This window comes from Sorex fumeus, unplaced genomic scaffold, assembly GCF_029834395.1.
Source record: "Sorex fumeus unplaced genomic scaffold, SorFum_2.1 ptg000115l, whole genome shotgun sequence".
In the NCBI taxonomy this organism is placed as follows: Eukaryota; Metazoa; Chordata; class Mammalia; order Eulipotyphla; family Soricidae; genus Sorex; species Sorex fumeus.
In genome coordinates, this window is record NW_026606172.1 from 5,729,977 (window position 1) to 5,802,065 (window position 72,089).

At 36.8% G+C, this 72,089-nt stretch overlaps 1 protein-coding gene across 1 annotated transcript; it reads left to right on the top strand.

The window, feature by feature from the left end:
* Positions 1 to 2,883: 2,883 nt before the first annotated feature.
* Positions 2,884 to 51,027, top strand: VGLL3 (vestigial like family member 3). The gene is made up of 4 exons (XM_056135471.1): positions 2,884 to 3,354; positions 16,535 to 16,820; positions 27,481 to 28,014; positions 50,783 to 51,027. Exons 1-4 carry the CDS (start codon positions 3,229 to 3,231, stop codon positions 50,824 to 50,826), a joined length of 990 nt encoding a protein of 329 aa, XP_055991446.1. The 5' UTR covers positions 2,884 to 3,228; the 3' UTR covers positions 50,827 to 51,027.
* The last annotated feature ends 21,062 nt before the right edge of the window (positions 51,028 to 72,089 follow it).

Consider the following 72,089-nt stretch of genomic DNA (forward strand, 5'->3'; position numbering starts at 1 on the left):
TTGTAAATGATGACTCTGGATAAGAACTGAGTACCGATAAATGAGGTAAGGTTATATACATGATGAAGTAATAAAATTTAAACAACAGTGCCTAAAAGGAAGAGATAGATAGATAGAAAGATAGATAGATAGATAGAAAGAGAGACATGGAGAGGAGAGAGGAGAGAGAGAGAGGAGAGAGAAGAGAGAGAAGAAAAGTATCTGCCATAGGGGCAGACTGTGGGGATAAGGGAAGGAAACTAGGATGTTGATGGCCAGAAATGTACATTGGTGAAGGGATGGGTTTTGAAACATTGTATGACTGAAAGTCAATCATGAACAACTTTGTAACTGTTATATCAGGGTGATCTATAATTTTTTTAAATAGCCATCTATCGAACTCAAAATTATACAAGGTAATAAACTACAAATGTATTCAGCTATTTGAAGATAATGTGAAAAGTGTAAGTGCTTAAAGCAGGGGTCTATGGTTGAAAAAAGGCTTCTCCCACAAACCTTGTGGCACAAATGAGTCACCATGCATTCTAAAATCCTAAATATTCTCACCTCATAAGGACCTTCTCAATATAACATATAGTTTAAAACCTGAAAGAGAATTTGAAATCATGGTCTCCAGGTTCTCATAGTTATTGATTTCGATCTTGAATCCCTTTCAGAGTTTAATGCATTACAAGCTTATAGGCTCCCCGAGAGCTTTTCCTGGGCTTATTTAGACTTTGTCCAATCTATAAATGAAATGCAGAGATAAAAGTCACAGACCCGGCTCTCAGCCATCCCATGGTCACTATCACTGTCACTGTCCTCCCGTTGTTCATCGATTTGCTCGAGCGGGCCCACTAACATTGTGAGACTTGTTACCGTGTTTGGCATATCGAATACCTCACGGGTAGCTTGCCAGACTTTGCCATGTGGACGAGATACTCTCCATAGCTTGCCATGCTCTCTGAGAGTAGCAGCGGAATTGAACTTGGGTTGGCCTTGTCGGTGCATGCAAAGCAAACATCATACCCTCTATGCTATCGCTCCAGCCCATAGTCATGTTGGGAAAAAGCAACAAGCAGTTTTCAAATCTGTTAATGGGTTATTAAAATGGTTAGAACAGGGCTCGTGGGTATTGGAAGTATTTGAGATCTGGTACTAAGTGTTTGCTTTTGAAAACTCATTCCTTTAACAGCAAATAGCAAGTGAAAAGAGTGCAAAGCACCGGTATAGAAATTTTGGTGGTATCATTTCCATTTGGGTGGAAATGATAGTACAGTGGGTAAGGCATTTGCCTTTGCCTTACACAAAGCCCATCAGGGTTCAATCCCCTGCACCCCATGTGGTCCCGCAGCACTGCCAGGAGTGATCCCTGAGCACAGACCAGGAGTTAGTCTTGAGCACAGCTGTGTGTGGCTACTCCCCCCCCAAAACCAAAAAAACTCTGTCTCTATCTGTCTGTTTCTCTCTCTCTCTCTCTCTCTCTCTCTCTCTCTCTCTCTCTCTCTCTCTCTTTCTCTCTCTCTCCTCATCTATCTAAAACTGTAGTCATATAGCGTACCTGTGCATCTGTATTATTATGATAGGACTGCTTTAACAAAATACCAATGACTGGGTGGCTTAAAAACCAAAAACAATTGTTCTCGTTCTGAAGCTAAAATCCAAGATCAAGAGGCCCTTGGTGTTAGTTTTTGGTGAGACCTCTCCTGGCTTGCAGATGATGGCATACTCAGAGAAGCCTCCCATGACCTTCTCTTGTGCCAGGACACAGATTCCTGAAGTGTCTTTCTCTTTTTATAAGGATACCTAGGGAGGATACCGCCCTAATGAGGTCATTCAAGTCATTTCATCTTAATTACTTCCTCACTGCCCTGTCTCCAAGTACACTGTCACATAGGAGATTAGAATTTCAACAGAAGGATTGTGCAGAGACACAATTCAATATATGGCATCGGTGTGTTTGACATCCAGATGAACTTTCTCTCGAAGAACAGTGTCTGTGAAAATACAGGGGCCTGTTCTTGTCGGGAAGGAGGGTTCCTAAGTAGAAGGGAAGAACCCTATGTTCAAGGTCTGAGACCTTGCTCATTCATAAAATATTTTTTAAAGTATAATTATTTTTAGCTCTACTGGATTCCATTAACGATCATACTCTTCGTGCAGATTTTACTTCTGTTTTGGAAGAAGGTTATGTAAAGCACCTGCAAGGAGCTAAAACTTTGAAATAATCGCGAACAGATATATCCGACTGGTATTGTCTCTTGCTCGTTGGAAACTGGATTGGAAAAGACAGAAAAGTCTGACACAACCCAAGAATGTCTTAGCACGAAGGTGCAAACTTAACTTGGAGATCGCCGCCTGGAGAAAACAGTTGCATTCTTGGCGTGTGCGCACTTGCACGCAAGTTAACTCTCACTCAGGGTTCTAGCGATTCTTCGCCACGAATTGCAGTTTCCCTTGCTCCGGCTCCAAGGCACCTCTCGGGACACGGGGTGCTTCCTGCTGTTGTACCCCGGAGTCTCGAAGTTCCCAGGCAAATCTTGGAGCTTTGCAACCCTCGCCCCGCCTGCCGGGTTCTGGGGCCGGCTTGGAACCCCGGCAGCTGGCAGGGCGCGGAGGCTCCCGCATACCATTCCCCTCCCACCACCCACCCGCCGCGGGGAGGCGGAGAGGGCTTCCAACTTTGCTCCAATCCGCAGCCGGCCCTGCCCGGGGTCCCCCTACCGGGCGACCCGCCTGCCTAAGGACCCAGTTGGAGCAAACTTTGCCGAGCGCTGCAGCCCGGGCCTGGCGGGGGCGCGACGCTCCCCCTGGTCCCCTGCGGGCCCCCTCCCTGTGCCCCCGCCCCCCGGCCCCGGGCCCGGAGCTGGCGCGATAGGACGAGCCCGGGGCGAGCATTGTGTCTATGCAAAGCAGCTGCCCGACTCGGGCCGCCGGGGCTGCGCTGTCCCGGGAGCCCGGGACTGTCATGCGGTGGCCGCGCGGCGGGAGGCAGCGTCCCGGAGTGGCTCCGTAAGCGCGGCCCAGGGGACACCCCGAGGGGCTGAAGATGAAGGTGCCCGCGCTTGGGCCCCCGCTGATTGCCAATCCCTGTGCAGCCCGCACCCCGCGCCGAGCCCCAGGCAGCCGAGGACCCGCCTTCGCCGCAGCAGCGGCAGCAGCAGCAGCAGCTGGAGCAGCCCCCGAGGCGGCGGCGACGGCGGCGGCGCGGGGGGCGCGAGCTCCGGGGCCGCCGCGGGCCCGGCTGCCATGAGTTGTGCGGAGGTGATGTATCACCCGCAGCCGTATGGAGCGCCCCAGTATCTGCCCAACCCCGTGGCCGCGGCCACCTGCCCCACTGCCTGCTACCACCCGGCGTCCCAACCTGGCCAGCAGGTGAGTCACCGCCCGGGCAGGCGGCCGGGCGCGGGGGCGACGGGCACCCCGAGAGTATCGGCGCGGGGTTCCCTGCCGGCGCGGGGGAGGATGCTCGGGGCCGTGAGGGAGCGCCCCGGACCCGAGCGCGCGGCCGCACCTAGGGGGCAGGGGGGCCTCGGCGCGCGGCTGTCACCTGGGCTCAGAGGCGGTCCCGCCGGGACCCGGCGCAGCCCTGGAGGACTTTGTGAGTAGACGTGAAGAGGGTCCGAGGGTTGCGGGTGATGACCGGCTCCGAATTTGGGTGAAAAGGGGGTGTGGGGGAGGCCAACTGGCCCTGGTCCCCCGCGCGATGGCTTTTCTGGGACCGCGAGAGTGAAACCCCCCAGTGTGGGTCCCGTCCAGGAAGACTGGGAAGGCTCTTTGGAGGGTCTGCCCCGGACCGGGACCTTCAGGACAGGGATGGATCCCCACGGAACACCTTCTTTTTGTTTTTGATTCCACACGAACGGGTTCGAATTTAGTTCGTGGGATCTGCGTGCAGTCCCCGACAGCCCCCAGCAAAGCAGGAGGCTCGTCTTCATCGTGCCGGGGAAGCAAGCCACTGAGGGTGTGTGGGCTCACAGGGACTGAACCCGGGGTCCTGATGGAAGGTTTTAGACCCTAGGTATTAGGGAATTTGGGTTTTAGGCGCTAGAGGCCCCCTTCTCTGGGTACCCACTGAGAGTGTGGGGTTAGACTCAGCCACACATAGAACACGCATGTGAGCACCGAGCACTGGGCTCTTCCCATGTAGGATCTGCAAGCTCTGGAATGAATGGCTTGGTTAGGTGAGGCTGAAAGTCGGATAGTCGGTACACTGGAAGGTAGACAAACATCAGGGAGTTCTGTTTCAGAAAACACCCATGAACAGAATTTATTTATTTGTGTTTGTGTTTTCGGAACCTCTTAGGTTTTACGGTTTTCAGAGCTTGGCTTTTTTAATTCATTGAGATTTTCACTGCCTGTATTTTCTCTGTTTCTGTTTCTTGGCTGGAATGATAGTGCTGCTTTGGGGAAAAAAGGGACTTGTTTAAATTGTAGGGACTCTGAAATTCAGCTGATTCTCGGGAGACAAAATCCCAGATGATTTATCTGTGAAATGGTCTAATATTCACCAGAAGACTTTTATCGTTTTGAAAACAGTAGTAGTTTAAGTATTTCAGAGAAAGTTTCGTTTTCGAAAGCATTTTATAATTTGTGGTCACGAGTAACAAAACATTTTATTTATACTTTTTTTCTGACTTTAAATATAAAAAGATATGAGTCACGAAGAAAGCTATTTAGGTACAAGTCAGGCAAGTAAGGCAAAGGGACTGGATATCAATTTTATCTTTTATGAACACTCCCTTCTTTCCTCTCTCCTTTCGTCCATCTCAGACACTGGAGAGGCCTCCAATTATCAATTGGAATGTGGAAGAGCAACAGACTCAAACTTTACAAAAGACTCAGAAATATATCTCCCCCCCTTAAAAATCAAATGAATTTGTAGAAGTTTCTAATAATTTCCTGGAAGTGTGAAAATAATTTTGTGTAAACAATATGGTAACTAGAATTGGGCTATTCCTCTGAGCTAGAAAATAAAATTCAGTAGCAGAAAAATGATAAATTACTAATCATATAAATAAGTTTTTCATTAAGAAGTAACTCCAATACTTTAATTTTCAGTTGCCCTAGGATTCAGTTCCTGAAATTCTTTCATTTGCTAAGACCATCACCATTTTTTTTTTAAAATTTGAATTGTCTTCCTGGATGAATGGTACAGATAATTAGCAACTTCTGCTATACCTTACACTTCTGTAGATAGCCCTTAAAGTAGATATTAAACTGAAGTGACTTTAAGGATTTAGCTGGGAATATGCTTAGGGATATGTGTGTTGCTTTGATAACAAATGGCTTGTTTGAGATGATTTTATTTCAAAGTAAAGAAGCTGACTATAACTGGCTAACAAATAACAAGAGACTAGATGGTATAACTACTGTTCTTTTTTTGTCAAGACTTTATTTTGATGACCTATATTTTCTTTTGGAAAAAAAAAATAGTAGATCAGGAAATTCTTATCAGGCTGACAGCATTTTTAGACTATGTGGTGCGTGGGTGAAGTGGGACTAATATTGACTTGGCTGGCCCTAGTGCAGTCATACGAGAATACATATTTTGGTTGTTTTTGCATTCCATAAGGTTTTATCATTATTATCCATGAAGATTGTTTTCTCCGTACATGGGAAGTGACCCCTAAGCATCTTGTCTGGGAGACAAAAATAAAGACCAGAACTCCTACATCTTTTCAAAAATTGATTTGTTAAGGCGAGGGGGTAGAGGCATGAAGAAAAGCAGCAGCAAAAGTGTTAGAGTTATAAAGTTTGAAAGTTGAATAGCAATAAAATATTAGAAAAAGAGAAGTTTTAGTCTTATGTTACTTCCATTTTCACTTGGAACTAACATATGTAAAATAACATAAGTATGTTATTTTAAGTAAAGTAACATAACGTAAAGTATGTTATTGAACTGATTTCTACCTCAAAGCTGAATAGGCCCAAAATTATTATAAATGATTATATCAAAATGATTCATTATGAGTTTTGTTGCCTCACCTAGGTGTGCTCAGTGTTTATTCCTGGCTCTCCACTCAGGGATAATTTCTGGTGGATTTTATGTGGTGGGGACCATAGGGGACCATATGTGGTGACAGGAATTAAATCCAAACCTGTAAGTGCCTTGCTCACCGTACTATCATTCTGGCCCCATAAAATAGATTTTTAAGCATAGACATGTTTTTCCTCTGAACCGGGATCTTGCAGATGGAAATTATTTTTGAAATAATGTAACTTCGGACATGTGCAGTTCTTCTTAAAGCACAAATCTGCATTTGAAATGCAAATTTCTTCTCTTGATCCTGCCACTCAGATTAGGCCATAAAACCTTGTGAGATTCAGTTTGCTGGAGAATGTTCATATCTGCATTTGAAATGGAAATCTTAGTTTCTTAGAGGATGTCTCATGCATTCTAATGGGTAATAGGTTAGCCTCTTAAAAACATAATTACTGATATAACCTTTGGTTATCTTGAGATGTGTTACTTAGGGAATGGTTAGTTAACATCTCAAAGTCATCTGTAAATATGTGTGAAGAGTGGCCTGGAGTGATAGTGCAGTGGGTAAGACACTTGCTTTGCACGCAACCTACCTGTGTTCGATCCCCAACACCCCATATGGCCTCCCAGCCTGCCAGGAGTGATCCCCGAGTGCAGAGACAGGAGTAAGCCCTGAGCATCACTAGTTGTGGCCCCCAAAACAAAACAATTCCCCCACCCCAAATATATATGATACATTAAACATATGTATTTATATATAATGTATATAATATGTATTTAGCTTGTGTAGATGTGTAGATGTATAGTTTTAGTTTCCTTTAAAGATTTGATTTACGGAGGGATGCTAAGATTCCTGATTCCAGTACCTGTCATAGCTTGAATATATCAAGTCTTAACCTCTTCTCTGGTGGATACCTGATTTTGTCTCTCGGCAAATGCTCTGCAGACAGATGAGCATGAGAATAAAAGAATGAATTTGTGTTCTTATAGTGAGAGTCTGCAAATAGGTGTCAGGAAAAGTGGAGGAAAACAGTCTTCATAGATTCCCCTCAAGACCAGTGGACTTTTCATCTTAGATTCAGAGTGTCTGTTGTTGTTGAAAAGTGCTCTCCCCCACAAACTCATGAAGTTATCATTTGGAAGGTACTCCAAGTAAAGTTTTCAAATGTTCGTGATTTATAGAGATCATAAACACAGAGACAAGCAATCACCAATTATCTATTTGTACATTAGAACTTCCTAACAGTCCCGCTTTGGGTTTTTGTTAAAATTAGGGAATATGTACTCTATTCTCTTTGAAGGTGGCACTTGAATGGATATGCAGAAATGCTTTTAGTTCAGAAAACTGAGTAACCTTGGGAGATAGAACTCCAGTTATAAGTTTGTAACTTGGGTGTTTTCTTTCCCCCCAAATTTCTTCTCTTGATCCTGCCACTCATATTAGGCCATAAAACCCTGTGAGATTCAGTTTGCTGGAGAAAAAAATCCTAGAATTACACACTTGAATCTCTCATTTTACAAGTGGGGAAGAGAATGTTCATAAGCTGCTCTTCCTCTCCAAATGTTTCCAAGCAAACTGGTATCAACATTAAGACTATGGGCTCCCCTGATTTTTTAGGGCAACATCTTTCCACAATACCCTGAAGTCTCCTAAGAGTATTTTGTGTATTGCACAATAAGCTTATTTTTGTCTTTAGTACTCCAAATCAACTTTTTGATAAAGAAGATTAATATTCAGTAGATTCTTTGGCCTTGGAATTCGAAATTCTTTCCAAGACCTTGGTAGTGTACTTTTTTAGTTTAGGCATTCCAAAGTCCTTTTGCAAGCATATGTATTATGCTAATGACTTTTGCTATCCATGTTGCATCCTTAGTTGATGAGGCTAGATCTCCACTTAGCAAATGAACATTTATTTTATTTTAAAGGAACGTGCAGGAAGTGGTATTAACAGTCAGATTTAAGTGCATCATATTTTATTGCTCTGCCAACATGAGTTTAGATTCATTAAGAAGAAAGAAGAGGATCATATCCTAAAGAGCTTCAATACCCAGTCAACTTACTTACAGCACAGGATATAATTTTCTTGCAACCATAAACAAGAACTTGAATGGATTTACAAGATTCCATACAGGACTTCTTTGAGATAGAACAGCCCTGATCATTTTACAGCATGAGTATTCAAGTAATCCACATTTCAGGCTTCCAATAATGCTTCAGCCAGAAAACGCAAAACTAGAGGAAAAATTAAATCTTAGAAATAATAAAACCAAACTATTGTTTCTGGCAGTCAACCAAAATAGAGATTGTTAACAATAAAGATAATGAAAGGCTTTAAATTTAAAATCCCGAGTAGTGAGGCTATGTTTAGCAGGACATCAAATGTCAACACAAGGTAAACACTCTTTGAACATTTAAGTTAAAGATATTTTTGATCAAAACAAGGAAAGTCTGTTTCACATAATACCTACTGAATCTCACATCTCTTGAAGTTGTGGATGACAGGAATAAGACTCAGAACAAGGGCAGTTAGGATGCTCAGAGCTCAGAGAGTAAAGCCTATCAACTCAGTAATAGTAGTCTATAAGAGGTCGTTGTGCTACTACTGAGGAAATATTGTGCTGCACTTATTCCTGTCTTATATCTTTCTCTGCAAGGATAATTTAAAAATAGTTCCTGATACTTAGGGCAGATCCTAAAGAAATCTTAAGAGTTGGGAGACAATCATTCTACTACCTTGTTATTTAAATTGGATCCCATTCCCATCGACTGTTTCTGGTCAGCATTACTTTTATTTTTTTCACAATGAATATATTCATTAATAGTAAGTTCACCTATCATCTACACAAAAGCACTATCCTAGCAGTGAAGAGTGTCTAATATATGCATTCCAGAACATGGCACAGGAGATAAAGGAAATAATTTTGGACAAAACTCTCTTAATCTTTCATAAAACACTTCTTTAGACAGCTGGCTTTCTGCTTTAACTATTCATTTAGGAAGACCCTAGGAGGGCCTTGAACCATTACACCCAAACATCTGCTGCTAGAAGCAGGTCTTAAATATATTTATAGATGTTTCAGTGGATACCATATTTTTGCCAGCAATTTACAAAAGAGGTCTGAGCTGGGGTAACTGAAGAATTTCTCACTTGTTTCCTTTAGAAGAGGGAGAAGGGAAAGAATGAATAACTGGAAAATAAACAGGTGTCCTTTACTTTTAAAACAATATTGTTTTATTGTGCCAAACACTTGTCCTTGTGGGATTTAGTGGGAGAACTTGAAGGATGCTTGCTTTGTTGTTACTCTGAAGATAGATAAAGGAAGTACCCAAAGTAATTAATTACTAGGAATTGGTCTAGATGACCCATGTCTAGAAATGAATTAGTCTTCAATAGGCTTTAAGGTTGTTGTTGGCAACTGTCCTGCAAATTCAGAGCAGGCAGCCAAAGAAAGAAACAAAATTAAGTGTGAATTTGTCTAGAGCTTCAGTATGTTGCTTATTAGGATATAGAGTTGGACAAAACTTTGAGATAATGAAGTCATAATTCCTAATTTTCAAGAGACAAGCTGAGGACCAGAGCATTAAGTGACTTATCCAGACTCATGATTAGTTTTTATCAAATCTTTTTATTCAAATTGTCTTTTTACAAAATTTCCTTCTCATGGGGCTGGAGCGATAGCACAGCAGGTAGGGCGTTTGCCTTGCATGTGCCAACCTGGGTTCGACTCCCAGCATCCCATATGGTCTCCCAAATACCGCCAAGAGTAATTCCTGAGTGCATGAGCCAAGAGTAACCTCTGTGCATTGCCTGGTGTGTACCAAAAAGCCAAAAAACAAAAACAAAATCAAAAACAAAATTCCCTTCTCATCTGAGCTTCCTTAGAAATAAGAAAACAAGTAATAATTAAAGAAAAATATAAATATATTTAACAATTAATCTTTTAAGAAGGAAATATCTTAATTTTCTTACATGAAAATTTTTGACTATTAGCTCCTTAGGAGAGATAATTATCTTTATAAATAATAAGCCATAGGAACAAGTCATGAAACTCTATTTACTTTATTACTATGGCCCCTATAGCTTTATTTAACTGCTAGCTGTTTTATTTTAGGGAAAGATAAAATTAGGTTCATCTTCATGGCTTCAAGTCGTAGCACAATCAGTGACAAAAACTGGGAATTGATTGACATTTTGATGAATAACAGATACATTGAAAAAATTCACACCCTAAGTTTAGTAACTCGATTATGCAAACATCAGAAATTTATACATTGGAAACTGTTGTTTCATTCAAAGTAGATGGTTTGAAAGAGAACACATACCCTGATGATGTGATCATAGCTTAAAACATTTTGGGAATGCAAATTTTGAAATCCTCTCTAAGCCTGTGGCACTTTTTTTTTATATCCTTAAAACTGGAGAGTTTTATCCTTGAAGGGAATCTGTTTGCTTTTTGACAATGACCAGAATCTTTTAGGGAAAAATATGTGATCAAAAGTACTGTTAAGTACTCAATCATATTAAGTCATTTTATTTTTGTTCTGTATCTCCCTATTTAAAAAATAAATAAATAGAGGTTAGAAAGATAGGACAGAAGTGAAGGCCTTGCAGTTGGCTGACCCTGGTTTATGCCCACACCACATATGGTGCCCTGAACACTACAAGGAGAGATATCTAGCACAGAGCCAGAAGGAAGCCTTGAGCATGGTTGGGTGGAAAACAAAATAAAACTGAACAAACAACAATAACTAAGGTAAACACAGAATCATGAGGTGTGACTGTGTTTTTTACATATTAGCTCTACTTATATTTCCCAAAGAGGATTTCCAGAAAAATAGAAACTCAGTTTTGTTTGGGGCACTTATTTATTTTGCAGCTGAGTGAGGTTCGATACCTCACACCCCATAAAGTCTTCTGAGTTTCCTCCAGGAGTTATCACTGAGCACAGCCAGGAGTAAGTCCTGAGCACAGCTGGGCGTTTCCAAAACAAAACAACAGAAGTTCTGTATCTTGTATACGTGACATTGCAGTATTTAATAGTTAAGGACTTTTATATAATATACATATCTAATTTTTATGTTTTAAATAACCATGATTTATAGTACTCTAAAGTTAAAGTAATAACTTTAGGCTAGCCTTAATTAAATGTGATGTCATGCTAATGTGGACTTCTGTTTGTTTATGGAATTAAATATTGTAAGAGACTTATCTTTTTTGGTCTACTTCCTTGGCATATTCTTTGTAAACGAACAGAATTGTGTTTTAATTCCTTCTCTGCCATGTACTAGTTAGATGATTTCTAGCCAAGTAAATCCACTTTTGTGCATGTACATTGGGAATAATCATTCTAACAACATATTTGAATGTAACAGTTAAAGAAGATAAAATATATTGAAGTTCTCTGACTTCACTTTCTTATCCAACTTACTCTCCAGTTCTCTGATTTCTCTTCCTCCAGATAAACCATTTGAGACATAAGAGATTATTGCATTTAGAGAAGATAGCCAATAGAAATTGAAAAAAATACAAAGTCATTTCCAAATATCTAATGATTCTCAATAAAATACTTCTGTTTCCTTAGGAAAAAAAGGTTTCCACAAATACTCAGTAATCGTTTGGCTGAAGTCTTTGGAGAGTTAGTGGTATTTGGCTCCTGAAGCGGAAATCTCTCTCCTGTCAGACACCCCCTGAACATCCCTGCAGGTTCCTTTCTGTTGTGCCTAATAGTACAACTGTGAGGCTTGGGCATGGCTAGTGTTGCATAGGCTGACTCCTTCACACTGCTTTCTGTGTCCTAGCTCTAACTTTGGCTATTAACTAGCTCACAGTTGAGCATAACGCAAGTGTAATTTTACTAGGTTAAAAATTGTAATTATGCGATAGGCAATAATTAATCAACATGTATGTTAAACTTGCCATCTTATAGTCTTTGAATCGTTTTTTGATGTTGTCCTCCCTCCCTCCCTCCCTCCCTTCCTTCCTTCCTTACTTCCTTCCTTCCTTCCTTCCTCCCTTCCCCCTCCCCCTCCCTTCCTCTCTCCTCCTCCTCCTCCTCCCTTGCTCCTCCCTCTTTCTTTCATTTTTTTTTGTTACACCCACTACTGTTCAGGACTCCTCCCAGATGGGTCCTTGTAAATCACTCCTCGTGATGTTCAAGGGACCATGCAGTGTAGGTCCCATATAGAAAGTATGTAGTCCAACCTGTTTCATTGTCTCCCCAAGCTGTTTGTTTTTAATTTTTAATTTTTATATTTTATTTGAGAAAAAGTTGGGGCCATATCCATCAGTTCTCAGAACTTACTCCTGGCTCTTGGCCTAGGAGTGACTCTGATGATGCTGGAACCATATGTGGTGCCAGAATCTAACCGTGTTTGACCACGTGCAAGGCAAACTCCTTAACTTCTGCACTAGCTTTCCACACCCCTCCACCCAGGTTCTTTATTTTCATTAGCAATTCTTTAGTTTGTCATAAGAAAAACATTTCTGAAAGATTTAAGTAACTTTACAAAGTGTGTGTTTTGAGAAGACATGAATTACCATGTCTTTTAACTTTGTTTTAAAAATTATGTGCAGTGCTTTGAATTTTCTGTACTATTCTTGAGAAAGAAAATTGTACCAAGGTGGTTTCATTCCAACAGGTGACCAAAGAACGTGAGAATAATTTAAAGGAGCTGGGGAGATAGCAAGCACATGGCCCCAAATTCCATCTCTGCCATCCCATGGTCCCCTGAGCCCTACCTGGTATGGCCCCACCTGTCCTGGAAATACCGCTGAATTGTGTAGCTCACACAGGCCAGTTTAATCAAACCTGGAGTGTTCAAGAATCCCCTACACATTGCTCGGAAGGTCCTCTCCTTGCCCTCAAAATAAACTCACTGCATAAATAGTACATTTAGTTTTTAAAAAGCAAAGCATCAGACTGGGGATGTGTCTTAAATGGGAGAGCACAGGCCTAGCGTGCATGCGACCTTGGGCTCCATCTTTGGCTTCACATCCCTCCCCTTCTCCCCAGCACTTCTGGGTGTGGCTCCTAGGAAAAGGCAAAGAATTGCTTTAGTTTCCAAAACATACATAACAGAAAGCATGTGGGGAATAGTTAATAGAGTGTGAATGTCAGCAGATGCATAAATTGCTGTTTAAATTCCATATTTCTGTTTTCTTCATGCTCACACTTAATATTTTAAATGTATGCAAATTCAGTGTTCGCAATTGAGAATTTAGTGGCTACCAGACCTTCCAGAGACTTTAGAATTCTTATTTTAACCAGCAATGTTGATGAAGCTGTATGTAAATACTTAAATCAGTTTGCTATAGTGAAAACTGACCCCAGATTATATGAATAAAAGCGCAAAAAGGAATGCTAGCTATGCCTTGTGACCTGCCTGTTAATAGGCTCATCATACTCTCATGTTAAATTTCATTTGTTAAATACAAACTAAGGAAATATATTAAATTATTAGAAAAAATTCCTGAAAGATCTGGGAGACTGAAAAAAATTATAATTATTTCAAGAATTTATTTAAATAAAGATTTCACTGGATATTTTGGATATTTTTAATCAAATTATTTTATTTAAATATTAAAAGGCTGTTTATATACATACTTACATTAGATATGATTATGTTGAAGCATTACACACATAAAATAAAATACTATAGACTGTGAATGGAATCTTAGTATCTATAGATAGAATGGTCATTTGATGTATTTATTTGGAGCTAGAGCTCAAACTCAGGAATTCAGTGTTGCGAGGCAAGTGTTTTACTATTGAACTATATCCTTGGCTCAGATAAATGGTGTTCAGAAAATATACAACTAAAACGTATTTTGAGTTTATGGAAAATTTTTTGAAAAGCATAACCACTTTATACAAGCTGTTTGTAATGCTTAGATGACTTATATTTAACAATAAATTATAGAAAATAATGGAATTATGTAGCATTCCAAATGTTGTACAATCTAAACTACATTTAAAATATACAGCTTAAATCCAAGTGGTATAAATTAAAACATAAGACATCATAACTTTTGCTAATAATATCTGATACAGTTATATTTGATCTTCAGTTTTTAAATATTTTACACATATATAAGTAATTAATTTCAGTTTGCCTAAGAATTAAATGCTAATTGGAGAAAAATAAAACTTCACCATTCTTTGGATAATTAGCACAGCAGGACTCTTTTATTTAAAGAATACACTCTAATATTAAGCAAATGAAATGATCAGATGCAAAGCCAGACTCTCACAGTATGATTCTGAGCTGCGTATTAACAGCAAAAAGAAGTCAGTTTCATAGATAATAATGAACACTTGTAAACAGTTCAATCACTCTGTAGAACATGTTTTGTATCCTTCTTATATGAAAACAGTGCACCTTTATAAGCACTGTGTGTATATATGCTAAAAGTTATGGCACTGTTGCACTGTTCTCCCCTTGTGCATCGATTTACTCGAGCGTACCCAGTAACGTCTCCGTTGTGAGACTTGTTGTTACTGTGTTTGGCATATCGAATACATCATGGTTAGCTTGCCAGGTTTTGCCGTGCAGGCGAGATACTCTCGGTAGCTTGCTGGGCTCTCAGAGGGGTGGAGGAATTAAACCCGGGTTGGTGGGGTCGGTCATGTGCAAGGCACACGCCCTGTCCTCTGTGCTATTGCTTTGGATAAATACGCCGACACAGAGAAGCAGTACTCTGATTTGACTAATAAATCCTAATATTAATATGATTTTAATGAAAATTTAAAACCAGGCATTATTTTAGAGGTCTATTGGTTTATTTCATTCATTTTGTATAAAAAACTGTTTCTGCTGTGCTTTTTTAAAAACTACTTAAGTTAAACACAAATATGGGCGATTCCTCAAAAATACACTTTAAAAATATAGCTAGTCGGTACAAATATCTCTTTAGCAGTCAGGTATACTCATTTATAATAATTAATGATCTATTTCTCAACAAGTGATAGTTATATTGATACACATTTTAAATAAAAAGCAATATCCGTGTTTTTAAATAACAGCTTTTCAATAATAGCCAGCTGCCATAACATGCCTGAGCATTTCACAATACAACACCCAAAAGCAACATATTGATCCCTAGGGCAAAGAGTTCAATTTCTTGAATTATATTCTTATAATATAGAACTAGAGATTTGAAGCTATCAACTGCATTAGAAACTTAAGAGTCTGAGTTACGTTTTTGATAACATTTGTAAAAATATATGCTTACTGACTATTCTAGACTAATTTGCTTTTTCTCTTCACGTTTTTTCACAATATTTTCTTCTGAAATATGGCAAATAGTTAAGTGGTCAGGTTTTTCTGGTATGCAAATGATACAAAGTTCATTTCATCATTGGAACAATTAATTTATCATCAGCGTTATCTTTTTATGTGCAAGTGGTATTGAAGTTGTTGATAATAATGCTAGTACTTAATGAAAGTGAGTGATTTTTGATGAAAAATGCTTGGAAATATTGAAAAGAATAAAAATTATAACTACCATGATCTCACAATGCACAACTATAAATGTTGTAACACTTAGTATCTTGGGATACTTTTTTATACTACATATTCTTTTCCTGCCCTCTTTCTATATAGGTATATACTTATGTATACCTCATATGCATGTATATAATTAAAGATCCTGACTCCACCATTTAAGTGCTTCGAAATCTTTAATAATTTACATAATATCTCAGAGTTTGAGTTCACCTTTAAATATGAATAGCAATAAGTACCGTGTTATAGAATTATAAAAAATAAGTGAGATATTAAATCCATACTATAAGCATACCTGGCTAGCATACTATAGCGATAATCATGTTTTAAAAATACTTTCAGATTATCAAATTTTCTCTTTTTTATTTGAAAGCTATACTAGCCATTGTTATTATCATATGTTGCTTTCAATAAGCCACAATAATATCTTTTTCCCCACTGTGATAATGGTGGTAAGTGGAACATAGGAAAAATATGTTCCATGCAAAATGGATCTTCACACAGACTTATTTTGTCATTTTAGTTTGATTTTTGAGAAATGAGTTTGGCACATCTGCCAAATCCTTTTGTAAGATGCTACATTCCTTTTTTATTTTAGTTTATTTCATTTATGAAAAGCTCTTTTCTTTTCTATCCCTCCCCGGATGGTTGGGCCTCTTCTCCCCATTCCTCCCTCCTGAAACTATAATGTTGTTGTACATTGAAAACTTTAAAACAGAAAGTGGGAAGAAAAGTTGGAAATATTCGTCTCTTAAAAAAATCTTATTGCCATTTTTTTGTTATATCTTGATTTTTAATGCAGTAAACTTGTCTTGCATATGCTGAAAATATACCATCTGATAATGGCCTTTTTTTTTTTTTGGTCTGGCTAACTTTGAAATAACAAATGTTTTTAGGGTGGAAAAAATAAAGCTTAGTTTGTGGAGGGGAATGATATAGTAAAGCAGATGAAGCAGATCAGTTTGCAAACATATGTTAATATTTATTTTTTTAAATGAAAGTTAACTAGTGAATGCTGTTTTACAAACTGTGTTTGATACTGTGTTTTGTTTATTCCATCCCAGAAAAAGTTAGCGGGATACAGCAAGATGCAGGACTCTCTGGAAGTCAACCTTCCCAGCAAACAAGAGGAGGATGAGGAGGAGGATGAGGAGGAGGAGGAGGAGGAGAAAGACCAGCCTGCCGAGATGGAGTACCTTAACTCTCGCTGTGTCCTTTTCACTTATTTCCAGGGAGACATTGGGTCAGTAGTGGATGAACACTTCTCAAGAGCTTTGGGCCAAGCCGGCACCCTCCATGCAGAATCTGCCATTTCAAAAAGCAAGATGGGGCTAACCCCACTATGGCGAGGTAAGAATTCAAAAGCAGATGCTCTCCAGGGCACTGTCTGTTTCGCAACAGTCTGTGCTTGTACCAGGTTCCAGCTGGAGACGTGCCCCTGGAGGACGGATATCCACTTGCTTTTTAATTTTTAAGGACAGCAAGGAATTTCTTTCAGACAAACAGCTGGATCGGTTTTGTCACATGTGGAATGCAGGGTTGGAAAGGATGCAGTCACACCCTTTAAATTCCTCATGGAAAGGAGTGATACAACTGGCCTGCGTTTTTAGTGCAGGATCGAGCTATGAAGCACCATTCCTGAAGCCCCGATGGCCCAATTTGGATCTCTAAATAATAGGCGTGCCGGGATCAGTTTTGAAAAATTAGCTCTTGCTCATTCCTCTAGGTGCTACGTGGTGACATAGCAGAGATCTGAGTCTAAACCAAAAACGCAGACTTTGAAACCTTCGTGTGTTCTCCTGATGGCTTTTTCTGTTTGGTGGTTTTGTGTTATTAGCTCATTACAGTGTACCATCCAGACATGACTGACTCTATGTGCAGAGCGTATTTATTTTTCTCTTTGTAAAATTAAGCAGTATATTGGGCATCATCTTCTTTATTTCCCTTTCTATAAAGTTTATGGAGGTCTGGTTGAATCTGATTTCTGACTCAGAACATTATTGGGCAACCTCTAATTGGGATTATTATTAGGTTACAGGAAAAGTAAATCATCATTCCAATAATAGTTTTAGAGAAATGTGTTACATACGGTTATTTGCATCTGATCCAATTATAGCACAAAAATGGTCCCCAATTTTTAATTACCAGAAACGTGTGTGTATCACTTGGAAACTGGTCATAAATTCATTCCCAGGCCTAAATCTCAGGCCAAATATTAGACCTACTGAATCACAAACTCTGGGGGAGATTTATCTCTGTTTCATGTAACCCTCTTAGTAATGTAGACACAGGCTCGTATGTGATGCAGATCCAGTCCTGTTTAAAACAGAACTGTTGGCCCCATGACTCCCTAAATCATGGTCATTTTCTATAAGGTTTGATTCTCTCTCCTCTTTTCCCCTTCTTTCCTCCCTCCCTCCCTCCCTCCCTCCCTCCCTCCCTCCCTCCCTCCCTCCCTTCCTTCCTTCCTTCCTTCCTTCCTTCCTTCCTTCCTTCCTTCCTTCCTCTCTCCCTCCCTCCCTCCCTCCCTCCCTCCCTCCCTTCCTCTCCAAAACTGGAATAAGCAGTGACTTTAAATCAATGATAGAAAATCTCATGTGACCAAAACTTTTAGACAGATGAATTGGGAAACTTAGAACTTATTTTATTAGTAAATATAATAAGCTATCTAAAAGAAATTCTAACAGTTTATTGGAAGCAAATGATGCTTATGTAGTCAACTCATGTTCTGTTTGATAGCACATGGGGATTATTTTTAAATAGCTTGTAGAAGATTAAAGTATAAAACTGTCAGTGAATTGGTGATACAGTTTGATAAACCAATAACAAATTTTATTTCACATGTTGTGGGAAAATAATAAACATAATCCTTAACTCCTTAACTCCTTTATCATTTTTATGTAACCTAATAGTCACTAATATGGGAATGAAACTTCAAAATTATATGATATAAAGGATAACTTATATAATAATGAGAAGTTTAAAGTTAAATTTTACAGATATGCAAAAACTCTACATTTTAAGTTTTCCCCTCCATAATCTACAAAACGGAAAAAAGACATTTGAATAGGTCCCTAATTTCAGTGCTGAAAGGGTGGATATGATTAGTATCTATATTTTAGTTTTCCAGACAAAACTTAAGGTTAGCTTTTAAATCTATCTTCCCTGCTTTATTCATTGACCAACAGACTAAAATATTTATTAAAATTCCACTATGTACTCTATCTAGTTCTAAATTTCTGAAGAGTGGGAATATGACAGTGGGAGGATCTGAATCATTACAACCGTGGAGTTTTGTAGAAGATGAGACAGTTAATAAATGTATAATAACATGCAAGGAAACTTATCCTTACAGTTATAATAGGTGCTCTGTTTGAGAACAATACCTTTGAACCCAGAATTAAAGGAAAGAAAACTTCTTATTCTTTTTTTTTAATGTAGGAGTATTGCTATTTATTTAGCCATTGATTAGGCTGATTGAATTGGGCATGAACTCCATCATACTTTTTTTCTTTTTTAATAGCACAGCGGTAGGGCGTTTGCCTTGCACGCAGCCAACATGGCAGACCCGAGTTCGATTCCTCCGCCCCTCTCAGAGAGCCCGAGAGTATCTCCCCTGCAAGGCAGAGCCTGGCAAGCTCCCCATGACGTATTCGATATGCCAAACACAGTAACAACAAAGTCTCCAATGGAGATGTTACTGGGCCCGCTCGAGCAAATCGACGAACAACGGGAGGGCCTTTACCTTTACCTTTACCTTGAATATATTTATTTATTGAATCACCGTTGGGCTGGAGCAATAGCACAGCGGGTAGGGCGTTCCCCTTACAAGCGGCCAACATGGCCGACCCGAGTTCGATTCCTCCGCCCCTCTCGGAGAGCCCGGCAAGCTACCGAGAGTATTCGATATGCCAGACACAGTAACAACAAAGTCTCCAATGGAGACGTTACTGGGCCCGCTCGAGGAAATCGACGATCAACGGGAGGGCATTTACCTTATTTACCTTTATTGAATCACCGTGAGAGCGGTTACAAAGATTTTGAGTTTAAGTCTCAGTCAAACAAAGATGAAATACCTGTCCCTTCACCAGTGCCCATTTTCCACCACCAAAAACACCAGTATACTCACCCATCCCACACCCTCCCCCTCCCCCTCCCTGTGGGGCAGATGATTTCCACATTACTCTCTCTCTACTTTGATTTCATTCAATATTTCACCCCAGAGCCACCATTATTATTTGGAATTCCACCCCAACACTCAGATCTGCCGAAAAGGCAACAGTAAATAATTCGTTTTCTATTGCTGGTTATAAATAACATATGATGTCATGCGGCTAAAGTAGTGGCCATGCAATTTTGAAATTCTGAAATTTTAACAATTAAGTTGGGAGGGATTTCTGTCAAAACCTGCTGGGTTCCAAGATTTGTTCCTGAGTCTCTGGGATCATGACTGTTAAGCAACTTGATCAGGAGCCAGAGAGGCCGTTCATGAGCGGCAACTTGGGGTCTCATTGGTGCGGGGAGGAAAGGGCCTGTTCCACCCCCATCCCATGAGGTCCCACGAGTCTCATCACTGCAGGCCCAAACCTGACTGTCCAATGGCCTCTGGAGGATGGCGGCCACCGAGCAGCCAGTGGGAACAGGCCAAAAGTTTCTGCACTCTCTGGGAAGATTATTTGAGGCAGCCAAACATCAGTGCAAAATTTCTAATGAAGGGCTGAATGTGTGATCCACTGAGAAACAAAAATGATGGTTTTAAAATGCTAGTTAAATGAAATTAAAACTCAGAGAGCAGTATTTTCAAACTTTGTATGTTGACGGAGTTTAATAGAATAGCTCAGGCAACACCAGCATGCTTTTAATTTCCATTATCCTCTTCTACTAGAACTTAATATATCATATCTAGTTATTTCACATTGTTTTCTCTAAAACTTATGGTAATTCATTTCTTTTAGGCAATTCAAAATATTAATAGAATGTTTAAATGATTTGAATGAAACAAGTTCATAGCAGACAACCAGGATTAGAAACATAAAATGTCCTTGATAGAGAATTATTGATTAATTGTTTGAAACCTTTGGTACTTTTTTATTTATGAAATAAGGAGTTAAATTTAATAACAGTTTAAATGTTTTTGGAAAATTTGGCTTTAAGTGTATTATTTACTTTACGATTGTGAATAAAACTTTGCCATAGTTGTTTTTATGTGTGAATCAGTTGATTTTTAGATAAACTTGAATAGCAGTTAAAACTTTTATACTATAAAAGATGTATTAAGTATCCAAAGAGTGGTATGACTGAGATTTCCATGCTTAATGAAAGAAGTTGTTGAGAATTTCACATTAATTTCCCATCTCTTGAAAAAGAGAATCTTTGTAAATTTTGTATCATTTGCCAAAGCTACAAATTTGAAAATTGCAGCCTTTGAATTTGGTTGTTTGATTTTCAGTTTGTACATTATTACAATTTGATTGCTATTTCTTAATTTCATTTGTATTTTGAGTCACACCTAGCTGTGCTCAAGGATTATTCCTGGCTCTTCGCTTAAGGATCAGTCTTAGTCTTATTTGGTTCTAGGTACTGGAATAGAGCCTGGGTTATATGTGCCCAAGGCAAGTACCTTGCTCACTTTATCTCTCCCTGGCACCATATTTGATTTCCATGTAGTTTGGGTCACTTAATATTTCTGCTGAATTTCAGCTACAATGTATTTATTGATACTCATTTACTAAGGTTATTGTAAAAAAATTTCTAGTGTTTAACTTCACTTGGGACAGTAAGCTGCTCACTGAAAGTTAGAATTTTCTTTCTGAAGCATATTTTCACCTATTTTTCACTCCCCCCACTCACACAAAAAAGAAAAAATAACCTTGAGTTTTAGCCAGAAACAACGTGTGTATTTTTAGTAGAAAACTAGATCTGTCTTGAACATAGTAACTGCAGAATGCTATTGATGGCATTGATGATTGTGGCAATAATATTTTATATAAGAGATTTGTCTGGCCGTATTAAATTAAAGAATGTAACTTATGGGAAGAAGTTTTAACAGTGCTCTACAGGTGCTGTAGTGTACACTAAAAAGAATCTAAAACTGAATTATGTCTGATTATTACACAATATAAAATATTTCCATAATAAAACTTTAAACCAAGGACTGAATGTCAACTATAATGAAATAATGACTGAACTCTGATATCTGTCTTGATGGAGTTAGGAAAATTCTCTTTAGGTGTTTTACAGATATTAAGAAATAATTGACAGGAAAAATTTGGCATATCATTATATGAATTGAGTTTTATTCATGCTACATTCTAAAAGGGATTAAATGAATTTCTCAGTTAAGAAATGAATGTGCATTCCTGTATATTCCCATTTAACTTTGTCTTTAAACATGTTTATTCATTGAACTCAGGGTCCAAGTATATTATTACAGAATGTGTGCATTTTCATGTTGTGAGTCTAAAAGTGTGTGTTTGTGTATGTTAAGAAAAGAGAAGTACGTAAGTCATAGCAAAGGACATCACATCAAAACCATGCTGAATGGTGAATTTCTTGAGCTACACATGTATTTACACATCATTTTTAGTTGTAGAGTTCATATTTGTTGCTAGCTAATCTACATCATCTCTGCTTTGAACAACTGCATTTTATAGAAAATACTTCTTAAAATTAGCACTGAACTTAAGCAGCAAAGAGCAGACAGGGGAAGGGTTGGGATAGGCACTGAACTGCTTTTCTTGGAGAACTGAGGTACTACTGGTGAACCACTGCTGGGAAGTTCAGACAAACAAAAAGGAAGAAAGTGAAGCCTGACCTACCTTATCACCCTGCTTTCAAGGAGTTCAGGCATGTGACATACACATTGTCTTAGTGTCAAAGGGCCTATTTTGAGTAACTCCAAGAAAAAACAGGAGATCTGTCCATAATGGTAATGTGTAATTCCTAAATGACAGAAAAACATTAGAATACAATCTTTCATTTTACACCCAACAATTTGTTTTTAGGGGGAGCAGAATAAAGGATAAGGATTTATCCCAGTAAGAAACAATTAAGCTAGGAATAGAATAGAAATTTGTGTGTCTGTGTGTGTGGTGTGTGTGGGGGTCAGTGGTGGTGAGGGCGGGGGAGGATGTTAACTAAAAGTTAGAGGTTTCTTTTAATATCGATGTTTTTACTCAACATATATTCTAAGAATAAGTTTTTCGGTGACTCTTAAGACGGTTTGAGATAGGAATTGTGCATTTTATTGCTCTATTTTAATATAGTGATAAAATATTGGATTTTATAGATTAAATGTTAATTTTCTTTTGCTTAAGTTGTTTATCAGAAAACTTTCAGAAGTGTTTGATATAAAAATATCTTAGCTAAATATAAAGTTGATAAAAATGATTGAGTACCATGTAAACACTTATAAATCTTATAGTTCTGATGTAAATAGCACAGTGAGATTACTGGGATACTTTGGGTGAATGGCATTGAACAATGTAATTTTTTTTTTTTGTTATTCAGAGGGAGAGAGTGATAGAGTGTAAAATTTTAGTCCTGAATGCAACCTACCCAATACTTACTTAGATTCCTTCCTTCCTTCCTTCCTTCCTTCCTTCCTTCCTTCCTTCCTTCTCTTTCTTTCTTTCTTTCTTTCTTTCTTTCTTTCTTTCTTTCTTTCTTTCTTTCTTTCTTTCTTGTGTGTTACTTTCTTCTGTGTGTCACACTATCAGTGTAAACATCCATCATCAACATACAACATATCAAGTACAATTGAGCTGAAAGTCCCTCATCATCACCCTTGAGTATCATGCAATTCTGAACAGCTTCCACTAACTCAAAAAGTAATATTGTTGGAAATAGCTCATGCCGAGTTTTCATATGCCTTTTTATCCAACAAATGTGGCTGTGATTAAGTATTCGCAAGCAAGGAGTCACGTAATGAAAAAAATTTACATACATATGAAACAAGCATACTGATTCCCAAGCATGAAACAAAGCATATCATCTGTTTCTTTGTAACAAGCCTTGTTTTTTAATAATCAAGATACCAAATAGTGGTTTGAAGTGTAGGTTTGTTCATAAACATATCTTCTATCCAATTTTAACTTGCTTGTAAAATGCTTCATTGTTTTTGAAAGGGTTGCAAAGATCTCTGCAAACTTTATATTAATCTCAAGAGACATTCCAACTGGGAAAATATTAAGTTGCTTCTAATTTTATTTTTCCCAGAGGCATGTTAAAGCTTTGTTCAATCATTTTTGGAGTGGGTTTTTAAAAATAAATTTCCCCTTCCAATGATAATGTGTTTACTGATAACAATAAAATATTTTATAAATAGGATAGTATTTTGGGAAAAGAATTAGCCCACCATTTACATATGTGCATGCATACCTAGAATATTTTATAAAGTTAAGTTGGCTATTTTTTCATGCAAATGACATGTTTTCTCTGTACTTTTGACATCCTAATAGGGTATTTTAATGAGGGAAACTCTTTAGTTTTGGCATACACCTGTGGGTTGAGCTCAGCAAATCTCAGAATGGGATGCTCGCCCAATTGGAAGATGGAAGTTAGATGGAGAATGAAGGGTTTGGTATCAAAGGGTTTGGTTTATGAGAGCGATCACAAGACTGGAGATGTCAATGCTAAACTATATACCATAAGAAGCCTCTATGAGCTTCTTCTGTGCATTTTAAGATAAACAATATCAGCATTTATTGTTAGGGTATGCAAGTGATATTTTCAATCAGTGATTTTTCTTTTAGGTAAATAAAGCTCTCTTTTTATGGTATGCACAATTTTTTTCTTCTCATTAGCAACCCTTTTTCTTGTGTCAAGTCAAGAAAATATTTCAATTACATATTTGCCTTACTGCCATTGAGGTTGACTTCAAGTGATGTTTTCTGATTGAGATTGTGACCAAACTTTCATTTAATTACAAGTCTGTCAGGTCTGAACAGTTGAAGGATACTGTGCACTCCCATCTTCGCACCTTAACAAAAACCAAACAAAACAAAACATTGCTTTAGGACCAGAGTGATAGTACAGCACGTAGAGTGCTTGCCTTGCACATGGCTGACTTGGGTTCAATCCCTGACATCCCATAGGGTTCCGAATCTGCCAGGAGTGATTCCTGACTGCAGATCTGGGACTACCCACTGAGCAAAACCAGGTGTAACCCCAAAACAAAACAAAACGTTACTTTTGTCCAAGGATTTTGAGATCCATTGAAATTTGGGAGTGGGAGAATGAAGGGGGGGGGATTTGGTTGTGTAATGCTGAATGGTTGTGCACAGGATGAATCACGATCACGATCACGACCATCCTGTTATTCAATTGCCTCGAGCAGATCCCAGTAACGTCTCCTTTGTCCTAGCCCTGAGATTTTTTAAAAAGTGCCATATTCAAGGCTCTTTCAGAGTTAGGAGAATGAGACCCATCATTGTTACTGGTATTTGGCATATTGGGTACGCCACGGGGAGTTTGCCAGACTCTGCCATGTGGGCAGGTTACATTCGGTAGCCTGCCAGTTTGTCCAAAGTAGGAATGAGATAATAAGATGTCATAAGAAGATATCGTGCAGCCGCGAATGCGGCCGAGCGGTTCCGGGAGCTGGGTTTTATAGGATGAATAGGATCAATAATGGCACTTTTAGTGTAGCATGGAAAGTTTGGGCCAGAGATACAGTTCAACAGCTATGGCACAATGCCTTGTACACAGCTGAGCCAGATCGATCCCCAGCTCCATGTATGATCCTCTGAGCACCACCAGGAATAATTTTTAAGAACAGAACCAGGAGTAAGGCCAGATTGCCACTTGACACGGCCATAGCTCTAAACAAACAAACAAACAAAAGGGTTTGCTGTGCCTTTAACAAAGCTTGAGAAAGGAAATATTTGAATATCACAGTGAAAGCCTAAATTCCATTAGTCAAAGATATATAAAAACAACTATACCTTTAAATTTATGAATTAAAAAAGACATGAATATGTCAGGCATTTAAGTATGTTTGTTTCAGAGAAATTCTTAGGATAGCCTTCCAGAAGAAAGGTTCAGCTTGTTTCTGCTGAAGGACACCTGGTAGACTCTTAGAATGCATTCGTGACTAATGTGTTTCACAAATTTATGTTCATCTATAAATAAAAATAATTCATGCTTCATAGAATGAAAAAAATCATCAATCAAGGCATTGAAATTAAAGGAGTTCAGATGTTTCAGGTTTTACTGGAAGGGTCTAAGCCTCAGAGAGATCAACAGATCCATTTTGAGTCTTAAAATGAGATTCCATGAGTTATCTTCTAGTTCCTTCTAATTCCCTGAGGTCTCAAGACCTTCAGTCCAGTGTTGACTAAGTTAAACTGCATTGAAATCAACAAATAATAGCTTGAGGCACTGATCTCTCAAAACACAGATATGATGACCATGTCACTCTCTAGACTGGAACTCCTCAGATCTCCCCAAATTGCCAGAAAAGATTCAGATTCATCCTGCAGCTGATATGGCCAGGGCAGATGTGAGTCCTTTTTGACAATAATCTCTATTTTTTCCTTTTTTATTGATTTATATGAAACACTACACATTTGGATGTATGAAAAATTGAGGGTACTTTTTAACATACCTTTTATTGTTTTCCTAGGACACTCTTTACCTCTTTATCAAGCTAACTCTTCTCAGCCTTTCAATTTAGCTCTTGCTTTGTTAGACATTCTTGGGGTCCTCTCTGAATTTCCCCTTCAGAGTGCCTACCACTACATTTCACATGTTTATTGGTTTATCTGACCTTTATTAGATTGTGAAATTTTTTCACCCTGACCTTCATAAGCTTGGAACATATAAATCTATAAAGATGATTTATAATGAAAGGAGAAAGTTCATTGAAAGCAGAATTGGTCATGTTTCTCTCTTTTTCTCCTTAGTAAATGTTGTATTTTGATATTATTCCTTTTGCCCCAAACACCTTCACAAATACATTCCCTGTCCTTTAATCACTCTACCACAGGATCTTTGGAATCCTATCCAAAGTCTGGCTATTGGGGTTATAGTTACAATTGTGCCCTCTTGTGGTACAGTTCTGAAAAGTGTCAGACAGTGGGGTAGAGGTTGGATTTTTCAGGACCCGCTTTCTCTTCAGCTTGGAGTTTAGAGCTTCTCTGCTTTGATTTTTTTTTTTTTTTAATTTCTGAACTGAGGAAAACAATACTTTGTAGGTCTGGAGTAAGAAATAAGATCATCCACGAAAAGTTCCTGACCTCATGTATGATGTTTGGTTATGATGAAATGCTCACTATTTTTGTTTTCAGTGGAGTTCCATCCAGATCTCTATAGAAAAAATAGAATTTAGAGTTCACTTTTTTGATAAAAAATTTACGAATACATTTTATTTTTATGTCCATATTTTACTTTTGGCATTTAATATTTAGCACGAATGAAAACAAATTTCCATTTAAAAGGTTTTGATAAGCATCATTTCCAGCTTTCTTGAACTTCAATTAAGTAAGGGTAGGTGCTTTAGGACCTTTGCTTGCACCTGATGGCATGAACACTAGAGAGGGAATGAAACTTTTAATGTCAGATTAGGGAATTTCAGCATTGACTGGCTGCATAGCAAAGCACACACAGAGGGGATTCATTCCAATATCTGGATTCTTGCATCTTGGGGGCTGTAGAGATAGTACAGTAGGTCCCGCGTTTGCCTTGCATGCAGCTGACTTTGGTTCAATCCCTAGCACATGGTCCCCTTGATCCCTTCAAGGATTGATCCCTGAGTGCAGAGCCAGGAATAAGCTCTGATCCCTGCTGAGTGTGGCCCAAACAAACAAACAAACAAACAAACTAAGGGATCAAAACCTTGCATCTTGGCTTGGAATGGCAGCTCAGGGGTTTACTTGTTCCCAATTCCCTTCTTTGTGGAGGAAAACAGAATGCATACGGATTAGCCTGCTTGTAATGAGCCGGACAAGTAGAGGCACGCCTGTCCCAGAATTGAATCTTATGTAAATAATCTGTTTTTCTATCTCCTCAGACAGCTCAGCTCTGTCAAGCCAACGGAATAGTTTCCCAACTTCCTTTTGGACCAGCTCTTACCAGACTCCACCTGCACCTTGTCTAGGGGGAGTTCATGCTGACTTCCAGGTCACTGCCCCCGCTGGTACCTTTACTGCAGCTGACCCCAGTCCCTGGCCAGGACACGGCCTCCATCAGACTGGTCCAGCCCCACCCCCTCCAGTTTCCGAATCCTGGCACTATCCTTTGGCATCTCAGGTGAGCCCATCCTACAACCACATGCACGACGTGTACATGAGACACCACCACCCCCACGCCCACATGCACCACCGCCACCATCACCATCACCATCACCACCATCCTTCTGCTGGCTCCGCCCTGGATCCTTCCTACGGGCCCCTGCTGATGCCGTCCGTGCGTACAGCCAGGATTCCTGCTGCCCAGTGTGACATCGCAAAGACAGATCCGACTACAGTGACCACTGCTACCTCAGCGTGGGCAGGAGCCTTGCACGGAACTGTGGATATAGTGCCAAGTGTGGGCTTTGAAGCAGGTGAGTCGGGGGCTTCCGCCATAAAGAGGAGAAGTTAACAGATAGATACAGATAGTCAAGATATCTTCATGACTTTGAAATATTTGCTGTTCTTGTATGAAAACTCCCGCTTTGCCTGTATGTTTCTAGAACCCGGCCACTTTGCAAACATTTCTGCATTCCTCTTGAAGCTAGTAGGGCTAGCTCATGAAATACGGTTTGGGAAGGATTGTGAATTTTTTTCTCCCACTTTTTAAAGCTATTGATCTGGTTTGTAGAACTGGAATCTCTAGTATCATGAAGATTTTACAAGGACTTGGGGAACTGAGCACATTAAAAAAAAAAAAAAGTAAAAAAGTATTCCACGCCTCCGTGCTCTACATGTAATGAATGACTAATAGAATCGAGAATTAGTATATTTCAGTATATTATTCATTTTGTTAAATATTCTTTATGATTTATAAAGCAAACTTTTGGAATTTAGTTCACGGTCCACTGTTTTTGGTAGATGTAGCTATTTATTTTTAAAATTTATTAATGTTTATTTAGGTACCTGAAAATCACTAAGTTTTTATGATTGGGTTTCGGGAATATAATGTTTCGACAACAATCCCTTAATCAGTTCCCACTTCCCTTCACCAAAGTACCCCACCTTTGCTTCCCACCCACCAATCTGCTTCTACTTGAGGTGAATTTTATCAACTATGTTTTTGTGATGTGATTTACAGTACTGCTACTGATAGGGTTTGATACATACACTGTTCCATTTTTTTTAGTACCACTTCTTCCTCCTGCTGAATGCTTCTCTTCAACATAGATTTTTTTCCCTCTTTGAGAAGAAAAAAGGAGTGGATTTAAAGAAATTAATTTCTGTTATCTCCTATTCTCTTCTATGTGCCCTCATTTTTTATCTTCTTTCCTTCCTTCCCTCCTTCCTGCTACTTTTTAACATGACATAATTATGCCTAAGGGTTCTACTTAATAGTTCTACAGTTAGGTCTTGGAATTTAACATTAAACTTTTGGGGACACATTCAGTCTATAATTTCATCTCTGTATTCTGTAATGTGAAGTGTGAAATATCTGTGATATGGCCTTGTTATTTAATACCTAATTTTGTACTTGTTGCCTTCAGTGTGAGGCTTTATTCTTGGCTCATTGTTCAGAAAGTAATCTTGAACTAGTCTTTCTAGATTTAAAAGTCATTCTTTTATGGAAGTATAGCAGACAGGGATTTGTTCTCTGAATCTGAAGAGGTCCTTTTAGGTATAATTGTATAATAGTCCTTAATAATTTCTGATCTATGCATTATAATCTTATTGTGATATAATAGAATGTTACAATATAGTATAACATATTGTGACAGATACTTTATTGCTTTGAATTTTTCAGCTAAATATGAGATAGATCTTAGATTTATTTTCAAATAAGACAACAGGATCAAATTTTCTCTTTATAAATTCCCCTGATAGATTTTGGTCTATGATCTACTTCAATCTAATGAATAACTGGGGGAGCATCTCCCTGTGTATATAGGCAGAATACTAAATAAGACCATTAAATTGAACAGTTAAGGATTAATAATGAGGAAAGAAGACTTGTCTCTTGTTTGTGTGAGTGATGGTCTATTAGCACACTTTAGGATAATGGCCTAATTCTTTCCTGTCCTGTAACTTTGATCCATATGAAGAAACAAAGGTAAATCAATCAAGCAGATAAAGATCAAATTAGTAGCTTATTCATTTATAATTTTATTAATTAGACAGCCTTGATTAGGTCTGTTACTTCAATTAGATTCCCTAATATCTTTGGCTAAATTTAGAATTTGGGAGCTCCAAACGTGAAATCTAGTTTAATCGAAATAGATTTTTATAGATATCTTTGTTACATAGATTGAGCTAAAAAAACTATGAAAATGAGCCAGAGAAATAGCATAAGTTTTAAGTTGCTTGCCTGGTATAGAGCCAAGCCAGGTTCTATCTCTAGCACTGCATATGGTCCCACAGCAGTGCCAGGAGTAACCACTGGGCAAGAAATTTCACAATGTTTGGGGATAACCAAAGTTTTATGAATGCCATAGGGAGCTCTGAAACTGGATTGGCCCTTCTGATATCTAGGTGAATGGGCTCTTATATTCTTGCAGGAAACTGATATAGATTTACCTGAAATAGAGCATCATTTTAGTCAGGAGGCTTTTTTTCCCCTATAAGAAATTTGAAAATGGCAAAATTATGGACTAACAACACGAGAATTAATGCCTGAAGATGGATTCACTTTGTTAGCCCATCACAGATTTCAAAAGGGTTGTAACTAATAAAGGGTGACACATTTCCATAAATTCAACATAGTGGGCTTACTGGTTGGAGTGATAGCACAGCGGGTGGGTGTTTGCCTGGCATGTGGCTGACCAGGGTTCGATTCCTCCACCCCTCTCGGAGAGCCCTGCAAGCTACTGAGAGTATCTCACCAGCATGACAAAGCCTGGCAAGCTACCCGTGACGTATTCGATATGCCAAATACAGGCACAACAAGTCTCACAATTTGTTGTGAGTCGTTTCTTGTGCCGCTTGAGCAAAATTGATGAACAACAGGAGGATAGTGAGAGTGACTGGGCTTACTAGTAATCATTAATGGTGATTGTTGGAAAGAATGAGAAATTGGTTATTCTGTACAATCTGTGCAACATGAAATTGACCATTGTGACCAGATACATGAGTCAACTCAGGCTTGCATGTCATTTCTGGGTCACTACTGAGCAATTAAAGGAAGAGTCTATTCAGATGACAAGCATGACTATTTTCAGTCAAGGTGCTTAGGCCACTAAAATGTTTACTTCTACTAGAAATTATTTCAATCACTTTGAGAGCAGTGTGATAAAGGATTTTTTTTTTCCTCGGTAGAGCAATGATTTAACATAATTTTAGATCCATTTTTATTTTGAGTCGTTAGAGAAATTTAGGAAATCAGTAGAAAATCTGGAAAGTTGAACATTTGATGATAACTAGTGACCATACAAAGCATTTAAATAATATATATGTCATAATCCAGATATTGACAATTTGCTTCTATAAAGGAGAAGAGATAAATATTGTATATCTTGTGGAGTCATATTGTCTCTGCTGTAACTTCTCAGTTGGAATGGGCAAAGATAAAACTCATGTTTTTGAGAAAACAGAGATGAACTAAATTAAACAAAAGTGAACTTTTGGACTATGAAACCAGTCAGGAGTTATCAGAAGGGAAAGTGAAGTGTAAATTGAGACAAAGAGGAAAAATTATGCTGAAAGAGAGAATTAGAGTTGTAATGGTGAACTGAGTGTAGGATACACTTATGTTGATTTTCAGGGATGCATGCCTGAAATGTATGTTTTTGTAATGCGATTTTACTTCAGTTTTAGAAGGGAAAAATATATAAATTTACTTTTCCATTCTTAGATTATGCACTATATATAAAGAGAATTCTGGGATTTGTCAAGGCTATAGACTGGAGTTTTTGACACTTATCATAATAGTTGTACATAATTTTTCTACATAAACTCATTCATACATATATACAACTGCTCTCCATTAGTGATTTGATTATCTCTATGTACTTCTTGTTTGTAAGTTTATTATTTTTGGTAATTACAGGAAAAAAGCTTCAAAGCCAGACTAAAGAGTTTTATAAGAACTCTAGATTGTCGTTTATTAGGTATGGGAGTTTAGAATCCAGGTCAGCCATGTCAGTCACTTGCAAGGCAAACGCCTTACCTGCTGTGCTATTGCTCCAGCCCCTGGCAAGCTACCGAGAGTATCTCACCCACACGGCAAAGTCTGGCAAGCATGATGTATTCAATATGCCAAAAACAGTAAGAATAAGTCTCACAATTTGTCGTGAGATGTTACTGATGCCCGCTCGAGCAAATCCATGAACAACAGGAGGACAGTGATAGTGCTAGGGAGTTTAGAAAAATCAGTTATTCCTCTCAGTAGTTCAGTTATTTGTGTTTTAAGAGATGCTTTAGTGGGTGGCTTTTGGGAATTAAAATTAAGAAAGTTAACTGCATGAATTAATGAAGCAAATTAATTACAAATGTGTCATGCACATATAGGTAAAAGGTAAAGGTAAAGGCCCTCCCGTTGTTCATCGATTTGCTCGAGCGGGCCCAGTAACATCTCCATTGGAGATTTTGTTGTTACTGTGTCTGGCATATCGAATACATCACAGGTGGCTTTCCAGGCTCTGCCGTGTGGGCGAGATACTCTTAGTAGCTTGCTGGGCTCTCCGAGAGGGGCGGAGGAATTGAACTCGGGTAGGCCATGTTGGCTGCGTGCAAGGCAAACGCCCTACCGCTGTGCTATCGCTCATGGCAGATCTAGGTAATTTATAAATTACAGCTCTGTAAATAAAGGTAGAACAGATCCTTTCTATTTTTACTTTAAAATGTATTCCTGAGTTTTATTTAAGATAACAGACATTTCACTCACTGATTTAAAATGTTCTCAGTGATTTTATTGTGTTCATGATATTGTGTAACCAATCTCAGGATTTTGTTCCATGGCCTTTATATCACCTCAACAGAAATTTTGTTTCTTTTGGACTCATTCATTCTCCTGCTAGTATGCAACCTTGATTTCAATTAACTTGGTTATATATCACTTTCAGTTTTATGCTATTCAATATGCTTTCAAGGGACATTAGCAATATCTTCAATTTAGAAAAATATCTATGAATTTAGCAATAAAATTATGGGCTCTGATTGGTTAGGCAAAAATCGTTGAATTGATGGGGGCTGGAGCAATAGCACAGCAGGTTGTGAGTTTGCCTTGCACGCAGTCAACCCGGGTTCGATTCCCAGCATCCCATATGGTCCCCTGAGCACCTCCAGGAGTAATTCCTGAGTGCAAAGCCAGGAGTAACCCCTGTGCATTGCCGGGTGTGACCTAAAAAGTCAAAACAAAAAAAAAGTCTTTGAATTTAGATAATCTTTATTTTATGAAAAAAACCATTAGTGGGTGAGAACAGTGTGGTATCTTGAATACTTATTTAAAGATCTGTATACCTTCAAAGTAGTGTAATTACATTTCTTTCAATTCTGCACACAGGGTTGCTCAGTCTTATTCTACTTTTCAGTCATTACTGTCTTACTGTTTATTACAGATCCTTCTTTTGTGAAGATACTACCTACATTTACCTGGAATATTTTTGTTTTATTAATATCATCATAGGCATCTGTATTTGCCCTCCATGAAAATACCCGTCTACAACAATATTATCATATATCTCACATTAGGCTTTGTCTTTTTATTTAGCGGCCTTAAAACTAGATCCTGTGTGTTCCACTGGAACAATAATTAGATAATGTGGGAAATAGGTTCTGAGCTTAATTAAAAAAGAGAGAGATGTTCTGTGATAAAATAAGCCTATTAATAGGGCCTACTGTGTGTCACTTTTTGGGATAATAGTTCAGTTTAGTACTGACAGTGCTACTATGCATTTTAAAAAAATTTTTAAATTCATTTGTGGCACCATGATTTTACAGTTATTAAGGGTAGGGTTTCAGTTTCCTTGGATGCAAAGTTCCAACACCACACCATCCATTAGTGTCCACTTTCTTACTCCAATGTCTTATTGCCTCTTTCCCTTGTCCCAGCCAATGATAGTCTTAGTAAAGGAAAATGATAAATTTGGCTTGATCTATTTTTTCACTCATTTTCTTATGGAAACAATTTGTTTTCTGCATACTCGGTAACATCTCAAAGAATGCTCTTTGGAAAAATTGCTATTTAACTTAACTTTTCCCCTTCATTAAAGCCACTATAGTTTTTTTTTTTTTTAATTACTGTACTTTCTCTTACATGAAGCATTTGCTAAGATCTCTAAATATTGAAGGCTGTATAAGGCTACAGATAGTGAGGAAGATGTTGAAAGAGAATCCTGGAATATAAAAGGACTAACTTCAGGGTATCTAGTATTGTGTCCTTTTCTGTATTAGGAAAGAGAAAATGACTTAGAAATATTTGTGATAGTGACACAAAATGTTAGCTATGCATATAAAATACAAGAATATGTTTCTTATTAAGCTCATATTTTTCATAATGACAATAGGCATATTCTGACTTTTCAATCATTCACTGGCTATAGCCACAGGATTTATTTCACTGAAATACTTGATCCTTATTTCCTTATACTGCTAATAGTAGTCATCTAATGTAAGACATAAAATGGTGTACATACCAGTTTGAATGAAGTTTTCAAGTAAAAATTTACTAATAAGATTTCTTAAAGATGACTTTAGTACAAAATTTACTTTCTAATTTCTGTTTCAGCCACGATGTCTAAATTTACCAAAAGAAAAGGAATTATACTTTGTGGGATTACTTTTTCATAAACACAAGCTGCTCCAGATTGTTTTCATCTCAAAATCCACAGATGTATTTTTCTTAGGATCCCTCATGTTATTTTAGCTACAATTTGATTAATATTAATTTTTCACTTTGAAGATTGTCACAATAACTCTAAAAAATATACCTAAACATTTAGAGTTGAAATATACGTGTTCTTTTTCACTAAGATGCATTTAGGTAGCTTAAAATTAAAGTGAAAAAAATCTTATACTCAATCTAATTTCAAGAAGTGCAGAGCTGTGTGGAAATTAATGTGTGTTGATAAACCTTGCTATTTGGTGGCTTCTCAAATTATTTTCCATTTAAGTATTAATATGCATTCGCATAGTATAAGATTTGATGAGTGGATAATTTTAAGATTCTGCCATTAGTTATGATTGTAAATATTATTTGATTCATGTCTGATTAATAAATGTATCAATAGACACAGAATTAAATTTTTATTTAAGTAGAAAAATCCAAAACTGCACTACTACTTGATCTATAAATTATTTCCTCAATACAGGCTGTCGCATTTTTTAATTTTTATTTGTTTATTTATTTTTTTTGGTTTTGGGGTCACACCCAGCAATGCACAGGGGTTATTCCTGGCTCTGTCCTCGGGAATTACTCCTGGTGATGCTCAGAGGACCATATGGGATGCTGGGAATCAAACCCAGGTCGGCCGAGTGCAAGGCAAATGCCCTCCCCGCTGTGCTGTTGCTCCAGCCCCTGTGGCATTTTTTTAAATACAGGAACATATGTTTCCAGTACAGACCTCAGAAAATGAGGTCTGTACTGCATTATTTCTGAAACGACTTGAACCAGTGGGTTTGATAACCTGAAATAGAATTACTCTGTGAAAAACCAGGAAAGGTGTTTTGAGGACTTAAATTTGGGTATTAGATTAGGACCACCAGTACCAATGAGGGAGTAAAGAGCTGTCCTGTCCTTTGCCATTGCAGACAGTATGTTTGACGGTAGATGCTGTTTTCCCTCCTTCCTTTGATTATGCTGTTGTTTCTGAGCTAGGAATCGAACCTGGGTTGGCATTTGCAAGGCTAACACCCTACCCGCTTTGCTATAGCTCCAGCCCCCTGTTGCATTTCTTGTACACACCTGGTTGTGTGCTGGAGATCACACACAATTCTGTGGGATCACAGACAATAGAGCTGCAAGGACCATTCTAGGCACATAGGGAGTTCCCAGGGATTAAACTTCATGACTTAATGCTTGCGAGTTTCGTGCTTTTAGCCCTTGAGCCATTCTTTGGTCCCCACAGATTTCTGTTTTTTACTATGTTAAAAGAACTGCAAATGCCATTTAAAATTCTCTGACTTAGTCTGACTCTTATAACCAATTTTTAATGAGCAGGACTTTCTTAATAAAAAATGGGTCTTAATTCAATTTAAGTTTCAATTATTATTACTCAAAATTCTTATCGGTTCTTCTGTTTGAAATATGTTGAACATACTATAGACTAGAATGACAAATAAAGTACTAGAACAACAACTGGCAGGAAATTTTTCCTCTACATGAAAGATGGGTTTTATATTATCACTTCCTTCGCCACCTGTCCTATAAGTTTTGCATCCTTATAGATCAAGTCTCAAGATCTATTTCTTGTGGGGGTCTGCACTGATCAACCAGGGCAAGGAAATAAGCTAGTGACAGCATGCAAAGTTCTCAGAGTAACTGTGCTGATTTATTTTGAAACTCCTTTGTAAAATGTTATTAATATTTTGTTTCATTGGGAATAGTAAAGAGACTAAAATCATGAAGCATTATGTTCAGTAACATTTTCAAAGACACCAAGAGACATTATCCCAAGGAATTTGAATCTATACTGGTTATCATAATGCTTCAATTTCAAGCCTTACTTAAAGAGAGTTATGGAAATTTGGAGAGAATTTATATGAAAACTTTAATAATTGAGAAATAAATATTTATATAAAGCATGTGGGTATTTTTCATATACCCTATACCCTCAAAAAGTATTTTTCATATACCATATACCCTCAAAAAATATAAGTAAAATATATTATGAGTACTCAAGTAAAAGTAGTGTCCCTCCCTTTTTTTTGAATTTTGAAGACTATGGTCTTAGTGGTTGGAATTTTTCTTGATTTATTGATAATAAAGGAGATTGTAATAACTTACTTTAAGTCAGTATAAACATTATGAGTCATTTTTAAAAACAAACCAGGTTTTGTTTCTGTTCGATAATGATGTATAGATTTCTGGACACTTTGAGTCCATTGTCTATTATCAGTAGTAGTTGAAGATTAAAAATTAAAATACTTCGCAGAAAACTTTTTACCTAATGCTTTGTCTGGGCATTTTTATCTTTCTTTGGTGGCAGTAAAGATTAGTAATTAATAGCCATTGCTTAACACTTGCAGCAAAAACGTTTTCCACCTCTTTGACTTGTTGTCATAAATACATTTTCCTCTAAGAGGAAAAAATAATCACCAAAATGTGTGTGAAATTATTTACACACACTCAAGTGGTGTGAGTTGAGGGCACATGTCCAGAATAACAATTTTGTGACCAGAACAGTAATAGAAACCATGTTTGAGATGCATGCAAAACGCCAGGAGATCCCATCCAGAGAGTGAAAGCTGCATGAAAACGAACTGGATGGTGAATCATAGAAAGAGGTTGTGGGGGTGGGGGGGAGGGAGAGAGAGAGAGAAAGACACAGTGACAGAGAGACAGAGACAGAGAGAGAGACAGACAGAGACAGAGACAGAGACAGAGAGAGCACGAGCAAGCTGAACGCTACATTCCAAAACACTGCAATTTCTAGTATCTGAGACTGGATTCTGAAGGACTTAATGAAATTTCCCGCCCTCCCAGAGCCATGTACAACTTTGCCTGTGCTCTTTTCTGGGCCTTTATCCATGGATGGAGCTATATCTCACACTTCCCAATGAATGACAATTTGTCTTACATTTGCTCCTTAGAACGGAAGCACAGGCATCTTTAGAGAATATTCAGTTAGTTTTGTTTCTTTGCCTTTTGTGGAGTGTACACCTGGTATTGCTTAGGGGCTCCTCTGAGCTTATTGCTCTGGGGTCACTCCTGGAAGGAGTCCGAGGTTGAACATAGGTCTTCTGCATTCAAAGCATGTGTTCTAGTCCTTTGAACCATTTCTCTGGCACCAAAGAGCATTCTAATACTTAAGGATGCATCTTCATAATAATACAAATAATACAAATAATATTGTCTTCATGTTTATGTAAAAGAGAATAATAAAGAAGGGAAGAGGAGAATTTATTATTTTTTTTCTACATATTCCTTGGACCTTAATCCAATCTTAAAATATTGGTCTATATAAGTAACCCTAATCTTAAAGAGATGTAGAAACTTGTTTCTGGAGGTGTGCAGTGGAAAAATAGAGGACCAAAACATAGCTTTTGGAAACCCTTATCAACATTTGCTATATTATGTTGAGTAAATCTTCTAATGTGTCAGTCCTTGGTACAGCCTACTCAGATACAACTAGGAGATTCTGATGAACTGATATGCATGGTTGTGTATTCTAGGTGACACGTAGTATAAACCTGGAGCTCTCATTCTCTTCAGTATGGTGAATTTCAAACCAAAAAATTCACACTGGTTAGGCGAGTTATCATAAATAATCGAGATGCAAGCTTCGATTACTTTCATCATTCCTTGACCAAAAATTCATTTTTTTAATTTCTTGGCTACACCCAGTGATGCTTAGGAGTTATTCCTAACTCTGCACTCTGAAATTACTCCTGGCAGTGCTCAGGGAACCATATGGGATGCCAAAGAGTGAACCTGGGTTGGCTCTGTGTAAGCCAAATTCCCTATGAGTTGTACTATCACTCTGATACTACAATTCATTTTTAGCTGGAACATTGGTCAAAGTTAACTTCCCTAATCATCCTGTTTGCTGAAATTGACCAGATAGATAAAATTGCATACCTTTCATTGATTGGGTGAACAAAGCATAGTTGGGTAAAGAAAGATAAAGACAAGGATTTGAAGCACTATCGTGATGAGCCTATTCTAGACATTTTATCATTATTTTATTTGTTTAAAAATATCTTGAATCTTGGGTCACACATAGCTGTGCTCAGGACATACTCCTTATTCTGCAATCAGGTTTCACTACTGGTAGATATTATGGGAATATAATATGATGATAGAGCAAGACCAGTGACTTAACCTCTGTACTATCTCTCCAGTCAAATTCTAGATATTTAAAAATTCAGTTTTCTCTATTTAGAACCTTGTAACATAGAATGAAAAGATGCTAAAATAAGTACTTTACACAACTATGCTTTTCCTACTGTTGAGATTTTTTTATATCTTTATAGATCAAAAACAACTTGGTGTGCAAGACGATTAAGTTAGACCATGCATATAATTAGACCATCAAAACTCTATTAATACATGCTAAACATAAAAATATGAACTAAAATGAGATTTTTTTCATTCAAGCTTGATTTTGCAAATTAATTTCTATTGTTTCATAACTTAGGGCAGCATTTTTTGTTTTTGGAAACGTTTTCATAAAATCTTCATGCAAAATTAGGTAGTGTCATTATCTTTTGTTTTTTTTTTTAAGGAGTTGTCATCAACCTTTTGTAGTTGGTATTTGGCTATATTTTCAAACTCTAATATGTCTTTTTGAAAGAAACAAGTGTTAACCTGAGAGGGCAGTTCTAGAAGTCGATGGAAGTCCCAAACCATCTAAACAATTACAGTATGAATGTGAATGGAGGGACATGCACATAAAAAAATAATAACACTATCTTATTTCAGGAGTGAGAGAGACAGATAGTGTGTGTGTGTGTGTGTGTGTGTGTGTGTGTGTGAGAGAGAGAGAGAGAGAGAGAGAGAGACTTATCTTTTCAACTGCACGTCATTATTTATTGTATCACATGTCAGAGTACATGTAAAAGACATAGCTGGGATGGAGGAGTGTCCATTAAAAGTTGTCCTCAATCTTGGGTACAGAGAAATAGTTTAGTGGCAGGATGCTTGCCCTGCAAATGAATTGGTTCAATTGCCCCAAGGTCCATCAGGAGTACAGAGCTAGGAGTGAGCCTTGAGCACTGCCAGGTGTGGTTCAAAAAGCAAGAAAACAGAAACACAAAACCTGTCCTCCAACGTACATCAGTTATCAAAAGGCTACAAATTTTACATATAATAATTATTTATGGATTATGGAATTTAAAGTTTCTTTTTAATTGTCTTTTGGTTATGTGTTTTATATTTTGATTTATCAATGAAAAGCTTTCACAAACAGTAGTCTATAGCCAAAATATTCTGTATTCCTTGAAAAAAAAAGATAACCAAAATAAAAGTGTAAGAGTCTGATCAGAAACAGATATGCCATTTTTAATTTAAATAGAGCTTGGCATAGGAGTGATTGAAGTTCATAATAATTGACAATTACAAACATGTGTTTTAACACTTATTTTTATAGCTGCTTTCCTTGAGCTATGGTATCATATGATGTTTAGCATTTTCATAACATTGTATCCTTATATATTATGCTGATTAAAGTATGCAGAATTTTCTGAAAAATGTCAGAGTTCAAGTTTGTGTCCATGTTACATGTGAGTGAAAAATTACCAATGTTGCTGTAGAAATGTGTATATGAAATATACATCACTTTTACTAATTAATTTCTAACATGTTCTGCTTTACTGAAGAAATTCATAAAAATGGGTTCAAATACATTTGCATTTCGGCATTTTGAAGCAGTTTTTAAATATTTGAAGTTACTTATGTCCCCAGGTGCAATGCTACCTGTGTTGATATGTGTTTATAGGTAAGCAATTGATTACTAGCTAATTGATACAATAGCTCTTCCTCTGGTCGGATTATCAGTCTTCGGGACCATAAAACCATCGCTATATAACCTAAAACCTCTTTGAAGATGCATGTTTGGCTGCTTTTCTTATCCCACAGATGTCTGGATAGTTGGAATCTCTGGAGAGTATTATAACGTGTGGTTTCAGTTACAATAAGTGATCCAAGCATTTTTTGGTCTCTCTCCCCTCCAGTTCTGGGAGAGAGTCTGTAGAAGAAATTACAGAAGGCATTCCATTTCATTCTTACTCCCCTTTTCTTTTATTCTTTGTCTTTACCTCTAAAATTCTTCATATTACATTGAAATTAGTGAGGCTGTATCTATTTCAGATTGCATATACTGCTTCTCAGTTCCTTTCTTCCAGGAGAGTAGTACATAGTCATTAAAATTGTGAATTCTGCTAATGGCTGCTGAGATTTTAAAAAATGACCCTTGTCTATGATATTTAGTTTACAATATTTCAGCAGGTCATCTTCAAAGTGACTGGTTGAGATTTGTAATGCCATATCCTGGTGCTTAAAGGACTTGCCATTAGTTTCCTTTCCAGCTGAGCGTTTTAAAGTGCAGACGGCTGGGGCAGTGGTTGCTGCTAAAGGCAAGGCTGGAGATTCCGTGTGCTGGAGAGTTTGTGGTTTCAGAGAGAGGAAGCTCCCGAATGGGCAGACAGATTTAGGAGGGGTGGCAGGGGGTTCTGTCTGGGCTGGGAAACACCTGGGCACTCACTTGCTGTCACCTGCAGTGTTTGCCTAAAGTGTATAGGTACACTGTTTCTTACGCTAAGGTCATAAATTATGATCTAATAACATCAGGTTCAGTGGTTTTACATTTCGACTCCTCTTTGGAATATTAATTTACAGATATTTTGACAGGTTGAGACAGCTTTTTCACCTCATTATTTCTGACAGTACTACTACCTGGGGAATATGTGAGTTCTAATGGTGCCGCGAGAAACCATCTCTTTAAACAGAAAGACGTTTCCTCTGCTAATAAATTATGATGCCAATGTTAAGTATCCTTTATCACTGTTTTAGTGTGCAAGGGTTGTAATGAGAAAAGGGTCATTGTAATTCAGTTGTCAGAATGAATTTACTATGGTTCACGGATATGTCTTATTTGTGGTAACAAAATAAATTGCTGCCCAACGTTTACTGGGTATGAAATACTTACTGTTCATATAACTGGCAAAAAAATATTTGCTATACATAAGAAAATAGCTCAGACATTAAAAATACCCAAATAACTTATAGATCAAGGAGGAGTTTCTTAATAGCTTAGAAAGTTAACCAAGATAAAACAGATATGAATAAATCCCATACTCAGCATGTTTAGCTCATTAGTACTGAACAATATGTCATTGAAACAGATATCTTTATCTATAATAGCAATAAATAACAATACATAAAATTTTGAATATTGATACAAACTTCCTGAAATTTATTCAGCTCTCCAAATAAAATATGTAGGTATAAACATACATATACACTTGTGTTCAACAATTAGACAAATATATTTTTATGTAATTTTTTTAATTTGTGAATCACTGTGAGGTACAGTTACAGACTTACAAAGTTCCATGCTTGCATTTCAGTCACACAATGATCGATTATCCATCCCTCCACCAGTGCCCATTTCTACCACCAGTGGTCCCAGCATCCCTCCTGTGACCTGCCTTCCTCCCCACCCCACCCTGCCCCTTTTGCTCTCTTTCTTCTTTTGGATGTTGTGGTTTACAATAGAGGTATTGAGTGGCCATCATGTTCGGTCTATAGTCTACTTTCTGCATGCACCTCCCATCCTGAGCAGATCCTCCTAGCACCTTTTATTTGGTGATCCCTTCTCTATCTGAACAGTCTTTTCCCCCAGCAAATGAGGCCGGCTTCTAAGCTGTGGAGTAATCCTCCTGGTACTTACCTCTACTATTCTTGGGTATAAGTCTCCCATTCTGTTTTTTTATATTCCACAAATGAGTGCAGTCTTTCTATGTCTGTCCCTTTCTTTCTGACTTATTTTCATTTAACATGATACTTTCCATGTTGATCCACCTATATGCAAACTTCATAACTTTATCTTTTCTAACAGCTGCATAGTATTCCAGAGTGTAGATATACCAAAGGTTCTTTAACCAGTCATCTGTTCTTGGGCACTCAGTTTTTTCCAGATTCTGGTTATTTTAAACAGTGCTGCAATGAACATACAAGTGCGGATGTCACTTCTACTATACATTTTTGTCTCTCTGGGATATATTCCCAGAAGTAGTATTGCTGGGTCTAATGGGAGCTCAATTTCTAATATTTTGAGAATCGTCCATACTGTTTTCCAAAAGGGCTGAACCAGTTGGTATTCCCACCAGCAGTGAGGTAGGGTCCTTTTCTCCCCACATTCTCGCCAACACCAGTTGTGTTTGTTCTTTGGGATGTGGGGCAGTCTTTGTGGTATGAGATGATGTCTCATTGTTGTTTTGATCTGCATCTCCCTGATGATTAGTGATGTAGACCATTTTCTCATATGCCTTTTAGCCATTCAGATTTCTTCTTTATGAAAGTTTCTGTTCACTTCATCACCCCATTTTTCACAAAGCCATAATAATTAAAACAGCTTGGCACTGAAACAAAGGCGGGGGCGCAGACCAATGGAATAAAGTGGAATATCCGTACACACAACCCCAAATGTATGAACATCTAATATTTGGTAATGGAGCAAGAAATGTGAAGTGGAACAGGAAAGCCTCTTCAACAAATGGTGCTGGCATAACTGGAAAACCACATCCAAAAAAATGGGCTTAGACCTAGACCTAACACCATGCACAAAAGTCAGATCAAAATGGATTAAAGATCTCAACATCAGGCCAAAATCCATAAGTACATTGAAGACAAGGTCGGCAAAACCCTCCACTATATTGAGGCTAATGGTATCTTCAAAGATGACACTCCACGGACCAACCAAGTGAAAACAGAGATAAACAAATGGGACTATCTTAAATTAAGAAGCTTCTGCACCTCAAAAGATACAGTGACCAGAATACAAAGACAATCTACAGAATGGCCAAGGATATTCACCCAATATCCATCTGATAAGTGGTTGATATCAAGAATATACAAACCACTGGTTGAACTCCACAAGAAGAAAACCTCCAACCCCATCAAAAATTGGAGTGTCCTCTTTAAAGATACCTTTAGCTTCAGCATCATGGAGGGTTTTCCCAACCATGTCTTCATTGTATCTGTTGGACTCTGGTCTGATGTTGAGGTCTTTAATCCATTACAAATGTATTTTCAGGATTTTATCTATTTTGCAAATTAATTTCTACTCATGTGTTTCTTTTTCCAAATGAGGTACAGTACAGTAAATCCAGATGTAAAATCAACAGCTTCTTGGAACTGATACTAAGTTAAATAATATATTATCAAATGAATTTTAACATTGGCCAACTGCTCTTAACCAAGAGTTAAGTACCAAAGGCATAGCGCTGATCACAAAACCTCACAAAATATCTATGTAAAAAGCCCAAACATTTCTTTTCTTTTTTTGGGGGGGGGGCTTTTTTGTGTCACATCCGGAAATGCTCAGGGATTAGTCCTGGCTCTGCACTCAAGAATGACTCCTGGCCATGCTCATATGGGATGCTGGAGGTCAAACCCAGGTTGGCTGCATGCAAGGCAAATACCCTCTCCACTATGCTACCACTCCGGCCCCAGTTATCGTTCTGGCCCCTCAAACATTTCTAATATGAAAATATAATTTGTATTCATCCATCTTTCAACTTGATTATCTGATCTTGAAATCATAAACAATCCCTGTAGCTCGGGGTTCAGGGATTCACTCCTGCAGGGGAGCCCTTGTGTTGCTGGGCTTCATCATGCTCTCACCAACACTCACTCAGGCACAGGCATTTTAGACATACCAGTCAACATAATTTGCACATATTTGTGATGTGGAAATTGGTGCACTTGGTAAAACTCTCTTAGATGTCAAGGAGAATGTGCCATGTGCCAAGACTACATAAACAGTGGTCCTGTTCAGGAATCAGATCTTTTTTCTCGATAGTCTAAAACCAAAACTACGTGGGACAGAGTGTTATTATTTGAGAACCTTCTGCCCGTCTATAGAGAACTGGATAAATTACTATGCCAAACAGAAAGAGTATTATGAAGCCTTCTAAAAGGGTTGATCTGGAGCTGGAGTGATAGCACAGCAGGTAGAGCGCTTGCCTTGCACATAGCCGACCTAGGGTCAATTCCCAGCATCCCATATGGTCCCCTGAGCACTGCAAGGAGTAATTCCTGAGTGCATGAGCCAAGAGTAACCCCTGTGCATTGCTGGGTGTGACCCAAAGAGAAAAATCAATAAATAAAAGGGTTGATCTATATATCTGACAGAGATGACTTTTCCAACATAGTATTGTTGGTGAGATAGTATATTACAACTGCACAGATAAAAGTGCTTTGAGAAATGATTGCCTGGAAAAGTTGTTTTAAGTGGGAGTATTATGTGGAACTTTTACTTTCTAAATGCATTGCACCTTAATTTTAAAACAAGACAATATGTTTTGAATTGCTTTCAATATGTTTTAAGTAATAAAAGGAACTCTTAATGGTGGTTACACATGATCTATCTTGATAATCACCCAAAATGCAGTTACAGTCTCCAAACTGGATAGATCTTTCTCCCTGCTCTACCGATATCAGTGTTTAAGTGCTGCTCCTGCCTAAATTTTATTTAGAAATTCTTAATTTAAACTGATTTAAACTAATTTAAACTGATTGTTCCATAGCTCAGACAAACAAATGTGGTTGTGTGAAGATCAGTAACAGTAATAATTTCATATAGTAGAAGAGGATGCTGCTACTGTCTCTTGCAACCTTTGGGGATCATTTATCTGCATGCCATTGTTAGATGACAGTTGCTGGTGAAGGTTAGCTATTTGATACAGCATCCAATACAGAGTTGTAAATATTTATACTTGTGGTAAAGATAACATCTTTAGAATTCCTGGTGGGCTCAGGGAACCATATGAGGTACTGGAGATTGAACCCAAGTCAGTTTTGTGCAAGGCAAGCATCTTCGTCAGACTATACTATTGCTCTGGCCCCCAGATACTTTTAGTCTAATAGCAAGTGTTCTGAGCCAAAAGAGTTTCTAGATACAAGATCTGTGAAATAAAAAGTATGCATCTATTCACTTTAAGCACTTTATTTTTAGGCCATAAAGTACTCTACTCACACTTTCAGAATTTATGTTCCTATTTCATTTCTCTTTAGCAACAGCATTTCCCCCAGTGTATGGTTACCACATTACTTCTTTTTATCTTCAGCAATAAAGTTAATGGGAAGCATATTCAAATTGCTTAAAAGCTGTACTCAACTGGTGTTGTCAACTGATTACGCTTCCTGAAAATTAGGTCATGCTTTGCTAGTAGGTATGACTATGGAAGTCAGTCTCTAAAACCCAGGTGCGTCAAAATGCAATTTTTTTGTGTGACAAAATTTATTACTTATAATTTCTATCACATAAAAGAAAATGTAATAGCATCAGTTATGCATGCTCCATTAGTAGATGACCCAATGTAATCTTTGTTGTTTTTAGTATCAGGCTGACCCATTTTGATTTAAAACATTTTCACAGGTTTGTTTTTCACACTCTTGTCTGGATTACCGTGTGTTTTGAGAGAATCGCTCATACCACAAAAATTATTAGTTAAGAGGATTTCATTCATATGCCAAACTTTGTTCAGAACTTAACTTCTCTTCCTACTGGGTGTGTGTTCTTTTTCAAATTTCCTCGTCCCTCTTCAATTGTCTATTTAACTTGAATCCAGCTTCAGATGTAACCTCTCAGATGCACAGTTGGGGGTGTGTGTTCTGAGAAATGGGAGGGGGGCATTGTCCCTTGCTTTAGCTACGGCACCCAATACTTTAGCTATGAAACATATTGGCAGATCCACTAGAATTTTCTCTGCTAGCTTCTGTAGCTTTTCGGGGGTTCATAAAGGAACTTTAGTATCTTTTCACATGTTATCAATAGAGGAAATCCAAGAAACCTGAGCAAGGGAAGTCCCAGAGCCTTTCCTGCCTACATACTCTTCTGCCAACTCTATTTCCATATTCCCTGAATTTTTTCACAAGGGTTAAGACAAAAGAAAATGAGTTTGATGGCTTGATAAATAGCTAAGCTGTTCAGATTTTTTAGGGAAACCAGTCTGTGATTGTCTTCTGTAGCCAACATTTCATTCCTTGTTCCTGTTCCTAATTAGCCTAATTTGTTTTTTATGTTTATACTGCCTTTGCTCTATTCCATATCCTGGATCTTTTCTTTTCTCTCTCTTTCCATCTTTCTTTCTTTCTTTTTCTTTCTTTCTTTCTTTCTTTCTTTCTTTCTTTCTTTCTTTCTTTCGTTTTTTTTTTTTTGCCTTTTTTGGTCACACCTGGTGATGCTTAGGGGTTACTCCTGACTCTGCATTCAGGAATTACCCCCGGTGGTGCTTGGGGGACCATATGGGATGCTGGGAAGGTTCGGCTGCATACAAGGCAAACGCCCCTACTCTCTGTGCTATAGCCAGAACCCTTCTTTCTTTCTTTCTCTCTCTTTCTCTCTTCCTTCCTTCCTTCCTTCCTTCCTTCCTTCCTTCCTTCCTTCCTTCCTTCCTCCCTCCCTCCCTCCCTCCCTCCCTCCCTCCCTCCCTCTTTCTTTCTTTCTTTCTTTCTTTCTTTCTTTCTTTCTTTCTTTCTTTCTTTCTTCTTCTTCCTTCCTTCCTTCCTTCCTTCCTTCCTTCCTTCCTTCCTTCCTTCCTTCCTTCCCTCCTTCCCTCCCTCTTCCTTCCTTCCTTCCTTCCTTCCTTCCTTCCTTCCTTCCTTCCTTCCTTCCTTCCTTCCTTCCTTTCCTCCCTCCTTCCCTCCCTCTTTCTTTCTTTCTTTCTTTCTTTCTTTCTTTCTTTCTTTCTTTCCTTCCTTCCTTCCTTCCTTCCTTCCTTCCTTCCTTCCTTCCTTCCTTCCTTCCTTCCTTCCTTCCTTCCCTCCCTCCTTCCCTCCCTCTTTCTTTCTTTCTTTCTTTCTTTCTTTCTTTCTTTCTTTCTTTCTTTCTTTCTTTCTTTCTTTCTTTCTTTCTTTCTTTCGTAGTGGTGCCAGAATTAAGTGAGGAACTATATTTATGAATATATTTTGTTCTCTGGAATTTCTCTAACTGAATCTGATTTTTCACCACTGAAGCCAAGAATTGGTTGTGCTTGTTCTCTGGCTCATTTCTGAATTATCTCATAAGTCGAATAACCAACCCTAATCTCCATGTCTTCGTGTTCACATTGGGAATGTCTATTGATTTGGGGTATGCCACTCTTAAAAATACAAGCCAACAATATTTAATGATTTATCATATTACATATTCAAAGTAGCCATTATCTGAACTGTATCATACTACTGTGGAATAATATACTATGCTTAGGAAAAATATTGCAGATATATGGTATAAAAACTGACAAAGCTATTTTGCTAATGTTGATATTAGTTCTTTTAAATCAAGATGTTTATAAACCATGTGAAAAGGAATATTAAAATGTATTTATTTTTCCTTGAATTGATTTTATGAAAGGATTTTGACTTTGGAAGTGGTGAGAACATAGTCTAATGCCACAATCTACAGTCAGTTCTCCTCTCAAGAAGGAACCATATATTTTGTGGTCAATATCATTGACTCTGATATCAGACCACCCTGCTTTCAAGCCTAGCTCTACCACTTAATAGTTGTATAACTTCTGTTTTTGTTTTTAAAATTGTATGACCAGAAACATTAAATGACACATTTTATGTAAAATATATAACAAGGATCCTGGAATTTTAACCCTTAAGAGAATATTTATTAACAGTTATAAACATTACTTTTTTTCTCACTGAAAATTTCAAAGACACAGCATTGGAAGTAAAATGGAGTTAGTAGTATCAAGAAGATAAATATAAACAAAGTGAGATAGTGAGGAGACTGCATGTTATGAATTATTTGTATATATATATTATTAAGGAAGTGAGAAGTCCAAAAAGAAGCATAACTAGGTATAAAATTATAGAAGAGTACATTTTGTGTTCTGTGTTTTAAAAATTAGAAAAAAACCCAAATATACGTAGATCACTGATGATCATGAGTTAGCAATTTTGTCCTCCCTAACATTTGTCAGTAAAGTTAAATATCTTATTCTCCCTAATATTTGTCACAAAAATCCATAAATATCTTGACTTTTTCTCATTCCTACCTCTCTGTTGCAACTTAGTCATAGGAGGAGCTTTTGTTTGAGATTTTCTTTTTCTTGTGCTTTTGGAATTCACAGATACCTGTGAATTAGCATAAAGTTTTCATATATGTTCTATGACCAAGATGAAGCTAACACACATAAACCATGTTAGAAATTTAATTGTGTTAGATCAGAGATGAGTTGATGTTTCAAATAATTCCTTGGAATCAGACTAAATAAACTTGGAGAGGAACGTTTAGTGAAAGAATGTCTTCTGTTATTCTGGTTGGAAAATTTAGAGCTATGTTAAGTAATCCAATACTTGTCCACAGACAAAGGCTAACCTGGTTTTGAAGGAGTCATATGTCTCTGTAAGCATACTAGGGATTGCCTTTATTTAAGATGAGAGAAAAAGCACACTCAGATTACTTGATGATTCCACCACTATTCATGACTTGCAGTGTTGACATTCTATAGATTTATGGGGTCCTCAAGTGTGGAAATACTGAGTCATTCAGAGATGAGATGGCTTAATAATGAAAAAAATATTTATGCAGTAAAGCTGTTTGTCAGTGAAGGTGGTTTAAATTATAAGTCACCCAGTAGGATCTACATCAAGTTGTGAATTCTTCTAACCAAAAAAATCATTGGAAAATGAGTAAATAAAACAGGTTAAATTTATAGACTTTTGATTTTATCTTATCCCTCTTCCTTGTCTTCATGCCCTACTCTTGTTTTGAAATAGAAAAGAAAAATTATTAGTTTAGTATCTAAAAATGATACCGGTACATTTGAGGATCAAAATTAAGATGGAACCAATATTTTGGCATTAATAAAGTTTTGCTGTAGAACATAATAATTTACTGTTCTACAGAGTTTCTTTTTCTCCTACTTGTTTCTACCACATATATTTTTGTATATTGTGTTATTTTCTATTGATAACTATCTTTGTAATGATATCTTGAATTGTTTTATGAAATTCTTTAACAAATTCAGATGTAATAAATTGTCACTGCAGCTTTTTTTTAGTAATAATTACAATTTAAAAACCACACTACTCTTAACTATTTGGTAAGCTTACGTTTTAGCCCAGATCTATGACAATTTTAGTCAAGAAGACCTGCTGGTCTTCTTGCACCCATTCAACAACAACTACATTGCATTTTTAAGCTCTGTTATAAAATTTTATTTCATATTTTGATTATCTGCTTCCAAACAAATTTAAGATTTTGGCTTTTTTACTTTTCTAAACAATTATAACTCAGAACTAAAGTAACTTGAATTAATGAAAGTGGATACAAGCAGAGTTATCATGCTATGTACCCATATCAGAAATTAATAAGCTGACTGTATATACGAACCAGATCAGAATTGTATTGTTTCTTTCCTATTTGAATTACTTCTTGATAATTGCTTGACTTTGAGTTTTAATTCATGCATATCCACTCTTTTCTTTAGTTGTCACTATTTTATGAACTTGTGATTCTCCACTATCCTGATATGAAATATACATTGTATCTTTAGTAATATCTGCAGGAGGATGGGTTAAAGTATTAAATTTATCAACAGAATGTAAATTTGTGTTATTAGCTATGAAACAATAATGTCTATCTTACTGATAATGTAGATTTAGTTTTCCTTTATCATGTCTCATTATGTATCATCATTTATAAGAATGGAATATGATTCAGATTCATGCAAGAATTTATCTATGACGTTAATTCAAACATATACATATATTTTAAAATTAATCAAATTAATTAAGTGAATGCTTCCCAAGTGTCTGAAAAATTTGGTTAGATTTTTTTTTCTCCCTGTATCACATACTTTTGAAAGTACAAATGAAAAACTTTAGTTTTTTTTTTATCATTCACTTATAATCTATGGAAATAAAGTCCATGAAAAGAATTTGTGCTATACAAGAGTCATTGCCCTAGTTCAAAAAGTTCTCTTCTTCATTACTTGTGTTGATTAAATTCTTAAAATTGTGCCTTCAATTTCATGCTTGAAGTCACAATTAGCAATTAGGTACTCTTTAGGTTTTGCTTTATAGTTGCCTAGATTTTTTTATGACTTCTGTATTCAATGCAGTTTTATTTGACTTGGTATTTGGTGTTTAGCCCACAGCCATCTGAGCTCAGGGCATACTCTTGGCTTTGTGGCCAGAAATCATTTTGGGTGGGGTTTGGCAGACCATATTGGGTGCTGAAGATTGAACCCTGGTCAGTTATGCGCTAGGCCCATATCCTCTGCATTGTACTCTCTGCTCCCAAATTTCCATGCATTTTAAGTGATGCCCAATTTTGAGTATTTCATATACTAATTCATTTTTCTTTCTGTTGTCACATTTTCTAGGTCTGCAGCATCAAGACAAGAGCAAGGACTCACCTTGGTACTGAAATGCACAGTATTAGCGAGTTGGGTTAGAGTGTGAATCCAAAGGCCCACTGATAAATGATGCTCCCGGGATTTTCTGTTCTGCAATGGGACACAATAGACTTGGAAGAAGAGGAAGTGTCAGCCAGTTTGAATATGGCTTGGAACCTTTCCTTGAGAAGCAGAGTGGGTCCTAGACATTGAAGAGAAGCATTTTTGTTTGTCCCCCCACCCTCATCTGAGCCTTTGCCAACTGTGCAACTCTATTTTTTGTCTTTTATCAATACATGGTTTTAGTTTTATTCATTTTGATTTATTTTTAACCATTCACCTTGTCAGGAAAAGATGAACCACAGATAGAAATGCTCATTCTTTCAGGAATACAATTTTGTAGCTCTCTGTGCATCTATTTTTGTAGAAATACAGAAAGTTTGATTTAGCATTGATGAGCTATTTTTGAGGGATTTTTTTTTAATATTGTAAAAATCATTAAGTTCTGTTTAAAGAACTTGCTCTCAGAGAAGCACTGGCAAAAATGTTTAAAATGCTTATCTTAAGATGTCTGTGACATACTCTGTGCTTTCTAGGTTACCTCAAGTGTTTGATAATTTTCTCCTTTATACAAAAGTAGCATCATGCAGCCAAACCAACATAGTATTGTTTCACATTAAATCTCAGTGAAGATTTAATTTCATGCTAGCTCATTTAGCTTTGAATTATGTGTATAGCTTGAAAAAAGTGACCACACTAAAGAAAGGATATTTCATTACTTTGATTTCTCCAAAGAATGCTTAGAGGTTGACTGAGAATGAAAGTTTACAAACATTTTCAATCACATGGAGTTTGCCGAGAGTCTATAATTCTTTCTCTGCTCCATTCAACTTTGAAAAACGGAACTAGAGTTTATAAATACTTACTACTAGGGAAAAATGCATTCAGCCATGCTACTTGGGAATATCAGTGGCTTATTTTCCTCATTTTAAATTATTCATTCATGGCAATTTAAAAGTCTCATTTTAAATTATTTTTTTCCTGGATACAATTTGAAGGGATAATACCTGGGAAGTAACTAGACACAACAAAAAGCCTTTAGTTAAATAGCTGTTTCTAGTAATGTTACCTACCATTATAGACTTAAAAATAATTCATTTTTATGTAATATCTATGCATAGGTTTTTGCAAATACCTTTATTTTGTCTGGTTTTACTGTATTTAATTCTTTTTTTCAGAAATAGTATGGAAAAATAAGTTTAATATTGAAATGTATGCTAATATTTGGCTTCACAATTTTTAAAAAATGTTATTAAAAACCAAGGATTCAACTTGATTTTACCCTCAACATCTAAATGATGTGAAGATGAAATTGTCACTAAAGTTCTCCTAGGAAATTATTAAGATTAAGATCAGTTAGTGATAGTTTAAGGACTGTGCATTCTTTCTTTTAGTTAGTGTTGTGTATAAAATTTTGAATTTCACAAAAAGGCTTCTGAAAAATCTCCATCCCTGCTCTTCACACTTCAATGTAACAATAGGGTGTTTAGTAAAATACTACTTAGAGTTTCAGCTAGACTATGTCTGTGTGAATATTTAGATAGAACAATACAACCCACTTAGCTAGATAAGAATCGTCACAGGTAATTTTTGAATATTTCCCTTAACTCCATTTTGTTAGTTTTTGTTCCTGGTACATCCTATGAGCTATAAATTATATTCTCTTGTATTCTAATGAATCCTAACATTACTTCTTTGAACTAGAATCTCCATAATATGATGTGCTCCTATTTTACCTAATGTGAGGTCAAATTCAATGGTATCTTCAACTTATTAATGATATATGTTAAATTCTCTAGGGAGTGACTTGGTTCATCATCTATATATCTATCTATAATTTTATTTTATTACATTGCAAGTGGTGTGAGTAAGGAACACCGAGTTGAACAAATTTATAAAAATTGGTTCCACAAGACTTCAGGAGTTCCCTTGAGATAACTCATTGGGATTATTTTTTTCCTCTTCTTCCCTTGGAACCTATTAACTTTCTTTGTGGTTTCTCTAAGAACAGTGTTATACTCCAACTTATTCAGATCATTCTATTGGATTTTCCCAGTTAAGGAGAGAAAAAAAAAAGTATTTGCTCTTCCTTATTCATTGGACTGGAGAAGAAGAGAACAGACAATTACATAACTTTACCTTGCATTTACACTCTGTTCTCTCTAACTTCTGGTAACTACCAGGTAAAAACATTCCTTGGCTCTGGGGACCAAAGAAAAGTTTAGCACCTAAATTTTGCTGTAGCTTTTCTATTAAAAACAGGCTGGTTGGCACATTGCTCCCAAGGGAGCAGATCAAAATCAAAGCTAAAAAATAATGAGTGCAAGTCTCTTTAATTGTTTGGTCTTATTTTGTTATGGTCAGATTACCTTTACTGCCAAAAGTATAAGAGAGGATCTAGTTACTTTTTGGCGTAATATTTTGATTTTATTTTGAGTCTAAAATGCAAGTTGTTGTTTTTTTTTTTTTACATCTGATTTACTCACATCAGAATGATGCTGTTGAACAAAGAGGCTATATTGAAGCCTAAGATTTCCATGTCCTCCTCTTTCTCGCATTTGTATTTGGTTTTTGTTTTTCAGCCACACCGGGACTTCTCAGGGTTAGTCCCTGTGCTTGGGAATTATTCCTGGCCCTGCTCTTGGGACCTTATGCAGGGTTGGATATCAAACCCCAGCCTCCCACATGCAAAGAATGCACTAAGCTCTTCGAGCTGTCTCTAGTCTTTCTAATGTCTTAATTTGGAACCACTTTACTTTTAACTTTCTCATTTTGAAAAAGTAGAATCATTTTATTTAGAAAAATGCAGGGATAGAGAAAGAAAGGGCGAGAGAGAGAGAGAGAGAGAGAGAGAGAGAGAGAGAGAGAGAGTACATCCCAAGGTTGTGATTGTGATGTTGGCAGCAGAGAATATGCCACCTTTGACTATTTTATAAATCATAATCTTCAAGTCTTCTAAAGTTCTGTGAATAAAACATTAGAAAGTCATCTCATTTATTTGATACCTAATCTATGCTTAGGCTATCAAATAATCACAAGCTATGGAAAGACTTAATAATGACATTTAGAGCTTATGTTATTTGACCCCTTGTGTATTTGTAAAGACACCCTAGACCTTTCAAACAAGCATTTCTTCTTTAAAAAGTTGACTAATGCACCCCCTCTTAAACCCTTCACATTTTTCTTTCTACTATTTTCTTTTAAAATTATTTGCATTAATTATTTAAATAAAAGGCTAGAATTTCCCTTTCTTTCTGCAACTGTGAGACCTAGTAAATAAATACTTCAGGAATTAATTTCTGCATAGTTAAATACTATGAAAATTCTAGGAATTAGAACAGGGTTGGGGAGCCTTTTTTCTGCGAGGGGCCATTTGGTTATTTGTAAGATCATTCACAGGCCAAACAGTAAATGTAGTAAAGGTACAGGCAGCCCACAGAAACATCAGTTTATTCTGGCCTGGAGCTATAGCACAGCGGGTAGGGCATTTGCCTTGCGGGCAACCAACCAGAGTTCGATTCCTCCACCCCTCTCGGAGAGCCCAGGAAGCTACCAAGAGTATCTCGCCCGCATGACAAAGCCTGGCAAGCTACCCGTGATGTATTCGATATGCCAAGTCTCCAATTCGTTGTGAGACGTTACTGGTGCCCGGTCCAGCAAATCAATGATGAACAATAGAAGGATGCTACAATGCTACCAGGGCCAGATTCCATGGTTCTGAATGCCTTACAAGGCCTGTTGGCTGAACATTCCCCATGCTTGCAGTAGAAGAATACAAAGTGTCCTTTAGGAACTTTCTCTTTGTTTTGCAAATTGCTTTAGTTTATTCCTACTCTAAGACTTGCAGAGTATAAGCATCTATATCTAATCTATCTGGACTTATCTCTGGTTTAAAAGTTATCTTTGCAAATTGACATGGCAAACAGAAACTGTATTTCAAGAAAATAGCTCCAATCCTGGAGTTCCATTTTGTGTTATAATTTGCCAGTTTAAGTTAATTGGGTCATAGTGTTAAGTAATATTCAGTAGGGAAAGCAAATGATGTTAATAGTTTTGACTGGGACAAAGAAGTAGTACAAGGGCTAAGGTGCTTGCTTGCTCGTGGGCAGCTTGGGTTGGATCTCAGGCACTGCTTAGATTCCCTGAACACCACCAAGAATGATTCTCAGGAGGAAACCGAAATCAAACAAACAGACCAACAAAAGAGTTTTGGCTGAGAGATGAATAAAGAAGCTAGAATGAATTAATGGAAGAGAGGATTGTCGTAGTCATTGGGTCATTTTCTGAAATCTGACTTAGCCACACTAGGTGCATGTCACCTGAGGATATGTTTTTCTGCTGAGTAAACTGAGATCATACCTGAGAGGTTATGGAGATTAGAATCAATTATCATTTTGTTTGTTATAAATATTTTCTAGAAAGATCAGCTACCACAAATGTCTAGCATTTGCTTAAATATTTCATAAAATTAAGTTCCCCAATGTCCCTCCTCTAATTTCCACACTTATTCTGAAAGTAAAAATATATGATTGTATCTTCTATAAGAAATATAATAGGAGAATCTCTACGTTCTACTAGGTGTTGAAGATAAAATGTTAATTTATTAATTATCTCTAATTATTTGATATGTTATTTATGAAGGAAAATAATTTATTCTTGGGCCAAATTCTTACATATGTGATTGCTAGAGCTAGAGCGGACCCAGTAACATCTCCATTGGAGATTTTGTTGTTACTGTGTTTGGCATATCGAATACATCACGGGGAGCTTGCCAGGCTCTGCCGTGCAGGCGAGATACTCTCGGTAGCTTGCTGGGCTCTCCGAGAGGGGCGGAGGAATCGAACTCGGGTCGGCCATGTTGGCTGCATGCAAGGCAAATGCCCTACCACTGTGCTATCACTCCAGCCCCACATATGTGATAAGTTTTCTTTTTTCAAAACTTATTCAGGACTCCAAAACAAGGGAACAGTTTTATTTTAATCACCTAAGTTTGTGGGGTTTTTTTGTTGCTGTTATATTTTGGATTTCCTTAGCACCTGGATTTAAAACATCTCCTTTGAACCCATCTGATTTTTTTTTTAAATTTTACTTGCCTTGGAGGAAAAATTTCAAAATATGGTGGAAAAAAAGTTCTCCTTATGAAAGGGGAAGAAAAAAAACACAACTTTATGATCTCAGTCAGCAGATTTACTTTACTTAAGAAAAAAAAAAAGAAACAACTTTATTGGAAGCAGATGTTGACACTGCGTCAGTTATTTAAGATGGAAAGAGCTCACTTGAACCATTGCATTTACAAAAGGGTATTGATGGCAGTTAGAATTCCTGTGATTGATCACCTCTGCCATAGAGAGACAGCAGAAAAGCAGAAACTATATGAGTCTAAGACTAAAATCAGTCTGCCGATGTTAATGTTCAGTAACTAAGTTTCGTTTAACAGTCTCTCTAGAGCATACTAGATACATCTTTCAGGGAAAAAAATGAAAGCTTATTTCAGAAATAAATTCAGATGTATTATCTAGAAACATGACTTAGCAGCCCTTTAATTCATTTATGTAAAGAATTAAAAACCATTAATGAGCTTTATTTAGGAAAATCAGGTGACACTTTTAATTCGGTAATGTATGCTGGGATGAATATGTAAACCGGATAAAATTGCATGGCTTTGAAAATTTCCTTATGGATGGGGCATGCAAGAAAACCTGTCTCAATAGCGTCAAACTGTTCAGTTCCTTGATAACATTATTCTAGAGATTAGTCACAGAACAGACTTTCTGAATTTGTAAGTATGTTTTTTTTTTATTTTTTGTTTATGTGCTCTCTGGGAATTTCACTCTATTCACTTTTCCAAAATATAGAGTCAAACTAAAATGTCTTTACTTTCCATTTCTTTGATTTTCCATAATGGAAAATAAAATTTTCTTTTCTTTGAAAGATATTTTAGTCTCAAATGATTGATTGCTCTAGTAATTTATGAAATTACAAATTAATTTGATTTAATACATTTCTCTAAATCTTTTAAAATCTGAAAAATTATTAAGTCTAATTTATCAATTCTTTTGTGTAATTAAATAATGACACTATTTAGAAAAAGGGAGGTCACCAATGATTTGCTTCTTTCTAAATAACATCTGGACTACTAAATTTTGACCTAGTATCTCTACTCTCAAATACAAGGTTCTTTATTTAGATTTTTTTGAGTATGAATAAGATGTGAACTTTTCTAATGATATTTCTTTATACTAATAGAGATGTACATATTTTTCTCTCTGTGTGTGGCTAGGACAAAATTAATAATGATTCTTTATACACTTGATTTAATTTCTTTGGACATTTACAATCATGGATATTATATCTGATTAAAATACTGTTTCATGCATTTTTTGGCAAAACAATATGAGGGTTTTCATGTGAATTCTATATATCATTTAAAGAGTTGTATTGAAAGAAAAGTCGGATGCCAATTTTTTTCAGTTAGGTGAAGTACTTTTATAAAAATTGCAAAATATGATGAACTTTATATTTGTCTCTTGATTAAACTGAAAACTAATGACAAATATTATTTTGCAATGTTGAAATTTAGTGAAATACCAGGTTTATTAGTTCTATGAGCATTTTTTGCTATCTTAATTCACATTTCCAGAAAGAAAATTTAACTAATATCAGCTATGTAATCATTCTTAATTTTCAATATATATGTAATTCATAAAAATTTAGGCGTTACATGCTAATTATAAAATCATTGTTTTCTCTTTTTTGTGGGGCTGGGGAAAGAGGCATTTTCATATTTCTATTCACTCTTTAAATGCAGGTCTCATAACTATGTGTTGATATTTGATGAGAGAAGACTTTGTAATAAAAACATGTCATTTTCAATTTGTTCAATAAATAAATAATTTAATGTGAACTTAATGTTGATTAATTTAATGTTACATTTGATTTTGTCTGCATTTCTTGAGCATTAAAGTTGGTACATCTTGTTCAATTAAGCAACTTATGCATTTCTTTGAATACTAAAACACCATCATATATAGATAGATACATACACACACATATACATTGGCTATCTATTTTTGTTTGCAATACCAGGGATCAACCTCAGGGACTCACATATGCAAGTGAAGAGTTCTACCACTTAGTCACATCTCTGTCCCCTAGTCATATTTTCTGAGTTTATTTCTGAATCTAAGAACTTAGAACATTTTAGTGAGAACTGAGTTAGAACACAAATTTTGCAATGAAAAAGCAAGTGAAATAGGTCATATTAATTGCCCAATAGTAGGAGGCTTTTGATTATTTTTAATACAAGGTTCCTAGTTATCAGATGACCCTCTGGAAAAGTGTCTTGTCTAATTCTCAATCTCTCTGTAGCTCTCATTTGTTGGAACAGAACTTACTGTAAGTAATTTGTAAAAATGAACAAAGCCTTCCTAACAATTTATTTACATTTGAAGGTGAGTACCTAGAAAATAGAATTTCAAGACCTATTTTTTTAATGAAGCATTCTTACTACATGGGTCTTATGTTTTCTTTTTAAGTGAATATTTAATGTCTAAACTTATGAAATCATATTTAAATTGATCAACATTCCAGCATTATTGATAATGATTTGGCAGAAACTTTCTGTCTTACATATTTAGACTAGACAAATACTATGAGTGTTCATAGCTACTGTAAAAAGTGACTATAAACTAAATGGCTTAACTCAACCTAAATTTATTATCTTATGCTTCTATAAGTCAAACACTGGGGAGTCATGAGCTAAAGTCAAAGAGACAGCTGCATTTCTTCTAGAGACTCTAAGGGAGAATACGTTTCCTTGTTTACTGTTTCTGGAATCCTTGGCTAATAATCCCATTCATTTGTCTTCAAAACCAGCAACACCTGGTCAAGTAAAGTTCATATGGTGTCACTCTGAGGCTCATTCCTGCCACTTGCTCAAATGTTAAAGAATCCTAATAGTTCCATTAACATTACCTGGATGATTTAGAATAGTCTCTCCTCCTCAAGGTCCTTACTGCCTTATTTTCTATAAAATAACATCACAGACTTTGGGGATTAGACTGTGGATATCTTTGGGGACCATTCTTATACCTGTGGATTACTATTATAATATCACAGTGGCAGGGTGTTTGCCTTGCATGCGGCAGACCCAACCAACCCGACCAACCCGGTTTCAATTCCTCCGCCCCTCTTGGAGAGCCCGGCCAGCTACCGAGAGTATCTTGCCCACACGGCAAAGCCTGGCAAGCTCCCCGTGACATATTCGATATGCCAAACACAGTAACAAGTCTTACAATGGAGACATTACTGGGCCTGCTCAAGCAAATTGATGAACAATGGGAGGACAGTGACTGTGACAGTCTTAGTCATATAATCTAGGAGAATTTACTGATCATCAGAACTAGCAAGGTTCAATGTTTGCAATGGACACATATAAGATTAATCTGCTTTCAATAAAATACCTACAAAAGAAATTCTTGCTCAAACTTTTAAGCATTTCACATGTTAAAATGCCTTGGCCTCTGAAGGGTTATGTGGTATTTCTGTGAGACAGCCTCCTAGGCGGGTGGAGAGTAAGACATCTGGTGCAGATTCCTCCTTGCTAGTGTGTTTTCTCTAGAGAAAACCAACTACCATTTAATTATTTTGCTTCCTTTTGGGGGAATATATATATATATATATATATATATATATATATATATATACCCATTCTGTTATGTCCTAAGTATTTAAGCATCCCATTTGACCTGCTTATACATATTTGACTACATATCTATATATGACCACATTGAAGTGGTAAAACACTACATTTCTGTCCCGATTGGATTGTTACATGTGCTCTCAGTTAAGCAGTGGAAAAAATGTTATGGAAAGCAAACATATGTTGATTCATTTGATGTTAAAGTAGGTGCCTATACTCTGGAATGCTGTGGATAAATAAATAAATAAGCTGCAAGTTTCTCTCAAGAGAAACACACAAGCATAACTTTTACTTTCCATACCAAGTTTGGCTGTGACTGAATGAAGAACACCAGCATTGATATTTGCTTGCACTTGTACAAGGGACTATTTGCAGGGAGCCAAATATAGCAACAGAGGATTTAATATCTTGCCAGAAACTACAAAATATGTTCCCCTTTAAGCCTGACACTCTATCCTTGCCTTGTAGATCTTGCTTAAAGGAAAATATAGCTTTAAACTACCTCATTCCTTGTGCTAAAAGTATCCTAATCTATTTTCAAATGAGCTATGTTGGTTTTATGGGATTTTGTGCTTCTTAAAGAAAACAACTATAGAATAATTTCACCAGGGTTTGAATTTTTATTTTCAAAACACCTTACAAAATAGAAGCAACAGTAATTAAGGAAATAACACCTTGGTGTCTTTAGGACCAACCAAGGATCACTAATTTATGACTTGTGTTTCATTTCATACCAGACATAAGAAAAAATTGGCTTCAATCAACCAGGTACTCGCTTTGCCTTGGAATATGGGTGTTTGGTTCGAAGTGTCATCTCGAAAATGTCTGTGAAAATGGGTTAGCTGAGAGTTCCCTATAATGTAATTACCGACAGAGTTTGCATATATATATATATATATATATATATATATATGAAAATATATTTTGTAAACATCTCCAAGAAAATACACTTCTACAGTGACAGCCTTACCAGACATCTCCGTGTGGGATTTTAAAACAAACACAAGGCTGTTTGGAAATACTTGGTATATGTAAATATGCAAAATATGCTGAACAGTGCTAACAGCTGTAGGGTGTACTCCCTCATCCACAGCAGAATATTTTGGTGGCAGTGGTGGTTATTTTTTCCATCTTAACTTGTCATTCCCACCCGCTCATCTCCACCCACTCACCCATCCTCAATCTTTCTGAATTCACATACTTCACACCCTTCCCCCCTGCTCCCAAGCTGTTTCCAAGAGAATCACTGCAGTTGATTCCCACTGGAAAAGGTCGGGGGTGGGGGGGTGTTCTTGAAGGAATGTTTGAGTTGCATGATATTGTAAAGGCTGAACTTCAGGGAACTTGTTGCACTTGCTCTTGACACCAGTCTAACACACAGTCCAGATATTCTGCAGGCCAGATTCTATTAAAGGCAGTCGCTGCAAGGAGAGGGAAAGTTCTGCAAGACTGACCTTCCTGCCATGTTCGGAAAGATCACAGAGTAGCGATTTTTAAGTGTTTTTTTTTTCTGCAACATCAAGGCACTCATCATTCCATGAAAATAAGCATATGCCTTTCTGCTAAAGCCAAAGTTATAAAAAAATTTTTTTAAGAGAGGACCCAGGAGATGTTAAACATGAAAGTCTCTTATAGGATTTTGACAGGTTGAATGAAAGTTTGAAGAGGAAAAGGTAAAAAGTGTTGAAAGAAAGTCCCTCATTATAGGACTACTTGGAAGGTAATGTATGAGTGTCAGTTAGTCTCATATTTTCTCAATGATCTTATATGTCAGATAATGTTCAAATGGTCTTACAGATGAAAAATGGCTTGGAGAAAACAAGGTCCTTCAAAAATACACAGATAGGGAGTGATACTTAGTAATGTCCTGTATATCAAGAACATTCCAGGAATTAATTCCAAAGAATTTTCACCAATAGCAATATTTGGATACTGTTACTTGCGAGAACTTGAACAAGAGATTTGACAGTTATTTGAACTTTACTTATGCTACTTAGAAGCTGTTTTTCCTTGGACTATTTTCTTAACAACCTTAAAATTAAAAATGAAGGCATGAAAATGTAAAAGGGAGATAGTACAGGGGTTAAAGTGCTTGCCTTGCATTCAGACAGCCCAGGTGCTAGCACTGCATGAGATCATCAGAGCAGTGATCCTTGAACAAGTCAAGAATAAGCCCTGGGCACAGAAGGGCATGACCCCCAAACAAAACCAACATAAACAAGGATCAATGTTATGATAATTATAATATGATAAAATTAGGTAGTGAATATATGTAGATATTAAGTCTGGACATCTGGAACTTGAAGTAATACCAATTGATAATATAAATTAAAAACAATAACTTCTTTATAGAATTGTTATGAGACTAATGCACAGAAATTAGTTACCACTAAGTAAATACTATGATTTTGTAAAAAGTAATCTGAGTTATAAGTAATTTAGGGAATTAAGGAAGTCAGCAGTCCAGTAATTGTAAAAGGGGATTGTACACAAGACAAAAAACAATCATTTAGTCCCAGAGTTAATACCCCACTAAAAGAAATCTGGAACAAGAGAGCTATAGTACAAAGGGTAAGGCACTTGCCTTGCATGTGACTGACCTGAGTTCAATCTCTGGCAGCACATGTGGTTTCCTGAGCACTGCCAGGAGTGATCCCCGAGCATAGAGCCAGGAATAAGCCCTAAGCACAGCAGGGTGTGGTGCAAAAAATAAAATTTAAAAAAATCTGAGCATTCCACATTCTCCCTCTTTCCCCTCAAAAGTTTTTTTGAATTTTAACATATAAATATATCCATATATTTTAATTCTCTTAGTCAATATTAGATGCAGTAGAAAGATTTAAAATGACCAGCAAAGGAAGAAATTACCTGATTAGAGTAAGCAAGTAAATAAATAATGTGCTTTCATGATGAAAACAGTTAAGACATTTTGCAATTGCTGAACTTTATTTGTAACTTGGGGATACAACCTATTCTGATCTGAAAGATGATGGTTATTTTTCCAACGAGGTCATAGCTCATTAAGATAGTGAATAATAAAGTATAATAAAATAAAGGGTGGGAAGAATTATAACTTCCTTATGTGGACCTCTTGTTTTTCCTCTGAAATGGCCCACTCCCTCATCTCTTTAGCAATAAACCATTTTGTCTGTTAAAAAATATGTCTCATCCATATTTTATTTTATCACAAAGGCAATGTCGTGATGTATCTTTTCTTGGGGAAGTAGAGGTGGGCCATACTGGGTGGTGTTTAGGGGTTATTCCAGGCTTTTCCTTCATAAGTCAATTCTGCTAGTGCTTGGGGGAATAATATATCATAATACATGGTATTATTATTCTAATCAGGTTGGTCACATGTCAGTCAAGTGCCCTATGTCCTGCACCATTTCTCTGGACCTTGAAGTATCCTTTATTTCTCACCACCTTAGTACATTTGGGGACAGGAATATAGGTGATAAACACATTGTCTAAAAGCACTAATCATTTAACTTCATTTGGCTGTCAGAAAGCTAAGAGAATACAATTGTTTCTATCACCTTATTCTCTATTTCTCAGTTTTTCCGCATGAGAAAAGGTATTCATTACCCCTAGTTAAAAAAAAAAAGAGAGAGTAACATCTATAGTATGCTGTTTATGTATATTAAATTAGATAATATATAAATGTATATTGTTCTTTTTTCAGTTTTATTTATTTATTTTTTATTTCTCACTCAGCAGTGTCCAGGGCCTACTCCTTGCTCTGTGTTCAAGGATCACTGCTGGTGGGGATTCTGGGGAATATATGTGATGCCAGGGTGCGAATCAGGGCCAGTTGTGAGCAGCACCCTATCTGCTGTAGAATCGTTTGGGACCCAAGACTTATTACTCATAACTCCAGTGCAGTCAGCATTTGTAACCAGGAACTTTACAAAAATAATCCAATTTAAATCATTTTTAGCCCAACTTTCAAAGGTAGATTTTCTTAGTCTCACAAGATAGATCAGAAAGCAGTCACAGACATACTAAACCATTTCCCCTAGACACAATAATTTTGAATCCTCAGTTTGCTAACATCAAAGCTTCTGTCTTTTACTCTCAAGTTGCTTCTTTATTCATTTTTTAAAATTTTTTAAAATTTTTATTAGTGAAACACCATGAGGTACAGTTGTAGACTTACAAATTTTTGTGCTTGGGTTTCGATTATACAATGATCAAATACCCATCCATCCACTAGTGCCCATTTTCCACCACCATGGATCCCAGTATCCCTCCCACCCGCATCCCACCCTGCCTCTGTGGCAGGGCATTCCCTTTTGTTCTCTCTCTCCTTTTGGGTGTTGTGGTCTGCAAAAGAGGCATTGAGTGGCAATCATGTTCAGTCCATAGTCTACTTTCAACATGCATCTCTATCCTGGGAGGATCCTCCCAACACTGTTTATTTGGTGCTCCCTTCTCTATCTGAACTGCCCATTCCCCTGGAATGCCTGTCTGGCCTCTAGCCCATGGAGTAATCCTCCTGGTACTGATCTCGGCTATTCTTGAGTATTAATCTCCTATTTTGTTACTTTAAGTCCCCCAGATGAATGCAATCTTTTTATGTCTATCCCTCTCTTTCTGACTCATTTCGCTTAGCAAGATACTTTCCATGTAGTACCACTTATATGTAACTTTCATGACTTCATCTTTTCTAACAGCTACATAGTATTTTATTGTGTAGATGTACCAAAGTTTCTTTGTTTTTTTAAATTTTTATTAGTGAAACACCAGTTATAGATTTACAAATTTTTTTGTTTGGGTTTCGATTATACAATGATCAAATACCCATCCCTCCACCAGTGCCCATTTTCCACCACCATGGATAATATCCCCCCACCCCACCCCCCACCCTGCCTCTGTGGCAGGGCATTTCCTTTTGTTCTCTCTCTCCTTTTGCGTGTTGTGGTCTGCAAAAGAGGCATTGAGTGGCACTCATGTTCAGTCCATAGTCTACTTTCAACATGCATTTCCCCTCCTGGGAGCATTCTCCAAAAACTCTTTATTTGGTGCTCCCATCTGTTCTTGGGCACTCAGGTTTTTTCCATTCTATTGTAAAGAGTGCTTCAATAAACAAACAAGTGCAGATGTCATTTCGACTATACATTTTTGCCTCTCTGAGATATATTCCCAGGAGTGGAATTGCTGGGTCAAATGGGAGCTCAATTTCTAATTTTTTGAGAGGCATTCATACTGTTTTCCAAAAGGGCTGAATCAGTTGCATTCCCACCAACAGTGAAGGAGTGTCCCTTTCTCGCCACATCCACACCAGCATCGGATGCTTTTGTTCTTTTGAATGTGGGCCAGTCTCTGAGGTGTGAGATGGTATCTCATTGTGGTTTTGATCTGCATCTCCCTGATGATTAGTGATGTAGAGCATTTTCTCATGTGTTTTTTGCCATTCGGATTTCTTCTTTGAGAAAGGTTCTGTTCTTTTCATTGCCCCATTTTTTGATGAGGTGGATGTTTTCTTCTTGTAGAGTTCAACCAGTACTTTATATATCCTTGATATCAACCCCTTGTCAGATATGTATTCAGCGAATATCCTTTTCCATTTTGTAGACTATCTTTGTATTTTGGTCACTGTTTCTTTTGAGGTGCAGAAGCTTCTTAGTTAAGATAGTCCCATTTATCTATCTCTGTTTTCACTTGCTTGGCCAGTGGCTTGACATCTTTGAAGATACCATTAGGTTCAATATCATGGAGGGTTTTGCCAACTTTGTCTTTAATGAACTTTATGGATTCCGGTCTGATGTTGAGGTCTTTAATCCATTTTGATCTTACGTTTGTACATGGTGTTAGGCAGAGTTCTGAGCCTATTTTTTTTGCATGTCCAGTTTTGCCAGCACCCTTTGTTAAAGAGGCATTACTTACTCCACTTCACATTTCTTGCACCTTTATCAAAGATTAGATGATCATAGGATTGAAGGGAGATGTCTGTGTATTCAATCCTGTTCCACTGGTCTGCAGCTCTGCCTTTGTTCCAGTACCATGCTGTTTTAATTATTATTGCTTTGTAGTAGAGTTTGAAGTTAGGGAGGTTGATTCCTCCCATTTTCTTTTTCTCATGAATTGCTTTAGCTATTCATGGGGGCTTATTGTTCCATATTAATTTCAGGAGTGTTTGCACCATTTCTTTGAAGAATGTCATGGGTATCCTTATAGGGATTGCATTGAATTTGTACAATGCTTTGGGAAGTATTGCCATTTTGACAATATTAACTCTCCCGATCCATGAGCAGGGGATATCTTTCCATTTTATCATGTCCTCTTTTATTTCCTGAACTTCTTAATTTATTAAGCAGTTGTTTATCAAGTGCCTAATATTTGCTCACATTCACATATCAAGCATAATTAAGCAAGAATATAAAATCCTATTCTGCATTACTGGATGTCTAATATCAAAGTCTCTGTCACACAAACTAGCTGTGATCTATGAATTAAGATACTGCTCTGCCAATTTCACACCTAAGATGTCAAATGAGTTACTTGAAAACCTAGCTCAATTACTATACCAGAAATCAAATGATATAAAATTGTGCAACACAGAGATAGTCCTAGATAACCCTTATGTTTTCCTTCTTCTATATCCCATGAAAATAGAGCAAGAGAAATCAATTAGGTAGATCAAGAAATGAAGAGAGAAATTAATCAAGAGAAATCCCCAAAACCTAACACGGTATATATGCATATATGTGTATGCATGTGTATGTGTACATACATCTTCAATAAGTGTTTTCCTTTTCCAGTTTTTATTAGAGGGTAAAACTTTAAATAAAAATATTTATAAAAATGAATGAAATTTGAATTTTTATGAGTCATAACCTTGAATTCAAATCTTTTCCCCCGACAATTGACAATGGGTAAAGTGTAGGATTGGAAATAGGTTAAGGTATTCTGATAGGCAGGTGACACTCATAAAAATACTTCTTAGAAATATCATTTTTCATAGAAATAGTTTATATGAATTCATTGTTCCATTTTATGTCTTACACATCGTAGTTTATGAGACTGGTAGATATATTTATTTCCTTACCCATTGATGTGCCCTTAAACTTGTTAAGGAAATACAATTTCTTTGTTGCTTATCATTTCATTTCACTTCATCAAAGAGGCTTTTATCTGTTCTGATTTATTTGGTTGCACATAATAGGTCTTTCCTGCTATATCCTTACTGAGTTCTCACTCCTATAAATGAGCTCAAATCAGTTCTAAGAATGACTTTAGAAAGTTAATCATACCTAGGGTTGACCTAGGATTTGTGGGATCTGAAACTTATACAAGCATGAGTAGTGATATTTTTGAGAAAAATAATATAACAATAAGTACAGTGTTAAGTGTGCATGTGTATGTGTGGGGGCAGGGGGGTATGGATTATACTAGTAGTTCTCAAAAGCTGTCTTAGTTATGTGCTTAGTATTTCCCCTGAAATTACTTAGGGGATTATATGATTCCGGGATTGAACCAGTTTACCCAGCATCAACTGCATGAGCCCTCGGTCCCTTTGAGAATTGCTTGGCAATCACCTCCCCTGCAGAAGGAGAAACAAAAAAACAATTTTTAAAAGAAATTCAATCTAGACAAAATTAGGAAAAAAACAGTTTGTAAAATGAATCTGAACTAAAGAATTTATGAACAAATAAACCGAAGTTGAGAATAAGTGAGAAAATGAGTTACCATATGGGTAAAACAGTCTTTTCTTTCCTTAGAATAAAAATGACTATATGTTTGCAACTATTCATGATCATGAATCACAATTACAAACACACTCAAAGGATGAAGTCTTACCATATGATGAAACATTACTGAAAGAATATTTTCTTAAATTAGATAAAAAAAATGGATTACTGACCTAGTTCTGTCACTAACAACATATATGCTACAGGACAATACTATATTTTCTTGATATGCATCCTCATTTATTAAAAAGGAACAGTAAAACCTGATAATCTCTAGGTCTCCTCATCCTTATTTTTAAATTTAGAAGCTAATATATATTCTTTAAATATAGTATTATAACCTAAAGGCCAGCATTAATGTTTTCCTAGAGCTAGAATACTTTGGAAAGAGTAACCTAAATGGAAAATATTTTTTTGATAACTTCTTGGAATGTCAATGAGAATTTGAGCTACAAAAATTCAGTAATACAATGTTGTACAGAGTGGAACAAAGAAAATTTCCAAAGAATCTCTTTGCAACAAATACCATTGGTATTTATGTAATCTGAAGGTTTTTTTTTTTTTTAAAGAAAGACAACAGAGACATGATTCCCTTAGGAATCTGACATCCTGGAATTTGTATTTTTAACACAGTTTATTCCTCAAGGAGCCAATATTTAAACCTGTGTATAATTTAGACTTTTTGCTCATCCCATGTGTTCCATGAGATGGTTTGAATTACTCAATAGTTGAAAATAGAAATCTAGAATTAAACAAACACAAAAAAAATAACCCTTACTGCATTCCTATTACTAATTATGTCCAACACGGTAGACAGAGTTACAGACATGTATCATTAAAGACATAACAGGTTGTGTAGCCTTGCCCCCTACTCACTGGTTTTAAAAACAAAATCCTTGTGATGTGTCCAGCTTAATTTGAGCAATCCATGTCCAAATACTTCCATTGGGAAGCAAATACACTTCAATATCAATAAACATTTTTGACTATGTAATTTCATTTTGCTCACTTTCACGAAATTATCTGCAATCATTAACTCTTCGATCATTAACAATATATAAGAACCATCTGAAAACATTTCCCACCTCCTTTTATTACCATATCACATGTTAGATAAAGAATGCTACAGAATATAGTCCTGGTGCTCTAAAAACATTTTAATTTCCTCAGATTGGTTGTATCATGTGTTTGTATCTCTATCATTTTATCAACTATCAACAATTTTGACAAATTGATACAATTATATTTTTTCATTTTTCATGAATGTATCTTCTCAATTTTTTCCTGAAATTAAAAGTCCTAAAACAAAGTTAGTGACCTATCTCTTTAAAAGTCATTTTGCCACCTGTTTACCTAACTATAATGTGACAAATGCACTTTTGCATAAGAGTACTGGCTCCAGCAAAAGAAGTCCACAATAAATTATGCCGGGATGGATGGAGCGATAGCACAGCGGGTCGAGCATTTGCCTGGCAGGCGGCGGACCGGCGTTCAATTCCCAGCATCCCATAAGGTTCCCTGAGCACCGCTAGGAGTAATTCCTGAGTGCAGAGCCAGGAGTAACCCCTGTTCATCGCCAGGTGTGACACACCCCCCCCCCCCCCGCCACAAAAAAAAAAAAGAAAAAAAAGAAAAAAATGATTATGCATGTGTTAGAACATGATTTCATGTGAGGTATAGGAATTACACCTGTGCAGGCACAAAGGGGTACTGTAGTATTCCTTGGTAAAAGGGGTATCACAAGCAGAAATTAAAAACACTTAGTAATCTGTTAGGGCTGGAGCAATAGCACAGCGGGTAGAGTGTTTGCCTTGCATTCGGCTGACCTGGGTTCCATTCCCAGCATCCCATATGGTCCCCAGAACACTGCCAGGGGTAATTTCTGAGTGGAGAGCCAGGAGTAACTCCTGTGCATCGCCAGGTGTGACCCCAAAAGCAAAAAAAATTAAAAAAAAATAAAAACACTTAGTAATTTGTTAAACTTGAACACGGTGGCACATTAGTGGTTACAAGAGTTGCAGAAGTTAAAATGATTTTAAGTGTAATTTTAAAAAGACAAGAAAACTCAGGGCTTTACTTTTAGGTCAAAACACAAATATAAAATGAAAAGATTTCAAAACAATCTAAAATACATTTTTAGATAAATTACAGACGTCGGGTTGAAGGCATGACTAAATGTCATAACTGATGAATTTCATAACTGACCCCCCAATCTATTTGCCAGTTAAAAAAGCTCCTTTATCTTTTGAGGAAACTGGCATTCTCCTATGATCTACTCAAATCATACCCATTGCCTCTAAACATGAAAACTGGAATTCAAATTCCAGTAAGATTTAGAAGATAACCACTCACTATCTTGAGAACTAAATAGCCCATACATCACAGAATTTTAAGAACTTCTCAAGTTTTTCATCCACAACCTGAGAATCATGTACATAAATGTATCCCTAAATATTTTAGCCTTAGAAGATACAGTAGAAAGGTGAATATATCTGTCAATTTAGGTATTAATATGGTAGGCTATCAGATTCAACATGCTTAACTAATAGACTGAATTGGCCAATAGTTTTCTTGGTTACTAAAGCATGGAATCCACAAAAGGCAACATTTAATGAGGTCAAGATTCCAGAACTTCCCTGTAATTATTTAGAGGAAGGAGTCCAACAGGCTTACAAATTTGGTAATGTTAGAATAAAATTATTATGTGTGACTTGCTTTCTTTCCCTCTGACAATGTTGACTGAAGTTACTCTCCCATCCCTTGGGTAATAAAAAATGTGTTATTAGGGAAACAGCAGAATCCTTGAAAACTTGGTGTTGTCTGTCATCATAAATTTGAGATGATAGTGGCAATTGTAGTCCTTGAAGCAGATGACATGATTTTAATGGAAATCATGGGTGATCAGACTGACGGATGATCAAAGAGCAGATCTTAATGACATTAGACAACAAGGATTCAATAACCAAAACTGATCGAAGGGATGGCTCACTATTCAAGCAACATGTTTTAACCTGTAATAATCTGGGAGAAAGGACAAAACAACTATAAAACATTATTCAATCCATATTTAAGGCAATAAATTCAATCTGGGGGACAGAAATATATATATTTTTGTTTTTCTAGGAGAGGGCCTCACCCAGTGGTGCATGGGGAACCATGTGGTGGGGAGGGAGGCTAGTGCCTTAACTGCTTGAGTCTTGCTCTGGACATTGAAGCTAAAATCTTATCTGAGTCATTACTGAAAGAAGTCATAACCTGTCACCCGATCCGATCCCTTCATTCAAGCTAGTCCATGAACCTGAAATTCTTGATTAAAAAGGAGAGTGGAGTGCTTAGATTTAGGTCCTGCAATACTACCATAGTAGACTACATCTTCCTGCAGAGTCTCCTTCTGTGATTTCTGTGGTGATTTTGTTTACATCCAACTGAAGGAAGGGAAAATATCATACAACTAGCTTTGAATAGATACCTATTAACCAGAAATGTGATGTCAATGTTGTTCACTGAAGTTTATGGGGAATAAATTATTTTCAAATTTCTTTCAGAATGGATTTATTTAATCATTGATCTATTTTTTAATTATTTTCCTGCTCCAAGAGTATATATAGATAATATAGATTAAGAAGCTGACATCATCCTTCAGTAGCCAGAACGGTGAGAATGGCCTTAAGCTTGCCAATAAAGCATTGATCCTTCATGGAGCAAATGCTGTTACAATTTATAGGGAGTGCTAAAACTCTTCAGATGGGCAAAGCATACCTGGGAAAATAAGTAGATGGGAGGTTTTTTCTTTTTCCAGCTTTAAATTATACAATAAAGTAGTGCTTCTCAATCTTTTTCCTGTTTTACATTTTAGTGAAATAATTCTAGTGAAATCCTTAGAGTCAACTGTATATATTTTCATGTCATCTGCTAGTGGTAGTTAACCTTTTTTTCCAGTTTGAATCCCTTTGATTCTTATTTTGGAGAAACTGGTGAAGGAATACTTTCACTGGAAGTAATATGAAGCTGAATATTGTATGCCTGAAATCCAAAATTAACACTTTATAAAATTGATGTCCAAATAAAAGTATAGTTTTTTAAAGATTTAAAAAATAAACTGTGGTATGTATACAAAATAACATAATATTCAGCAATATGGAAAGCGCAAACAATGATATTATTGCTACAGAGATGAACTTAAAGGGTATCTTGCTGAATGTAGTCAGAGAGGGACAAATGTAAACTAATCTTTTTCATATATAGATTATAAAGACACATAGAAGTGGGGATAATAACTGAGAAGTGATTGTGCACTTTCACCTGAGAGTCAGTGCACAGAGGTGTCTGGAGACATAGGTGGAAGGATGCTGACAAATACTGAAAGGTATGATGTTGCACCGTTCTCAAACTCTTTTGTTAACAGTATTGTAAATCACGATAAAAAGGATTAAAAAAGTAAAAATAAAGGTTCAGTACTTACCTAAACAATCAAACAAAAGACTTCCACCAGAAGTCATCCCAGCTTTCCCTGAAAATCATTAATGGATGAAATAATAGAAATTATTTGGACATCTTAGCTCACATGCAATAATTTGAACTTTTGTTTTGTATATATCTTGAATGCAAGAAATCAAAGTACCATTTGGAGACTAGTACAAATATTAATGTCTTAAAAGTTTTGATGTTTTAACGTCCTTTTCTCCAAAATCACTTGAAAGGAACAATTGAACAGTTCACTTCATTTGTCAGGGACATCAGTATTCTCTTTGCATATAAACATGTACATGTACACAGGTGTATTATAAGGTATGTACTCTATAATAACTCATGGCTATTTAAACTTTCCTTTTTTCTCTTTGGC

Bases quoted from the DNA above. Each gene is read 5' to 3' on its own strand.
- VGLL3 (XM_056135471.1), top strand. From the start codon at position 3,229: ATGAGTTGTGCGGAGGTGATGTATCACCCGCAGCCGTATGGAGCGCCC. The intron at 3,355-16,534 runs GTGAGTCACCGC...ATTCCATCCCAG, and splicing joins CGTCCCAACCTGGCCAGCAG to AAAAAGTTAGCGGGATACAG. The intron at 16,821-27,480 runs GTAAGAATTCAA...CTATCTCCTCAG, and splicing joins GCTAACCCCACTATGGCGAG to ACAGCTCAGCTCTGTCAAGC.